Consider the following 72,089-nt stretch of genomic DNA (forward strand, 5'->3'; position numbering starts at 1 on the left):
CAGAATCCACAATGTCATCCTCTTCAATAAAATGGGGTTGTGAAAAAAAAATGGGTTTCAATATAACAAAGTCACTGATTAGTTTAACCTGAGGTTCAGAGGGTGAAAGGTTTGCTCCCAAACGGGATACAGGCCAGGGCTCTTGCAAGCTTTCTCAGCTATGGGAGGCCATTTCTATGTGTGAATTCAAACAAATGAATGGGAAAACAGTTGCTTATATTTAGCAAGATATTCAAGTATATATTTAAAAACCTCTAAGTATGGGAGGCTTCTTCTTAGAAAGGGCTCCTTGACTCTAGGGGCTTCTTCTTAGAAAGAATTCCTTGCTTGTGTTCTGCTTTAGACAAGACACTTCTATGGACTCATGTAATTGCTCTCCATTAAGTACCTAGGCAACAGTAATGGACAGTATAATTTTTGCTGAAAGCAGTATTAAAAATGTAACATAAATGATGTAACAAAGGATTAAAATGTAAGCAGAGGTTCTTTAATAGTATCACTTGTGTACTAGATCCACAATGAACCTGTAATGTTGTTGAGGTGAACCTGTAATGTTGTTGAGGAATTAAATGATACGATACAGGAAGGTTAACTAGATGTCCAGGGTTTCTTAAGTGTGTGACTTTATCCAAATCAGGCCTAACCAGAGTCATTCAGAAAGCATCTAAACCAGCCACCGAATCCTGTGGATGTGAATCCTGTGGATTATGTAGCCATGGTGACAGCCCTGAATCCAGAAGTGGTCTGAATCCACCAGAGCAGAGACACCCCAACACTCTAAAAGACCTCCATAGCAGTATCCTCAGAAAGCCAGGCTTGGGGGGACTTGAGAGAGGTACAGGTGCCAGACAGGGCTGTTTGCCACATTCCTCTGTGCAGCCCCTCCCCACTCTCCTCTTCTCCCTGGTAGAACAATGGATAAGCAATTGCTATAATCCAAAGGTCCCGGTTTCCAATGTGCTAAGAGACTGGCTATTGTCTGATAGAAAGCATAGACAAAAGATCATGCCTCAAGCCCATCTCTGTTGGTATGCATAGATTATGACTGATACTATGTCTCCTGTTTTCAACACTGTCACATTCCAGGTGCAGCAGAACTTCTCCCCTCCAGTTAACCACATCTTTCCTGAAAGCTATTCTGGTTGATAGGCTTCACCTGCATTTCTTCTCCTCAGCTCCAGACTATCAAGACTGTAATTTTTACCGGATAGCCCTGTTTTTACCAGATAGCCATCTCCTGGTCCCATTCTCTGAGCAAACACAGAACATTACACTTTGAGCCTACCACCTGGGAAGCATTCAGTTTACCCTCACTACACCGTGGAAATCTCATTTTGCACTGTTTAAGGAACATCTTGACCACCTATGCCTCAGGATACATTTTTGCCTACTTAAGGGGGCATTCTGGACATACTCAGTGTTGTGTCTTCCTGGATCCCACCACACACCCAAGATGCTAGTCATCTTGTCCCCCTTCTCCATGGACTTCTACTATTCGGACAGGTAGCTATGAATCTTCTACCCCCAAAAAATCTTAAACCCCATTTGCTCTGCTAAAACCTATTTTTCTGGTGTTCTTGTGTATGTGTTAGTTTAATTCAGTGTGTGTTATATTTTTAATAAAATTCTTTTATACAATTGGTTTGGTCATCTCTCTCTCTCTCTCTCTTTATATATATATATTTCTGAACTAGTACCGATACACACTTTGTGGAAATCCTGCTCCTAAAAAGCTCTACCTAGGTCTACTTCTGCGAATATAAAAAGAAGAGACCCCCAGGGGAGGGACAGTGGCTCAGTGGTAGAGCATCTGCTTGGGAAGCAGAAGGCCCCAGGTTCAATCTCTGGCATCTCCAACTAAAAAATGGTCCAGGCAAATAGGCATGAAAAACCTTAGCTTGAGAACCTGGAGAGCCGCTGCCATCTGAGTAGACAATACTGACTTTGAGTAGACAATACTGACTTCTGATTCAGTATAAGGCAGCTTCATATGTTTATATCTGGTAACAGTCATTTAAATGTTTTGTGAAGAACCCCTTTTGTCCTGAGCCTACTACTGTTAATCTATGTCAAGTTTTGGCTTACAGCTAGTTTCACCCCTTTCCAGGCTAGGTATTTTACCTCAGAAATATTCCTCAAGGCATCAGTTAGGGACAAGACCCATCCTTTTCCCTTTAGGTTGCTCAGGCCTCCTCTCTCTGGACCTGCCGAGACAGCCTGAATGTGTCCTTCCTTAGACAAAAGGCTATGAGGATTTAAATAGCCCCAGGGAGCCTCTGCAGGCCTCAACTACCACCCCAGGCCCCACAGGCTTCCCGTCTCACTTACAAATTGCCAGCTTCCAGGTGGGGCCTGAAATTCCTGCAATTACATCTGATCTCCAAAGTGCAGAGAAGAAATTCTGCCCTGCCCTAAGTTTAGTGGTGTAGTTCTGTTGCTCAGCTGCACTCTCTACTGCTTGAAGATCTTCAGTGTAGGAACAGCTTTCAGTTCAGTCACTTAGCAATTCCCAACCAGCTCCCCTCTAAGCAGAACTATTAATCCATTTCTGCCTTTGATACAAAGAACAGGATTTTCAGTTTTCTCTTGACAGTTAATTATATCTGCAGCACCATTGAACAGTTGAAAAAACTACCAATGTATCATTCCCCCCCAATCTAATTTACTAAAGAAACTCTGATTCTCAGCGATCTCTTTAGACTTTGGTTCAGTCAAAAGCAAGCAAACATACTTATTGCAATGGACTTGGACTTTGAAGATTAGGGTTCAAAGGCCTGTTGGCAGTGCAGTCCTATGCTGAATAACTCCAGTGTGAGTCCCTGGACAGTGAGATGAATGTGTAAATTTTGAGCATATTTACTTTATCAACTAACATACCTCACAGGGTAGGAGAGTGGAGAAGAGAGACCATATAGGCTCTCCGGAGCTCCTTGGAGAAGGAGTAGTATTAAAATACAATAATTAGATTTTAACATGAATAGGTTTGCAGGATCAATGTCAGGCAAATTCACTTAAAGGGTTTGGATAACAGGGCTGGGAAAAATAATACTTCTGCCTGGTACCCTAAAGAGCTGCTGCCAATCAGAGTAGGCTATGTAGGGTCCCCACTCAAATTGTGGAAGTGCACACTTTTAGAATGATAATACAGACTGGGTGACACCACAAAATGGCTGCCATGGAGGGCTGAAGCCCATCACAAAATGCTGGGAAGTTGCAAGCCAACAAACTTCCTTCAATGAAGTCAGTTGTTCTCCTGCTCCAGTGATGTGGTGCAAAGTTAGGATTGTTTTTTTGTTTGGGGGACAAAACAAAGGGGCCCTAGGAAACCTCTCAGTGTGCAGTATGGTGTTTAGAGGTGCCAGGCTAGGGATCACTGGGCTAAATGAACCAGTGGTATGACTATTTTTAAAAAAAACAAAACCAAACCCAATGACAGGTGTTACATTTCAGGGGAATAATATTTTATTTCATTAAAATATATCAGAAAATGTATCCTGCAAAAGAATTAGGGTTCTCAATAATTTATTATTATTTACATTAGCAAATTTTGTTTTACAATTATTATACATAAGAACACTGAAAGGTTCACAGGAGATGTACCATAGTCCTCTGGGCTAAAAAATTAAAAGAAAACAAAACAAACCCCCAAGACAAGTAACTTGGAATGTGCTTTCCCCCCCCTTTTCAAATCCTGTACATGAATTCTGGCATTTTAACAGCAAACCATGTCTATGCTTATAAATCTGTAACTTGGTGAGAGTATTGAGAATGCTGGTTTAAGAAAGCCCTGATTGCAGAAATAACAGTTCCCAGGATCTCTGGACAGAGGGAATGACTATTAAACCAGATGAAGTTATCATAGTGTGATCTGAGTGGTGGCAACAGGTGTTTTGCAGACCAGTCAACTTGTGCCAAGAACAGTTAACATAACACCATTCAGGCATTAAGTGCTGCATCAAGTATCTAATGGACACCACACGCAAACTACCCCACTTTCACATAGCCCAGGGGTGGCCAAACTACGGCTCGGGAGGAACGTGTGGCTCTTTCACAAATATTGTGTGGCTCTTGAAGCCCCCACCACCTGGTCGGCTGGTTTGGAGAATGCATTTAAAGTTGCTTTATTTCAACCTCTACTTCCCTCCCCCATCTATTTTCCTTCCTGCCTTGTGGCTCTCTGACATTAAATGACATCTGACATTTATTCTAGGTGGCTCTTACATTAAGCAAGTTTGGCCATCCCTGATTCTCTCTTCATCCCTGTCTCATATCTGGAAGCCTCAACTGTCTCCCCTTTCCATAATGGGAGTACAAGACCCAACGTTTTTTTCTTCCCATTTATCAAGGAACATTTAACAGTGGTAGGCATCTTCGTAGGCGCTCTTCTTGTACTTTAATAGAAGTGCAGATAAATTTTGAGTTTCTGCAGCATATTACTGGACGAAGCAAGACCACCCCAAACTGCTATGAAGCCAGACCACTCCAAACAGCTACATGCTCCAAAGCTAATGAAGAAACAGGAGGATCTCTTTCAGTCAGGTTGGAATCTTTGAATGCAAGGGAGAGAGGATGAGAAGCAAGGTGGGAAAGTGAAACCATTTCTTAAGGGCAGAGACTGAAGGAACATCCATCCCTCATGGATAGTATTGCCAGCTCTGGGTTGGGAAACAGCTGAAGATTTTGAGGGTGGAGGGCAGGGTTAGGGGAGGGGTGGTATTTCATCAGGGTATAATGCCACAGAGTCCATCCTCCAAAACAGCCATTTCCTCAAGGGGAATGGATCCTTCTTGTCTGGATATTAGTTGTAATTCCAGGAGATCACACACACACACACACACACACAGCCCTGGAGATTGGCAAAATACCCACAGGATACTTGGACCACCTTGTTACTGGAGAGGTAGGATGTGCAGGGGGGATAATAGGGGACAATCGTGGCTTCCCTGCTTCTTAGGGCCACTATGATTGTAAAACTAATATTGATTTATATTGTCATAAAACCACCTTTATGCAAGATCAGGGACAGATTTATCCTAGGGAGGGGGAGGAAGAGACTGGATATCTACCCTGCCCTGCCCTTGGAGTCTCAGAGTAGCTTACAATCTCCTTCCCTTTCTCTACCCACAACAGACACCCTATGAGGTAGGTGGGGCTGAGATAGCTCTTCAAGAACTGCTCTTGAGAGAACAGCTCTGAGAGCAGCTGCATGTGGAAGAGTGGGAAATCAAACCCGGATCTCCCGGATTAGAGTCCACACTCCTAACCACTACACCAAACTGCTCACATTGGCTTGTCACTGCACATAATCTCCCACTGGTACATGATTCCTATCCAACTTACAATTTTACAGAACAACCTATTGTAGGGTTTAGCACCATGATGCCATGAGTCTCCATGCACTTGCTCCAAGTTCCTATGTATTTCTAATTCATTAGGACAGGAGACAGATGGAGATCACTCTCTAATGGAAAGCCATTTTTGGTGGCATCTTTGTGGTGAACATAAACTCCAGCTCTTAGACAACTAAGCTCCACCTCTCTTGTGTAAACACTGTAGTACTCAGAATTCCTCACATTTTCTGGTTTGTGAGAGAGGGAAAAACCCCTTCTCAGCTTTCTAGAAGTCGATGAAGTAACTAAAATTATGGGATTCTGCTCTGGTCTGCGATGTTTCCTCCGTTAATAACAATAATAGTATTTCAAGTGAGAAAGGCCCTCAGAAGAGTCAATAAAACAACTCCAGGCCTAGAATAAATTAAGCAATCCGTTAATGTGCGTTTTTGCTGTAGGCACACATGACATAAGGCATTGGTTAATCTGGCATCTCTCAGTGAAAAATATCACGATGACACCTGTTATAAGGGGTCTCTCGGAGGAACTGAAAAAGCTGGTGTCTAAACAAAGGTGACTTTCCAACAAAAATGTTTAAAATATTATCACATTGAGAAAGTCTGAGGAAAAAAGTAGTTTGAATGATCTTCCCAAGTTTGACCCTAAATCAGAAAGAAAGTGCACCATAATATTTCGCGCCAACAACTTGTATTTGTCAGCATAGAGAGGCCCCTGCTGACTTGGCTGCATAATGTCTTTTCTTGCTTCATTCCTTTGGCAATATGAATGGTCTCTCAGCTGTTCAGGAAAGAACGTTATCTTTTCAAGGTGCCTCCAGAAGCCACAGTGAAGAACCAAGCAGCTATAAGCTTCTGGACAAGTATTTATAGCTAGCTCTGCTGTTCATCACACAGCTTTGGCATGTATAATGCAAAGCTATGTGGCAGTGGATGTTGTGAATAAGTCATCAGTCATGAAGTTCATTGACAGTCTCAGTCCAAAATATCTGTCTCAAATGGAACAAGGTGGTAGTATGACAAGTTGGTGACATAAGCTGCTGGGTCATCACTGTCCTCTAGTTCTGAGGTGAGGTCACTAACGTTCTCAAACCTAGAAGGGAAAGAAACAAATTATTCTGCACAGTCCAGGAGAGAAATGCATAGAGAGTATGAATACTTAGAAGACCCATCCCTTTAACATATTGAAAAGGAACAGTTTTGGAATAAACCTACCCCCCAAAATTATTCCCTCTGAACACTGTCTTTAAAATGTTGCTTAGGACCAAACTAATTACAAGGATGCCACTGAAAATGGCACCCCAGCATCAAACAAAGTTGCAGTCCAGTAGCACATTTAAGACCAACAACGTTTTATTCAGAATGTAAGCTTTCATGTGCACGCACACTTCATCAGGCAATGAAATGGGGTACAGTGAGCAGAGATACTATATAGAGCTGGTGGACAGTGGGTAAGCATGTAAAACAGTACCAAGTCAGAATCTATGGCAAAATAGTACAATTAACAAACTGAAAGAACAGCCATTTTGGTTTAGATACCATTTGTTGTGTTGGAAAACAGCGAAGTCAATAAACATGTCGGAATTGAAGAGTGATGGTGAGAGTGTCATAGGCACTAAATGCAGAGTCTGTTAATTGTTCTATAGCTATTCAAGGCTGGGTTAAACTGAGAACATGTTTTTCTCAGAGTTGTTCCTATCTACTTAATTTACTTTTTAACAGGTAGCATACTTTATAGATATCATTCCAGTTTGCCAATACAAAAAAAGAATGCATAAGGATATAGTGGAAGATTGGTTTGGTATATCTAATGAGATAAACAACCAATATTCCTTATGTTTTCCTCCTAGCTGCTAAAATGCAAAGGAACACTTACCCTGTTAAGTCACCCACACGGTACTGCAAGTCCCCCCCCCCCCCCCCCCACACTCCTGCAATGATTGTCAGAAAACAGCACATCAAAGACAGCTGCCAGTGGGCAGGGGGAACAGGACAAGGAGAAACATTGAGTGCCCAAGATTGCTGCTAACATGCCCAAAACTGGATAATCTGTTGCAGGTGGAGTCAGCAAGAGAGGGTATGTCACACTTGCTGTGGACATGGGGGCTAGGGGAGAAACAATTCTTAATACTTATTATGAAACTCTTGTGTTCCATCTAGCCTACTCCTGTGTCCCACTGGCAGGGCCGGCTTGCCCACTAAGCAAACTAGGCACTTGCCTAGGGCACTGGGAGGGAGGGGGCACCGAATTGGGCTCCCCCTGGTGCCCATGACAAACGCCTAGTCTGCCTGCCTTCCTCTCTCCCCCACCGGCGCCACACCTTTTTTTCCCTTCCTTCCCCTCCCCCCCCCCCCGACCTACGTGATCAGAGCGTGCCATGCTTTGGCCACTGGTGGTACGCATATCACTGGTTGAAAATAGCTGTTTTAGAACTATCACTTAAACATGCAATTGGATTTACAATACAGGCCACGCTGAAAAGCTTTCTGTCATAAGGACAGAAATGGCTGCAACAGAGTTTCCTTTATTGGGGGACTCCATATTCCTTTGCTTAAGGAAAAATGTACTTTACGTAATAGTAATTTTAATTAATGAATTGCCAACTCCACAACTGTCATAGCTGAAGGATGCTAATTTTAAATCTTGCTCAAAATGTGGACAGCGACTGGACTGCATAGATGGGCCTATCACAAGCAAAGACCATGACTTCCCATGTCACCAAAACCTTTCTAAAGCCCACACAATGAATTAGTCATTGAGACTGCATTCAAACATCACAGCAAGTGAACATGAAGCCTGCGTGCACAACAAAAATAATGTGTTGCCAGGAGCACATATGCACCTTATTCTCCCACTCCCTCATGGAAAAATATAATGAAGAAATATTGATTTCAAATTAATTGCAGTTACCTGAGACACATGAATGGCAAATCCGTGCCTGAATTGTGGTTAGCCTTTAACCCACAAACCAGGGTTTTAAATAGAAGAAAAAAGATATTGGACTTATATCCCACTCTATACTTTGAATCACAGTCTCAGAGTGGTCACAGTCTCCTTTACCTTCCTCCCCCACAACAGACACCCTGTGAGGTAGCTGGGGCTGAGAGAGCTCTTACAGCAACTGCCCTTTCAAGGATAACTCCTACAAGAGCTAAGGCTGACTCAAGGCCATTCCAGCAGCTGCAAGTGGAGGAGTAGTCTTGGGTCAGCCATAGCTCTTGTAGGAGTTGTCCTTGACATTAAACCCTGGTTTAGAACCCTGTTCTGGTGGGGAGGAACCTAACTTATATCAATTTGAGTGCTTGCATTTGTACATCACAAATAACCTGGGAGAGGCGAAAGCTGGGTGAATGTACAAACGAGGATTGCCAGCTCTGGGTTGGGAAATACCTGGAGATTTTGGGAGTGGAGCCTGGGGAGGGCGGGTTTGGGGAGAGGAGGGTCTTTAGTGGGATATAATACTAGAGCGGCATTTCCCAATAGCAGGGTTGCGGCCCGGCACCGGGCCACGAAGCCCTCAACACCGGGCCACAGGGCCTCCCCTCCTCTGGTCTCCCCCCCGCATCGTCATGTCCCTCCACGCCTCCTTCTCCCTCCCTTCCCCACCTCAGGTAGGTCAATTTTATGCTCCGTAAAACCCTCCCCCCCCCGACCAATTGCCCAATCGGTGGGAAATCGGCGCTGAGTTCACTCCAGATCGTCCCACCCACCCGGGAAAGTCCCGCCCCTGCCCCCAAATGCCCGCCTCACGGGTTGGCTAACCCGGGACCAATCAAATCCCGGGTTCGCCAAAATCCCGAGGAGGAGTTGGAGGAGGAGAAAGATCTGGAGGAGGAGTTGGAGTTGGAGGAGGAGGAAGATCTGGAGGAGGAGTTGGAGTTGGAGGAAGATCTGGAGGAGGAGTTGGAGGAAGATCTGGAGGAGGAGGAGTTGGAGGAAGATCTGGAGGTGGAGGAGTTGGAGGAGGCAGAAGCCCTGGCGGAGGCGTGGCGAGCTCGCTGGTGGCGCAGAGACGCGCGCTGTGGGAGGAGCAGCGCCGGAGGCTGCGGGTGCTGGGCGGGCGTGTGCCGGAGGCTTGGCCGGGCTGCGGCTTGCCCTCGCTGCGGGAGCTGGTGGCGGGCCTGAAGGAGGGCTACCAGCAGGCGCAGCCAGAGGTGGCGGCGGGGCGTGCGGGGCTCTTCGGCTGCAGCGCGTGCCGGGGCTTCCCGCTGGAGCCGGTGGTGGCGTCATGCGGCCACGCGTTCCGCCGGTGCTGCCTGGTGCGCGGGGGGCGCTACTGCGGCGTGTGCCACACGCGGCTGGTGCGAAGGCCTCCTCCCGCTGTGGCCGTGCAGCTGAGCCGCCTGCCCGAGCGCTGCTTCCCGCGCCACTCCCGCAGGGCGCCCACCCGGCAGCACCTCCGACGCCTCCTCGACCAGCGCCGCTTCCCCGAAGCCGCCGAGGCCGCCACCCGCGCCCTGCGAGACGGTAAGCCCCCCCCCCCGAGGCAGGCAGGCAGGGGGCCAAAAGCGGGGGGGGGCGGCTGGCGGGAAGGGGCGGCCTTCCTTCCTTCCCTTCCCTGATGTCACTTCCTGTTTCCGGCGGTGGCATGACGTCACCGGAAGTGATGTCACTTCCTGTTTGCGGCTTCTCGCGCACACGCACACACACATTCATTCCCCCCTCAAGGTGTCCCTGGCTGGCCTGCAGATATTATGGCCACCCTACTCCACACTGGACTAAGCCGGCGGCAGCTCGAACAGACCGTGGCTGAAAAGGGTGCGTGGCTCCTCCCTCTCTGGCACTTCCTTCCCATCCAGGAAGTGTTGGAGAGGGAGGAGCCACAAGCTCTTTTCAGCTGCAGTCTGTTCAAGCTGCCGTCGGCTTGGCCCAGTGCAGAGTGAGCTCCACACCGATTTCCCACCAATTGGGCGATCGGTCAGGGGGGGGGGCTTTACGCAGCATGAAACTGACCTGCCTATGGTGGGGAAGCGAGGGAGGAGGTGCAGAGGGACGTGACACCGCAGGCGACGGAGGCGTGATATGGGGGAGAGCCCAGAGGAGAGGAGGCTCCGTGGCCCGGTGTTGAGGGCTCCGCGGCCCAATTTCCCACCGATGGGGGGCTTTACAGCGTGAAATCTACCTGTGGTAGGGAAGGAAGGGAGGCAGCGGGAGAGTCAGCTGCACAGCCAGAGTGAGCAGCTATAAAGGTGAATTGCTCCCATTCCCTTTCTTTCCGTTTCTTTTCTTTCTTCCTTTTGTCCCTCCTTTCTTTCACTCCTTCCCTCCCTTTTCCTTCCTATTTACTTTCTTTTTTCTTTTTTTCTACATTTGTTTCCAACTCTTTCTTTTCCCCTTCCTTCCTTCATATTTTTAGTTTTCTTTTTGTGGTCCTTGTGCTTTTTCTTAATGTTTTATTTTTAAAATTGCATTGCAAAATCCCACTATTCTCCTACCTTTCCTAAACAAAATATTGCAATGAGTTTTAGGCTTGTTTGTATATCATTTCCTGTCTCCACCCTCAAAGTCTCCTGGATCCACCCCCAAATTTTAGTGGGCCATGAAAGAGAAGTGTAAGAATATCCAGGCCACGGAGGGGGAAAGTTTGGGAAATCCTGTACTAGAGAATCCACCTTCCAAAGAGGCCATTTTCTCCAGGTGAACCGATTTCTGTTGCCCAGAGATCAATTGTCATCCTGGAAGATCTCATCACCACCATGAAGCTGGAAACCCTAGTGCAAAGTCCAGTAAAGTGCAGTTTGTGTACACTCAGGCTTCCTACTAGCTTGAGATCAGAACACAGCCAAAGATACCTTGCACCCTAACCGAAAACATCTTCTTCTAAAGCTCACCCTGACAAGAATCATGTTCATTAGTCAAGCTGCTGCCTTGTATTGTGGACTTGGGTGAGGAAAGTTAGGAAGAAGCTCTGGGAAAGTGAGTTATGTAATTGAAGTCCTCAGATCTTCCATCTCCTTCTTCAGCTGCTGTTGCAAATGGCTCTGCTCTTAGCCCAAACTGGGTAATATAAAAATCTGCTCTTGCCGCTTCATTGGTGATCTTTTTTACAGCAAGTTACCAAAAACATCTAGACCTAAACAAATTTAAAGCTAAACAAACTGACACCTTCCTGTTTCTTTCCCTTCCTGTGAGGTCATCCAGTGACTCTTTCACACAACCAAATTTAGTGCAGTGTAGGAAGGGTGAATTTTGCATTGGATGAAAAATGGGGCTGTTTTTACTACATAATTGTATAGCTCCCAAAAGTGGCTTGCTAGGAACATGAGTTGAGCATCAAGCTGAACTTGGGGGGGGGGGGGGGGATCCATTATTCCATCCTGCATATATACATTCTTCCCAAATATTGTGTGCATTGGCCTTTATTTCAAGACCAGTTCACTCAACCTTAGATGGTCCTCTGGTCACCTGGATTGCAGTTGATATATATCATGTGAAAACACCAAGCACCCAGATTAGTGTGGGCCACCACCGCATCATTGGTTGGGTGACGATTTGTCTAGTTGTGCTTTTGGCCAAGGAACGTACATTTCATTTAATAAAGCAGCTTTCAAAACTATCAAAATGTTATTGTTTAGCCATGAACGAGCTTACAATTTGTCCCGCAGCCACATATTATCAGCTCTACTGATTTTTGTTAAGGAAAATGTATCATGTTAACATGCTCTGGGCTCAGTCTTGTTTGCAGACAATTAACTGGAAAGCCAGCATTGGAAAACACACTTCCCGCAGGCACAGAAAGTCCTGGAATGCACAGATAACCCTTTGCCAAGTTTCCAAGTCTTGGAAAACATCTACAGCAACACAGAAACAGTAAAAGAATCCTTATCATTTGAACATAGTGTTTTATATCCCTATTTTCAGCCTGCGATGGCTGCATTATACGAAAATAGTAATTTTTTTGTACATCACTCTAATTTTTTAAATGGAAAAATAATCTAAAAGTGTTGCAAATACATAATAAATGGGGGGGGGGAAGAAGAGGTGCGTGTGTGTGTATATATGTTTGTGTGTTCAGCTTCTGTGTGAACCAGTCCTCATGTCAATCACACAAACTTGGGCACCTTGTGCTTTGGCGTACCTTGGTTCAGCTAAGCAAGAACTAAATGTTTGTGTTCTCTGACTCTCTTGACCTGACATTTACTGTGATAGTTTCACGGTTCCTGCAATTTCAGTTGTGCTTCATTGAAAAAAGGGGTCAATCTCCTATTTCCTAAGATCCTGTTAGATATCATTTAAAATAATTCTCTCAATGGGAAACCAAGTGGACTGAGCCATAAATATTTCACTGGATGGCTGGATTGCTTCGGGTCTTTCTTATGAACGACTCTTCCCGCAGCACCAAGCAAATACCAAGTCGGAAGCCACATAAAACAACCCAATGTTCTCTACATGCAGGACTCAAGGGGAAAGAGTGACACCTACTGAATTAAAAATACCTCTTCCTACAGTATGATGGAAATATCTGCCTGCTTCCCATTTAATTAAAAATTAACAGACTCCTGCTGATCATTGAGTAATATTGTGGTTTCTGCATACACAAATATATATCTCAAGTTCAGACCAGTATTTATGCTTCCAATATTTAAAATTCTTGAAGAAACTGCTGCCTTTAACTAATTAACATTATTTAAGTGACTCATCAATCACCTGCCACAGCAGAGCTTCCCAAGTTTCTCCTGCAATGACAATTAGACTGTCAACAGAACTCTCTTATGAAAACTGTTTTACTATTAATATGGCTTTTATCCTTAAACGTCTCCCTTAGCACAGAAGCCTATCATTGCAACAATGTTGGCAGATTTTTTTTTAAAAAAGTGCATGGCACTTTTTTTTTTTGCCAGCAACTCAAAGCCGACTTATAACAATCCCATAGAGTTTTTGAGCCAAGAGAATTTCAGAGGTGGTTTACTATTGCCTGCTTCTGCATCACAACCCTGGACTTTCGTGGTGGTCTCCCATCCAAATACTAACCAGGGCTGACCTTGCTTAGCTTCTGAGAATGGACCAGCCTGGGCTACCCAGGGTCAGGGCTGTATAGTACTAAACCAGTACTCTCCAAATCAGCATGAATTTCATCTTCTCCCCATGTGGAGTAGTCTCAATGGTGAGAGGTAAATATAGTTTTTCACCATTAAAAAAAATAAGGGCATTGTGCGTCTAGACTAATAGAGGAGAGCTATGTAGCCTGGAAATAACTGAAAAAACAATCACATCACAACCAAAGTTGCGTAGCACTGCTGTAAAGGAGGAATCTGATTTCCTTTAATAGTCCCTTTGATGGAAGTGATATTTAACATGTGAATTCTCTGCACCACACATCATAGTGAAAAATGGTAAGGACTCTGGACCCTATACTCTGGACTTCATATTAGGAGAGAGATTGAGAGACACAAATAGATTGTGGTTTTGAAATCTCTTCTTCTTTGGTACATTCAAATACATTCTAATGTTTATATGCTCAAAGATACCTTTCAACAGTAAAGGTCATAGAAGCAAAGAAAAATTTCAGAGAATGCTTCCAGAGTACTTTAATGATATAATGAATTATGAGCACGGAAAGGCTTTCACTAAGGCATACCTAGATATTCCACCATTTGCTATTTTAGAAGGCCACTTCAATGGGATTCAGTGGAGTCTGCTCTTATGCTTACAGGTCCATCAAAGATTTATCCCAGTGTCACATTCTGGTGCCCAAGATTTTGAGTCTGAATGCCAAAGATTTCTGAGGACCATTATATCCTGTTTCCCAGGAAGGTCAGATCAGGATAAAATATTACTACTACAGGCAGACAGGGATAAATTCACTCCTTTATGAATGGCGAGGTTTGTTGGTATCACCATAAAGATAAGGCATAGTCATGGAAGCACACTTGACGTGCACAATAATTGCTCCACTCTGGGTCATGTAACCTTTAGATGTTAAAGTTTGTATCATGGTTTTATTTTGCAATACTTTACATATTTTCTTTGGGTTTTTTGAGCAGGAATGCACAGGCATGCAGTTCCAGCTGGTTTGGCACCAGGGGGTGTGGCCTGATATGCAAATAAGTTCCTGTTTGGCTTTTTTCTACAAAAAAAGAGCCCCAAATATTTTAATGTCTTCTATGAAGATATGTGGAAATGTCTTGTTCTTATTTTGCTGGAACTGTCATGCTGTGTCTACGGCTTATTTGTTGATGTGGTAAAGAGGGATCATTTGAACACCTCAGAGAAGTGTCAGGGGGATGATACGCCATTTTTCACTAAAACAGGTCAGTGAAATTTTACAGATAACATTCATTTACATATTTATATACTACTTTTCCCCCTAGTGGGGACTGGGGACCCACAGTGCATTGGTTGCTCTTGTGAGGATAAAATGGAGGTGGGGGAGGTAGTGGTGGGGGTCTGGCCCCTTGGTGCTCCATCCATGACTGGGAAATCACACATTTTAGCTGGGTTCAAAGAAGGGGTCCAAATCACTACTAACAACCATTGTGGAAACCCTTTTCTTTATTGATTAAGGAAAGCATCTATTCCTAAGAAAGTTCAAGATGCTGACTATTTACATCATTCATTTTTTTGGTACTTACAACAAGTTTTACATCACAAGAAGGCAGTAGCATCAGGGGGGGGGGGTTTGTATCAGAATTCCTTTGCATGTTAGGCTACACCCCCTGATGTAGCCATTCCTCCAAGAACTTACAGTAGGCCCTGTAAGAAGAGCCCTGTAAGCTCTTGGAGGATTGGCTGTATCAGGGGGGTATAGCCTAATATGCAAGGAGTTCCTGCTAGAAAAAAAGACCGAGTAGCATATAACCAATCAACACGTGCCTACTCAACACGGCACTAACTCTAAACCAACAGAAAAGCAACCTATACTTCCTTCCTAACATACTTTTAACAATTTTACTATGTTATCTATTGGGGGAACATTTGACCCAGTGATGAGCCAGCACTGCTAACTGTCCTTTTAGCTGAAGTCTCCAAAAGTCCACATTCCTCCCATCGTGGAGCAAACAAACCTAAACTAACCTTTAACACAGATCCTGTTTCCTTAAACTACAGTAGTCAGCAGTTTGCGTTGTGTTAATAGTGTGCCATAAATAAGATAGATAAGGTCGCAGTACATAGATAAGGTAGTAGTATCGTTAAAGGTATACTAAGAAGGAAGTATTGCTTTTCTATTGGTTTAGAGTGCTGTGTTGAGTAGGCATGCCTTGACTGGCCATATGCCTTCATTTCTGGATTTCTGTCCCCTGCCCCATACCCACCACTGTCTCCTAAACTGTCTGGTCTCATTAGTATGGGAAACACACTGGCCTTTAACACCTTCCAACCTGAAAGTCAGATCATGCTCTGGACAGAGTGTAGGCAAATGGAGAAACCCAGTTCTCAGCATCCAAACCCTTTGTCACTTTTATCACTGTGACACAAGTAGAATGTTGCGAACCACGTAAAATGGGTGTACTGAAAGATCATGTATACTTACAAGTGTTCTGCAGAATCTACATCCAAGTGTTTGTCTTTTCCGTTTGGTATACTGTGATCAATAACTATTGTTTCTGTATTGGCTAAACAAAACCCATTAGAGCGCATGATTTCTGTGGAAGAAGGAAAGGTGACAGTGAAACATCAAAACCACAGACTAGATCCAGAAAGACAGACAGAACTGACTGCTCCCTAACAGATGATGCAGCAGTCATGAGAACATACCAAAAGAAGCCAATTCTTTAAAAAGACCAAATCCATATATTTTCTTATAAGCATTTCTACTCATCAAGGAAAGCTTAAGGAATAGAAAAATTTAGGAAGTCCATTCTGAGGAAGGCTCAGCATTCAATTAATCTTCCATTTAAATGACCGTCCTATTTTTATTTAACCTCAAAGAAAATTAAACAGGAGTCCAGTAGCAAGTTAAAGACTAACAACTGCTTTGGCAGGGAGGGCGGGATATAAACCAAATAAAATAAATAAATAAAAATAAATAAAGCATTTATTTTAGCATAACTTTGGCTGAATTCAGATGGCCAATTTGAGCCAACATAGGAATGTCCCCCAGGCAGATTAAAAAAGCAAGGTCAGACAGGCACATCTGTTGCCTATCCTGCTTTCGCACTCACTCCATCCTCTGACGTTTCTGAAACGGATCAAATAGCTACCACTTGGGAAGTAGTAGCAAATTCTTCTGCCACACCTATCTATCTTTCTGAGTGTCTGGACATGGGAGCGCACAAGCGAGGTGGATTGGTGGTGTGAACCTGCCAATCTGGTCTAGGCGCTAACCTGTATTATTCTGTATTGAAAGCCACTCTGAGACTCCTTCAGGTAGTGAAGGGTGGGATATAAATCCATTCTCTTCTTTTCCTTTCTGATATACCATAACGTGCAGTTTATTTATTTTGGTGAGTGTTTTCTGTCATGTGTGTGCCCACACAGACAAGTGCTGAGAGCCAGCAAGGCAGCAGTTAAGAGCAGTGGACTCAAATCTGGGGAGCTGGGTTTGAGTCCACTCTCCTCCTCCACATGAAGCCAGCTGGGTGACCTTGGGCCAATCACAGTCTTCTCAGAGCTCTCTCAGCCCAACCTACTTCACAAGGTGTCTGTTGTGGGGAGAGGAAGGGAAGGCGATTGTAAGCTGCTTTTGAGACTCCTTAATGTACAGAATGAAGAGCCCTGTGGTGCAGAGTGGTAAAGCTGCAGTACTGCAATCCGAGCTCTCTGCTCACGACCTGAGTTTAATTCTGGTGGAAGCTGGGTTCAGGTAGCTCGCTCAAGGTTGACTCAGTCTTCCATTCTTCTGAGGTCAGTAAAATGAGTACCCAGCTTGCTGGGGGGAAAGTGTAGATGACTGGGGAAGGCAATGGCAAACCACCCCGTAAAAAACCTGCTGTGAAAACGTGATTCGACGTCACCCCAGAATCGGAAACGACCGGTGCTTGCACAGGGGACTACCTTTATCTTTAAGGTACAGGATAGTAGGTTATAAAAACCCACTCTTCTTCATCATCACCATCTTTTTATTAACTCCAGACTTAATAGGGAGAATTACTCTGACTCTCAATCTGGTTTTGGTTTGTTCCGAGTTGACCATGTCACAAGCTCTGTTAATTTTATACAATTCCCTGTTCCCCCCACCCCACCCACTCCTATTGCCTTCTTCAGCCCAGGATGTGCTCTTAACGTATGACTCATGTTCTGCAACAAAAGACTGCAGGGCAGAAAGAGACTTAAATTTGTTTCCATCTGGGAGGACTGAGTTGTTTCCCTCTTTAGTCTGAAGCTGTGGCAGGAATAGAAAATTTTCTGTAGTGAATCCAACCCCCCCCCCCCCCCCCCGCTTTCTCCTGATGACAAAAACTGCTGCAGCAGATCCAATGAGAAATGTGAGCAGAATACTAGAATGTATTTTTCTTTCCTCCTGAAGCCCTTTCATGTGATTCCTGTCCAGAGATTTTTCTCTTCCAAGGTCAACAGATAACCTCAACAATTAACTTTAACTTCCATCTATCCTAACAAAACCACTAGGAATATTTATCCTGCCAGGTTCTGAAAAAGACTTCAAGTGATCATAAACGGATGGAAAAGGGATAAATACAAACACAAGCATTAAAATAGCAAAAAAAACCAAACCCCTGTTCATATGAAAAGCTTGAGGATCACTGAAAGCATACAGATAAGAAAAGACTATTAAAAATAATAAGTATATATTACATTTCATCCCATCCTGTCCCCATGAGTATACTGCAATCCCCTTATCCCAGTTTTTAAACTTTCCAACAACCCTGTGAGGTGCCTGGAAAAAGATTTATGGTCCTAAAGTCTCCCAGTAAGCTTCCCAGTAAGCTAACACTCTATTACACCTGAGCAAGGGGGACACTACACTCTCTCTCGGCTTGGCTTCGCGAACGAAGATTCAAGAAGGGTGCAATAGTCCATGTCTGCTGCAGGCTCGCTGGTGGCTGACAAGACCAATGCGGGACAGGCAGGTCCGGCCACAGTGGCTGCAGGGAAAAGTCTGATTTAGGGTTGGTGCTGTAGCAGTGCGATTCTTCCTCAATCTCCTTTTGTCCTCAAGACCAGCTATGCGTGCGTTCTCAAAAGAAGAGACAGCCTGGTGGACGGTGTGCCTCCATGCTTTGCGATCTGAGGCTAGGTCAGACCACTGGTGATGGTTGATGCGACAGGTGCCAAGGGATTTCTTCAAGGACACTACACTACCAGAGGAGAAAAGTGGCAAACTGGCCATTGGCAGAGAGTGGGGGACCCATTACACTGTTTCCTGGCTATTGGCAAGGGATGGGGGCCAGAGGGGGTGAGTGGCTAACAGCAGGAGCAAGACCACTTTCTGTCAGGCACCACCAGAGGGAGAGAGAGAGAGTGACTAACTGCAAAAGTAAGGTACAACCCTCTCTGTTAGTCCAGGATCCCTGCAAAAGAAAGGAAGCAGAACATCATTGTGGTGACATTATTAGCAAATGCCAGTGTTCTCTCTAAGTTGAGTTAGTGTGAGCTAGCTCACAGGTTTTTTAACCTCCAGCTCACACATTTTTGTCATAGCTCAGAAAAGATGGCCCCAGAGCAAACTAATTTATGCAGCAGTCACAAAGTAGAAATTTTGCTCAGAAGACTCCACAGCTTAGAAGGAGTATAGGTTACAATCCATATACTCCAGGTTAAAACCCAAAGCCAATTGAACAAACGATGATGAGCTAAAATGTAAAAAAAAAATAAACAGCATCCCAGGAGTCCAGGGGGAAACCCGCATATCAAACGGGGGCCCAGGCTAACTCCTACAGGATAACTTGGTGCAGTACATAGTATAAGTGGGTTAGAGCAGGTCAAGATTTTACCTGTGGGCATTCTCAGTACTAAAAGAACTTCTCATAAGGAACTCAAGTACAAACTTAAGAACCTTGGATTATACAAGAGAAGGTTACACGTGGGTCCAACCAGCTGTTTAAAGCAATAATATTACAGAGGAAATATTCCTTGTGATAGCTGTCGAGATGTTCTGAGGAATACTGCAGGGAAAAACTAATAAGCAAAGCCCTAATCAAGGACATCTCAAGTGCAGATTTCGCTAGCTATTCTGGTAGGTCTGGGGACTTTGATTTGGGGTGCCTTCATATTAATGAAACAGGCATGTATTGACAGATCTGCCTCCCATTTTGTAAACAGAATGAAGAAGTTCTATGTCTGGACATGTCAACTGGTTTGTTCATTTCTGTGGTGCGGAATGACAGATGCTGAGAATAGTTTGTAGTAAATAGCATTGATCATCCTAATTCTTGGCCTCTTCTTAGTACTCTTTAAAATTCCATTAACTTTAACACAACAGGAATCTTTATAACAATGCAATATGAGATGTTTATCTGATCAAGAAGGAAAGTGAATGGAAAGGGGTGTGAGCGGTGGAATGACATAAGAACCAAGACAGCAAGATCTACAGTATCAACATTAGAACCAAGGCAGCAAGATCTACAGCTTCAGCATTCAGAATAGAAAAATTGATAACAGGCAGAGATTTGGAGCATCTAACTCAATGCAGAAGCATGAGACATCAGTGGAAAATGTTTTTATTTATTCATTTATTTACTAACTTTCGATTTATATCCCGCCCATTCTCAAACGGACTCAGGGCGGCTGACATAACAAAACTAACAATCTCAATTACAGGTATAAAGTGATAAAACAAACAATTTACAATTTAAAACAAAATATAAGTACTATACACTAATATTTATAGGTAAAATGTTACCTATCATGTGCTGCAGGACCAGCGCAGAAAATTGGACTACACTCCGTTCATGTATGTAATGGTAAACAATTTCACAAAATAATTATAGGATAGGGAGAAATAAAGCAGCAATGTCAAGAAATAAGGAAAATAAGAATAGAGTGATTATTGTTTCAAGAAATGAATTACTTATTTAATTTTATCTATACTCTGCCTATCCTCCCAATAGCAACTCAAAGTGGCTTACGTTGTTCTCCTTTCTCTATTTTACTGTCACCCCAAACATCTGTGATAGGTTAGGCTGGGAGAGTGTGGCTGCCCCAGGGTCATCCAACATGCTTTGATGGCAAGATACTCCCTCTAGTCTTGTGAGCAAAAATTCTACTTTGTCAGCTACAGGCATCAAAGTTGTGAGCTGCTGCATAAATTAGTTTGCTCTGGGGCCATTTTTCCTGAGCTAAGATGAAGACGTGTGAGCCGGAGGCTAAAAAATCCCCTGTGAGCTAGCTCACACTAACTCAGCTTGGAGGGAAACTGGGACTCCCAGGCTCTCCAACCACTATATTATGCTGGCTGTAGAGAAGAAGAAGAAAAAGAAGAAGAAAAAAGAAAAAGAAGACAACGACATTGGATTTATATTCCGCCCTCCACTCAGAGTCTCAGAGCGGATCACAATCTCCTTTATCTTCCTCCCCCACAACAGACACCCTGTGAGGTGGGTGGGGCTAAGAGCTCTTACAGGAGCTGCCCTTTCAGGGTCAACCTCTGCCAGAGCTATGGCTGATCCAAGGCCATTCCAGCAGCTACAAATGGAGGAGTGGGGAATCCAACCTGGTTCTCCCAGATAAGAGTCTGCGCACTTAACCACTACACCAAACTGGTTCTGAAAAGAGATCTCTTTTGGCCAACACAGTTAGGGAGGAGAAACAATAACTACTTATTACTGTAGCATGCACTGAAGTAAAGTTGATCCATCTTACCTGATATTTTAACTGGACTTTGAAAAGTTGGTTGAATTTTATGGACATTGTCATTTTTCAACACCTGGTCTAAAGGAGATCTTTCGAAGAAGGTGAGGACAACTTCAGACCTGGAGTACTGGGGGGAAAGATTAAGGAGACAATTATGATTAAAGAAAAGCCTCACCAAGATTTATTTTGGGGTTCAGATTAGGCACAATAGTACATGATGAAACTGGAACCACCTTACGGTGTCCTCCAAAACACAGTTACACCTTTCCAAGCTCACTGCTTTCAGTGTTCTTTATAAAGGTGTAACTCTATGACTGATTTTGCATTAGGCTTGTTCCAGGTGGAGAACCCTTTTGCTCCTGGCACTTCTCTCTGTTTTCGCACAAGCTGCCAGGGAGCTGCGAGTTGGCACACCGCTTTCCCGCTGCAAGCAAGATCCTCTTACAAGGTTTCTGCTTGCCGCAGGAGAGTGATGTGCCAACTCGCAGCTCAGCAGCAGCGTGTGCAAAAACAGAGAGAAGCGCTGGTGGCAAAAGGGCTCTCCACCCAGAACAAGCCTAGTGTGAAATCGGTTTATGATTTACAGAACAATCCTAAATAAAGGCCAGGTGGGGCAGCAAAAGAGATGTTAGGAAGGAATGCAGAAAATACCCTCTACTTTGCAGCTTATCTCCATGAGAACATTTTTCCTTCTAAGGAGCTTCAATATGTAATATGCTGAGCTGGGTAAAAAGCACATGGGGATAAAAGGATTTCACAGCTCTGATTCATGTACCCTTCTCATTTTTTAAATTACACACATCCCTCCAAGGTCCTTCTATACGATCCACAGTGCAATCTTAAGAGATCACTGAGTCGTTACTGACCCATGGGGTGACATCACATCACGACATTTTCTTGGCAGACTTTTTACAGGGTGATTGGCCATTGCCTTCCCCAGTCATCAACACTTTACCCCCAGAACCTGGGTACTCATTTTACCGACCTCAGAAGGATGGAAGGCTGAGTCAACCTTCAGCCGGCTAAACCCATCAACCTGGAAGGTGTCACTCTGCTTAAGAGGACACTATAAGGCAGTTCTGAGTTTAAACAGATGGAATGGCTGCCATTTTGTCTAGTCTGGCCCTCTAAACACAAGCAGCATTTTAAGACATTCTGTTCCATGAAATAACACTTCTGATGAGGTATAAAGACTTTACATCATTGCACACTGTGGCATTATGTTTACACTGCAGGTGTATTATTCTGCTGCTTTAGGCAGACAATCTCCCACGCCCAGGTTATATGCGCTGCTGGGGCTCTGTGCTCCAATGGAAGAGAAATGGGGTTCAGGAAGAAGTGCTGTGCAATGTCACTTTTGACTTAGAACCCAGAAGTGATATCGTACCATCCTAGGAATTCCACAGAGATTTGGGAAATTCCTAGAGTGTGATGATGTCACTTCCAGGTACTCAGATGGTCAAAATGCCACTATACCATTTATGGCCATAATGGTATTTTGACCAGGTACACACTAGATGGCACTCTATGAATTCCCCTAGAATGTCATTTTCATGAGGTTAGCTAATAGTCATCATGTGGTTATTAATGATAAGGTAAACTGTATCCATTTGTAGTTTGTGTCAGCTGGGCAGAATAGTATGGAGGGTATTAGGCTGTGGGCAATTATTAGGATTATTGCCCCTCTAATACTCCATGGTGTTTGGATGAGAGCAGCAGCAGTTGCCAGTCCTATATGACTAACAGAAGAGTAAGCAATTGACTGATTTTAGGTTGGTTTGATGCAGGCAGATGAGGCTTGTTATGATTATGCCTCAGAGTGCTAAAAGAATGAATGGAAAACACATGGCTTGGGTGGTTGGGAATAGGATTGGTGTTATATGAATAATGCCATAGTTTTAGTAGTGTGGCGGCCATGATGATTGGTGCCTCAACATGGGCTCTTTTTTTAACAGGAACACAGTTCCAGCTGGCTTAGTGTCAAGGGGTGTGGCCTAATATGCAAATGAGTTCCTGGTGGCTTTTTCTACTAAAAAAGCCCTGTGTGAAACAATGGCGATGTCAGGGAAGTGGCCTAATATGCAAATGAGTTCCTGGTGGCTTTTTCTACTAAAAAAAGCCCTGGGTTTTTGGAAGTCATAGGTGCAAACTGTACAGTGGTGTTTTGACCATAAATGATATTTTGACCACATTACACAGTAAACAGCATTCTAGGAATTCCCCAAGTCCTGCTAGTTACCAGCACTTGGCTACCAACCCTAATCCTATATGAGTTGCAAGTCACGCTATGTATATGACTCCTCCTGGCTGTTTAGTGCGCTGAATCTTACAGATATGTGAGAAACATCCACCGAATTCCCAATGAACTTATGTTTTCTCAAGAAATGTAAACGCTGATCTGTTCAATACATTTAAATAAATGGAGAAAGGTGTGGGCAGGAGATTTCTATAGCTCATTAGCAGCTGATGAATATGAGACATTGTCTCAAGATTTCAAACCTCCATGAAGGTAATACTGAATGCCAAAACTGACAGCTTGCAGAATGGTCACCTTTTCTACTAACTGGGCCTTTCCTTGTGAAACTTGCTTTCCCATTAGAAGTTTCACACTGTAGTAAAAACAGTTACAGCAGTTTTGTAACACTTTTTGAAGAGTGCAGCACCATCAAGCAACTGACCGAGAGAACTGGTTGCACGTTATACTCGGTTACACCCTGTCATTTGCTGCAGCCTCAGCTGCTGAAAATAAACTTAGGAGTGAATGGTCTGAACACCGCAGGCAATATTTCTATAATTAGCCCCAAATGTTTTGAAAATCACACATGAATTACAACATACAGATGGTTATTCTGGAGACAGAACACATGGCTTACGGAACTGTTCCTTGGGGTTGAGAACCTGACCGGCTAAACCCTCATTCCTACCACAAACTGGCTGTTTTAGCAGTAAACCACATCCAAAGTGTTCCAGTCCACATGAAGTGCAAGCTCCTCCAGAAGGGTAGCCATGTTGGGCCTGTTGCAGGTCCAGTGGCACTTTAAGGGCTAATGACTTTTTCTGGCCTAGGTTTTCATGAAAAAATGAGAATTCCCTCATGAAAACTTATGCTGGAACAAAATGTTAGCTTCTAAAGTGCCACTGGACCTATTTTATTTTGCTTAACAGCACTTTCCCTGAAGATGAGTGGTTTCATTTTTTTAAAAAAGCAACCCTTATATCAATATAAGTATGCACATTAAAAAAAATTAGATTTAGAAGGTTCTCTAAACTGCCTGCTTTTATTTTAAGAAAGATCTCCAACTACTTCTCTTGCAGAGATATGCCTTTTCCCTTATATCTCCATGATGAGGAGGACAGAGACTTACTTTTTTCTATCAAAAAAGGAAAGTTGGGAATTCAGAGAACCTCCAATACAACCATATATTGATATTTTAGTGCTGCATTTAAAAATATTGCAAAAGCCCCAGTGTGTGTGTGTGGGGGGACCATTTCCAGTGCCAGAAAAAAGTGGTGCAGTTTGAAAGGGACATAACATGTCACATCGGTTCATAAACACATGGATGGTGTAGCTTCAGGGAGGTATGGGGGGACTTGCATTGACCCTACCCAATACCAGTTGCAGCCCCCTTTCACAGAAATGCTACCCTCATCCCCCTCAGCAGCCCCATGTTCTTTCTCTTTATCCCTAAGCGTGTGCTCATTTTGATCTTTTTTAAATATGCAACCATGACATCAATATGAACATGCACACACAAAATATATAAAGGGGTTTCTGACACCTCCAATGACAACTCCTTTGAAAACCTTCATTATTTAAGGCTCATGCAGAAGAAAATAAACGGACTCCACAGCTGTGAAAATGCAGGAGGGCAGATGTGAGGAAGAAACATGCCCTCATACCTGATTTCAGTGCTTGTGGGTTGACTGCAATTGGGAACAGTTTGGTGTAGTGGTTAAGTGTGTGGACTCTTATCTGGCAGAACCGGGTTTGATTCCCCACTCCTCCACTTGCAGCTGCTGGAATGGCCTTGGGTCAGCCATAGCTTTTGTAGGAGTTGTCCTTGAAAGGACAGCTTCTGAGAGAGCTCTCTTTGTCCCAGCTATCTCACAGGGTGTCTGTTGTAAAGGGGGGGGGGGAAGGTAAAGGAGACTGTGACCCCTCTGATATTCAGAGTATAGAGCGGGATATAAATCCAATATCATCATCAACAACAACAAGCTCAGCATGTGATAAAGCCCTCAGCTACTCGGTCAGAAATGAAACACCATTCAATAAGCCCTGTCCAAGGATACTTAAAGCCAATGCACCAGGGCCACGGATACACAAAACACACATTTCTACAAATTTAGTGTGTGTGTGGGGGGGGGACCCAGTTTTGCAGGAAAATCCTAAAACTAAAGAAAGGAAATTTTAAAAAAGCCCCCCAAAACAGACTGTGCAAGTTGTGCAGCTAAGCCACATCAGCCTACTTCTTACCTTCCAAGGCATATTTATGATGTTCTTGAGCAGCTTCTCCACTTCATTAAGCCTGGCTTCTATGTCTTGAGACTCTTTAATTGTAATTAATCCTAAAAATAAAGCAGAAAGTCCATGAGATCACTTGGATTCCAAAAATTTACATTTTCTATAGTTGCCAACATTTTTTTTAAATTCATTTACACAGAGTCTGGGATGCCTGGGAGAAAAGCCAGTATATAAATATTTTAAATAATTTTAAATTAATATTTCAAATCAAATTATAGATTATGGACAGCTATTAAATATAGTATGTATTAAGAGTTCAATCAACAAATAAAAGTGTTTATTCTTTACCATTTTTCTATCCTGCCTTTCCACGCAATGGACCTACAAACTTTAAAATCTCAATACAGGAAATAATGGCAAGCACATTTACAATTTCAGATAAGAACAGCCAATAAACATGGCAAGAGACCAAGAAAGTTAACCAGAAGCAATTGTGCAGCTCTGGAAATGGTCTAAATCCCAAAAGCCCTTGGATGTTTTAAATTTCCAACACAGTCTGGAGAAGAGGAGGCTGAGGAGAGACCCAGCTTCGCGAGAGCCAGTTTAGTGTAGTGGTTAAGTGTGCAGACTCTTATCTGGGAGAACTGGGTTTGATTCCCCACTCCTCCACTTGCAGCTCTAGAATGGTCTTGGGTCAGCCACAGCTCTCACAGAACTGTCCTTGAAAGGGAAACTTCTGGGAGAGCTCTCTCAGCCCCACCTACCTCACAGGCTGTCTGTTATGTGTGGGGGGAAGGTAAAGGAGATCATAAGATGCTCAGAGTATAGGGTGGAATATAAATCCAATATCCTCATCATCACAATCTCCTCCTCCTCCTCCTCCCTCTGCCATGGAGGCTTGAGGTGGTCACACACACTCAGCCTCACATGCCACAGCGGATTGTTGTAAAGATAAAAAGGCAAAGAGAAGAACAATGTAAGCCACACTAGTTCCCCACTGAGGGAAATGGGAGGTATAAAGAAGCAAAAAAAAATAGATGAAATCCTCAAGGTGCGACAAGACTATCTTTCATTTGCACAGCAATGCTTCTGGTACTTTTTTTTTTGTTATTATTCAATACAGGACAATTGCTCTTAAATCTTAAAGCAAGCAAGCAAGCAAGATATTAATTCAGAAAAGAATGGTTTTTAAAAAAGAAAATCATGCACAAAGCCCTCCGAGGTGGGAAACGCAGAAAAAAAATTCCATTCCATGGGCATCCTATAAGCTGTACAGTAGAGGGTGCCAAAGCTCCATGCATCCCCCAAGAACCTCCCAGCAAACCATAAGCACCAGCTTCTCTCAAAGATGTGTATGATGAAAATATTACCTGTTTTGCCAAAGACCTTTCCTGCCTGGTTTCTTGCACAGTATATGGCTTGTTTCCCACAATGACATATTTCTTTACTGCATGGATAAGAAGCAGCCCTATAAAACGGGAGGGGGAAAAACCTGGCAGAGGAAGTATTACATCTCAGATGTAAGCACTCCCCCCACCACCACCCGCCATAGGACCATATACTGCATATCTGTCTCTCCTTGTGTTCCCAGAACTACAGGCTCTTTAGGAAGAGTGAATAACAATCAGTTTAAGCTCACCATTAGAGCTCCCTGCCTGAAAAGTATATAACAAGAGATCAAATAAGTTTCAAGAAGAAATGGACAATGGTATGCAAAATATCTGGCCGATGTTACAAAAAGCCAGGGCTTTTTTTGCATAAAAAGCCCAGCAGGAACTCATTTGCATAATAGGCCACCCCCACCCCCTGATACCAAGCCAGCTGGAACTGCATTGCTGTGTGTTCCTGCTAAAAAAAAAAAAAGTCCTGCAAAAAGCTATTTAAATATTCAGCATTGTCACTATTAGATTATAGCCACAAGTAAAGTGGTTTGCTCATGCCAAATCAAGAATACAACAAACAGATTTCTACACAATTTGGGGGGGGGGGAGGGGAATCCTAAACTATGCAGTAAATTGTAAAGTAATGAAATTGAATTTTTTAAAAAACTAACTAAAATCCCCAATGGTCTGAATAGCACTGTGCACGCTCTAGACAGGGGTGTCAAACACATTTCTTATGAGGGCCGGATCTGACATAAATGAGACCTTGCTGGGTCGGGCCATGTCAGGTTGGGCCGAGCCATGTCGAGCCGGGCCATGTGTTTACCTATTTAAGATCATGTAGCAGAGATATTAAAGGACACAAACGCAATTAAATATCTTTTTTTAAAAAACCTTAAAACATGCTTAAAATGTTAGCACTTGTTTTAAGGTGCTTTTCTTTGTATTTCTCCCATGGTATCCAGAGAACTGGGCAAAAGAAGCTCTGGCTCTTTCTTTCCTTCCCCAGGGGACCAGGGAGGGGAGCCTCAGCCAATAGAAGGAAGAGAGGCTTGGCTCAGCAGCTCTGCTGCGCAATTCAGCAAGCCTTGTAAAGCAAGCAGTTATGAAGAAGGAAGCAAGATAAAAGGAGAAGGAAGCAGATTACAACCAATCGCTCGGGGGCCTGATAGGAACCCTCCAGGGGCCTGATTCAGCCCCCGGATCATATGTTTGACACCCCTGTGTCTAGGAAGAATGGAATATTAAGAGATCTGGAAATCAGTTAAATAAAATCCATTTGTGGTCTGAGAGCTTATAATGAGCCATACTGGCTCGATACATACAGGTGGTCAGCTGCAAGCTGGCAAACATATACCCTCCAAAGAATATTACCTTCCATAATCCTTTTTACATGAAAGACATTTCTGGAAAATGGTATGCTGTTTTATATGGACACTGAACTAAGATTACAGTTCTTACAGCTGCCACTTGAAATGAAAGTTAACTGCTTTTTTTCTTTTCATTTTTTTGCACTGGATATGTTTTCCTGTCCTCTAAATCCCATGAATATATAAGCGCAGAGGTATAAGAAACCATGCTGTAATATCAGCAAGCTTAACTCAAGTTTACCAGGGCTCCTCATTTCCCCTTGATTACAAGAAATCCCCAAGCTCTCCCCAGGCACCACCCACATGCTTTTAAAATAATCTGAATCATACTTTCATACCCTGTCATTCTCCCACCATGGGACTCAAGGCAGCACACAGAAAGTTGCAGGTCTCCCATCAGATACTGACCAGACCCAAACCAGGAAGGCTCCCGCATCAGGGAACCTCAGATTGTACCTAAGGATAGTTCGACCCCTCCAAGTTCATTGACTTAAATGGAAGGGTGTGACTGTGTTTAGGATTACAGTATTACTTTGTTAAAGCTAGGTTTCTCAAAATGCTCAATTCCATGTTTGCATAGAACTGCATTATACATATAGCGTCCAATGTTGGTGCAATGTGATTATAAATGTACACACACGCAAAACGCGCATATGCAAAACAGAGCAAGAATGCCAAGTAAAATGAAGTTATCAAAGATTTCAGGTTTTCACGGCTGGTAACATCATTAGGGTTTGTAGAGTCTTTCGGGATCAAGTGCCGTGTTCTACTGGAGAAAGTTTTCTTTCCAGACGTTTCGTTCTCAGCTGTGGAGAACATCCTCAGTGGCGTTGCAGCCGGAGCAGGCGCTCAGACCTTCTTGGCTGCTGTGCATTTCTCCAGTAGAACACGGCAATTGTTCCCGAAAGACTCTACAAACCCTAATAAAATGAAGTTGTTGTTGTCATCATCATCATCCTTTTTATTGGTACAAAAAAGTAGTCCCCTGTGCAAGCATCAGTCGTTTTCAACTCTATGATTGGAGGAAAACAACCAAATCTGGATAAAGTATGTAGCTTACATATTTTCTAACTGCAAAAATGGTTTCTTGTATTAAGGGAAAAGGAAAAGTCCCCTGTGCAAGCAACCAGTAGTTTCCGACTCTGGGGTGACGTTGCTTTCACAAAGTTTTCACAGCAGACCTTTTACGGGGTGGTTTGCCATAGCCTTCCCCAGTCATCTACACTTTCCCCCTAGCAAGCTGGGTACTCGTTTTACCGACCTCGAAAGGATGGAAGGCTGAGTCAACCTGGAGCCAGCTACCTGAACCCAGCTTCTGCTGGAATCAACCTCAGGTCGTGAGCAGACGGCTCTGTCTGCAGTACTGCAGGTTTACCACTCTGCACCACGGGGCTCTTTTTATTTACGTCAGGCATAAAATAAAACGACAGACAAAATATACAGTCTGAGATTAAGATCAGCTAATAGAATTTATAGCAAAACATGAGCCACATAAATTTTAATGGACTTCTCCAGAAATTTACTAACAGCCCTTGTGATTTCTTTTTCCTTATCTTTCAACAGGCAGGGATAGTCAATCCCATTCACTAGGTTACAGGGAAGGAGAGAAAGATTTCCGAACAGTTCCCTCCAGGGATTAGAATATAGCTGGCAGTCCAGCAATATATGCTGGATGGAATCTGGCTGTTTGCCCCACGACAGACTCTCTCATTACATGGGATTTGGAGGAATCCCCCCAAAAAACATAAAAAATCCCATTAAAAAAGCAACTGAAGGAAAGGCATTCATCCTTGCCAACATAAAATGAAGTCATACCAGTCATCCTAATAACACAGAGAACAGAAACAATTCAGAACTTGTCATCTTCATTCTTGAGACCTGCAATGAAGCTTGCTCATGCAGCAGCCTTGCGACAAAGTGGATTTATTTGTAATTACAGTTTTATCCTGCCCTTCCTCCAAGGAAGAGCCAGTTTGGTGTAGTGGTTAAGTGTGCGGACTCTTATCTGGGAGAACCGGGTTTGATTCCACACTCCCCCATTTGCACCTGCTGGAATGGCCTTGGGTCAGCCATAGCTCTGGCAGAGGTTGTCCTTGAAAGGGCAGCTGCTGTGAGAGCCCTCTCAGTCCCACCCACCTCACAGGGTGTCTGTTGTGGGGGGAAGAAGGAGATTGTGAGCCGCTCTGAGATTCAGAGTGAAGGACGGGATATAAACCCAATATCATCATCATCATCATCATCATCATCATCATCATCATCATCATCATCAAGGAGCTCACAACAGCATACATCCTTCTTGCTGGTCCTGTTTTATATTTATTTGTCCTCACAACAACCCTGTGATATTGACTAGACTGAAAGACCCTGACTGGCCCAAGGTCATTCAGTGAGTTTCACAGCAAGCAGTGATTTGAACCTGGTTCCCCCCCTATTGTAATCTAGCATTTTAGCCACAATGGCTCTTGTCAGTTAGGAATAAAACCATACAGCAGTGAGAAATATGCACTAATCTCTGCCACACTGAAATGCAAGTAAGGTGAGAACTGTAGTTTGTTTCCCCCTCCCCGAGCTAACAACTTGTGTTGCATACGTTAGAGAAGCTGCATGTATGAAACAGCTGTTCCATGTGGACGGTACTATCCAGAAACGTAGCATGCATGGGGAAACAAGCAAAACTACTACGCACAGAAACCCACATGGAAACTGCTGCACGCAACTAACAGTCACCCCCTGCAGACTGGGAGAGAGTCTTCTACAAACTAATTTCCCAGGCACGGATGCAAATGCACGTCTACATCAAAATATTTCTTTGGTAGCATCCGTTCTCACCACTATCAAAGACCAGGTGAAAAACCGTCAAATCTAGTAAAGTGTATGGTCATTTGCTAGTGTAGCAGCAACCTCAGCTGCTGGTGGTCAGGCAGAAACAAGGCCACAGGCAAAATCAGGAAGAAACAGCGGTTTATTTAATGTGTACACGGGCCCCAGACCAGACTCATGTCTGAACACATCTGGGAGCCCCGATTGCAGGAAGGTCTACAGTTTTATAGTCACAGACAATCATTTCCAATAAACACTCGCCCAATTACAGGAAAGGACAACCCCACATCCTATACATCATTACAAGCGTCGTATTACTAAAGGAACAAGGAGGAGACAGGGAGGGTCTTTCCATACATGGCATTGATGTTGCTAACACTCTTGCAGCAATATCCTTCATACCAAACACATTTGCCCCTTTGACCTGATCCCAAGATTTTCCAAGGTATGTGACTCAATGCTTATCCCAGCAAGTTTCTAGTTGCTCTTTTCGGCAGTTTGCGGTGAGCCACTGGGTCAAAGATTAACTTCCTCTTTTGCTGCCTTACGCTTCTCTTTCCCTACTTTCGCAATCTTGAAGGATTATTTCAGAGACACTCAGCAAGCACTTTAAAATATCTTTTTGCCCTTTTGCTTCCTTGCCCTTGTGCCTAATTAATGGCTTTCAATTTACCTTATTTAATATATTTTTATTCCAGCCCCGCTTCACTAGTTTACCATGAACTTCGTAACTCCAAATTTTCATTCATTCCAACTCCTGTCACTGCCCAAACTTTTCTGATCTGGGAATCTAATTGAACATTCATTGGCAACAAGGAATTTAGAGACATTTATAGTGTCAGCTTCAGGGATTAATACGGAGTTAATAAATATCAAGAAAATGTATCCAGAATAAAGACATTCTACAGTGGATTGACCTCAGTGAAAATGTGTAACATCTGATCAATGGTGAATGGCTTTAACAATTTGTTTCCTCTTCAAATTTGGATCCACAAAGAGGTAAGAAATTTCAACATATGGTGTTTCATGCTCTACAGAATCTAAGGGGTACATTTGTTCCCAGGGGTGGAATTCTAGCAGGAGCTCCTTTGCATATTAGGCCACACATCCTTGATGTAGCCAATCCTCCAAGAGCTTACAAAAAAAGGTCTTGTAAAACAGCTGCAGTTTTGTAGTTCCCCAAATAAAACAGCAGCTTCAACACTAAAATACTTCATATATGAACTGCTAACTGTGTTTATTCCACATCAAATTGTGGTGCAGTCGACAGAGAAACTGACACCGCTATCTGACGTTATAGGTGAAAGAATCATTAACCAGCTGTAAGCTCAGACAGGAGCTTCAATGCCCCTTTCCAGCATCAAATACTTCTGCGCTTGGACAAAGTCATGTATTAACTGACAGACAAAACTTGGGTTTGAATACGGAGTCAGGTCATAATCCATAACAGATCTCAGTCCTGAAGTCATACAAGCAGCACACATAACAGTATTTGATCCAGAAGATCTTAGGGGAACTTCAGTTTTTACTACATGATTGTCATGTCAATCCCTTCCACTTAGAAAGTTTGTAACTAAAAAGAAGGGAGAAATGAGCAGGAGAATCAAACCATTACTAAAAAATGGAAAGAAGCTGCATGTACGCACATTACTTCAAAGCAAAATACAAACAAAAAAGCCATATACAATACCTTATAAAAAGACCAACCAACACAGCTCTTTAAGGGGGAAACAAGCAATTTCTAAGGGTAAGGAAGCCATACACACGTCTCACCTGAAGAAGAAGATCATAGATTTGTATCCTGCCCTTCTCTCTGAATCAGAGTCTCAGAGTGGTCACAATCTCTTTTACCTTCCTCCCCCACAATAAGCACCCTGTGAGGTTGGTGGGGCTGAGAGAGCTCTCCCAGAAACTGCCCTTTCAAGGACTACTCTGCAAGAGCTATGGCTGACCCAAGGCCATTCCAGCAGCTACAAGTGGAGGAGTGGGAAATCAAATCCAGTTCTCCCAGATAAGAGTCCACACATTTAACCAGTATACCAAACTGGGGGATTCCACTTTCAGCACAAGAAAGCAGAAGGTGATCAGGACTGAGAGCCAACTACTCAACCAGCAATCAGACCACAGCAAAGATTTTGTGGGCTTTGTTCAGACTTGAAAGAGCGCTCTGCCTAACCCCCTGCAGGAAACAAGGATTGCCTCCAAGGAACCAGGTGTGAAAATTTTCAATGGTTATATATTTTTGTTGTTGTTTATTTAGAGCAGGGATTAATGGGAATGCATAGATGGGTGAGCTAGCAGAAAGACAGGTGATCTAGTAACTTTTGCAAACTCATTTGTGCCGAAGTTGGCAGAAAAGAGGTACATTCAATTGATCTGGTGACAAACATAAATTGGCCACTTGCTGAAATTCAACAATATCCTCCCAATGAGCAGAAAAATGACTGGAAGCACATCAGTAAGATCCTTCTTCAGGGAACATGAAAAAAGAAGGTGATTCATAAGAAAGGATACTGTGACAAATGGAGTCTTTATTCTACAAACTGTGCAGCAATAAAGGCCTGTGCCGTATTTTTTTTTTTTAAAAAAAAACCTTAAATGAGATCAAGGCAGCCAAAAGACACTTTGGGTTAGATAATTAAAGAGTCAAATCTTTTGTTTACCAGACAAGCTTTGTTAATGAACTGTTGACACTGCCCACAATAAAATTCGCCACCCCTGAGGTTGGGTATTAATCTTCACTGCTTGCAGCACAACAACTGCAGCTGCTCTCTTTGGAAACCACTGATTTGCTTCTGCATAGTTAAATGGCATCAAGAGAGAGAGAATGGAAAAACAGCAGAATAATAGCTCTATACAGATGCTCTTCACCCATAACAAGCTGTGTGCCCATGTAATGTACACACACCAGATTACAGTAACGCTCATCATGTTTCAGAGCAACGTTAATTGGGAGCAGGTCATGTAGTCCGAGGGGAAGGGCAAATGCACTTTCTATTTTTGCATGGTTAGGGCAATGCTTAAAAAGGAATTTGCATGTTCCAGCTCTGAATGCAGAAACAATGCATGCATTTCTTCCACGGAAGTTTCTTTGTGAGCGTTACATCCTTAGGCACTAGGGATGCCAGCCTCCAGGTGGGACCTGGGGATTCCCAGGAATTATAGCTTTTCTCCAGACCACAGAGATCAGTTTCCCTGGAGAAAATGATAGCCTTGGAGGGTGGGCTTAAGGTTGCCAGGTCCCCTCTTCATCACACGGGGGGGAGGATCTCGAGGGGGGTGTTCTGGGGTGGGCAGATCACATGTAACGTCCCCGACACAATGACATCACCCGCAAGTGCCATCATCCTGTTGGCAACACTCTGGTTTTTGGGCAAAACTATTATTAATTTTTTTGCTTCAAAGTGTGTCCCAAAACCTGGACTTCCTGTTTGGCTGGAAGACAGTCTGCAGCTCCCTAACAGAGGGGGATTTTATTGTCACTGTTCAGGGTATTAAAGACCCCTGATAAGGTCTATGCTCATTAACCCTAGGCAAGGGTTAACCCAAGACGACTTATCTTCCTTTAATGCTGTTGATATCGAACTGGAGCAGTCAGGGAGCTGACTCCTTCATTTCTTGATGTCCGGCAATGGAATGTCAACCATCGTCTGCAGTGACTCTAAAGTGACTTCGGTCACTTAAGGCTGTCGGAATCCAAGCACGCTAGAAGGACTGATTTTAATTGCAAGAAAATAGCAGCCGGGGGAGTTGAGAACATCTAAAAGGTAGACTCATCATTCTTATCTTCACTCTGAGAGACTTTGAATATAGTTTAAACACTGAGTGGATTAATAACAGACGAAGGCAAAGCATAATTGAATGGAAAAAAAACTTTTACCTTGTTAAGCTGAGCTCTGTGGCTGTGGATGTGAACAACAGCAAAAAAAAAAAAACCTTTCAAGATAAGAGTGAAAGTTGGCAATGGGAGGCTGGTGACGCAGAAGAAAGAAAAGAGAGTTGCCGTGTATATATGCCCATAAACTGCAGAACCTAGAATGAACTGAGCTGAGTGGGGGCACAGCAGGAAGGGAATTCAGCTTGGGAGAACTGAACGCCGTAAAAACAGTTGCCTTCAAGGATATTTTGGAGAAAGGACATATTGTTGTGAATTTTTGTGGTTGCGGTTTCTTCATGCAGCTCAAAAAACTGCGAGATTAGACACGAGATCAGTCTAAGCTGTGACAGGAAGTGAAACTAAAAGGGGCTGGACAATAAATCAGAGCCTATAAGGACAACAAGAGCTGTGACATCCGACCTTTGAACTAGGAAGGAATTGAGTCCAAGACTCAGATCAAGAAAGACGAAGAGAGACCTCTCTAGGCTGGAACTGTACCATAGAGAAATAACGATTGCCATTTTAAAAGGGAGAAAAACTGTCAAAATTGTTAAAATTCAATATCTTTGCTCAGGAAGAAGGGAGAAAAACGAAACTAGTCTCATCTGAAAGAACTGGCTCTAAGCTATTGGATTGGATGCTAAATTTTATGTGGGGATTTTTTTAAGGTTTGGTGATTTTTTATATGTCAGTAGAAAGAACAACACGTGCAAGAGCCCAATCATTTGACAAGATGCAGGCTCAATTTGACGCTCTGGAGGCAAAAATGTTAAAAGCTATGGACAAATTGCATTTGGCAATAAAAAAAGATATTAAAAAAGAAGTTGGAGACCTTAAGAAGGAGATAGAGAATTTTAAGGAAGAGACTCAAAATAAAGTGAAAGAGGTAGAGATGAAAGTGGATACACAGGCCTCTGCCTTGCTAAAAATTCAAGAAAAGGTCATAATACACGACTGTAAGTTGCTGGAGTCACAAGTGCGTCTAAGAGGGGTACCTGAAAAAGAAGACACAGACTTAAAAGGCTATATGGTGGATATCATCACTGAGTACATAGAAGAAGACCCTGACAGATTTAAGAGTATGTTGGAGGGTGCCTACAGAGTCAACTCAGTTTATGCGAAAAATAAAGGTCTGCCAAGAGACATCGTCATAAGATTAAGATCAAAAGAAGTGGCAGAGAAAATTTTGAGGAAAGGGTACCAAAAAGCCTGGGCAATAGAAGGGAGCAGAGTTAAAATAATGAAAGAGCTACCAAGAGAAGTGATCAGCGATAGGAAAAAGTACAAGAAGCTAACCGATCAGTTGCGTGCAGAGGGCACAAGATATAGATGGATAATACCAGAGGGTCTTGGATTTGAACAAAATGGCAAAAGGATTACAATAAGAAGCGAACAAGAGGTGCATAGCTTTTTTGAAGAAAATAAAGAACCAACATCATAATGGAGTACAAATTACTATCTTGGAATATAAATGGACTAAATTCACCACAGAAAAGAAGGAGAACATTTCATTGGATTAAAAAGCAAAAATGTAATATAATTTGTTTACAGGAAGTTCATATACAACGCAAGGACAGTAAATTTTTGTGGAATAGAAATTTGGGGTTGGAATTTTTTTCACTAGCAGAGCAAAAGAAAAGAGGGGTGGTTTTTTACATTAAAGAACAACTTGACCCAAAATTAATCTTTAAAGACAAAGAAGGAAGATACATTGCTGTTGAGGTGACGATAGGGGCGAAAAAAACGTTACTACTAGGACTCTATGCACCCAATGGAGCGAAAGACAAATTCTTTAAAGACATAAATAGACAAATGGACGAAGAGACTTATGACCAGGTATTGATGATGGGTGATTTTAATGGGACAATACAAAATAACCTTGACAGATCAAGTCCAAAGAAGAATGATAAAGAAGGGAAGCTGCCCAATTCTTTCTTTGAGTTGATTAAACAGGAAAATCTAGAAGACATTTGGAGAAAGTTCAACCCTGAGGTAAGAGACTATACATTTTTCTCAGCAAGGCATAATTCTTTTTCCAGAATTGACATGTTGTGGGGTTCCCAAGGCTTGGGCCTCATAACAAAAAAAATTGAGATTCTTCCAAAGGTTTGGGCGGACCATAATCCAATATGCTGGTCAACAAAATTGCAAAGAAAATCAAGAAGATGGAGAATTAATGAGGATTTACTACAAAATAAAGACACTGTATCATTCTTAGAAAAGGAGACTGCAGCATTCTTCCAAATAAATGAAACGGATGATATGGAATATCCAACAGTATGGGACACTTATAAAGCAGTAATGAGGGGTATATTAATTACATTGAATAATAAAGACAAAAGAGCAAGAGAAGAAAGGCTGTCAGCACTGCAAAATGAAATAGATAAAAAAGAAAAGGACTTAAAAAAAAGACCAGGGAAGAAAAAATTAATAAAAGAAATTACGATATTACAATCCCAAGTTAAACATTTGCTGAATAAAGAATTAGAATGGAATTTAAAAAATTTGAAACAGAAATCGTTTGAAAGTGCAAACAAACCTGGTAAATACCTGGCCTGGCAATTAAAAAAAAGGAAAGAAAATAAGACTATAAATAAAATCATGGCAAATGGGAAAACAGTAGTGGATCAAGAAGGAATTAAAAGAGAATTCTTTAAATACTATGCAAATTTATTCAAGGGTGTGAATGTAAGTAAAGAAAAAGTGGAAGAGTATCTACGAAACATTCAGGTGGCACCTTTGACGGAACATATGAAAAAGATATTAAATGACCCAATAGAGAAAATTGAAATAGAAGCAGCAATAAAAGCAATGCAAGAGGGTAAAGCTCCAGGGCCAGATGGATTCACGTCAAAATTTTACAAATCTCTCAAGGATGAATTAACACCCAAACTGTTGAAGTTGTTAAACACGATAAGAGAAGAAGGGAAAATCCCAAAGACCTGGAGGGAAGCTGTAGTCTCTCTGATTCCTAAGGAAGATAAAGATAGCACAAACGTAAAAAATTATAGACCAATCTCATTGTTGAATAATGACTATAAGATCTATACAAGAATTTTAGCAGAGCGACTGAAACAATACCTGACCAACTTTATAAACAAAGACCAAGCGGGATTTCTTCCTAAAAGACAAATAAGGGACAATGTAAGAGCTGTTATTAATGTTGTGGAATACTATGAAAAGCATCCGGAAAAAGAAGTGGCCTTATTTTTTGTTGACGCAGAGAAAGCCTTCGACAACTTAAATTGGGACTTTATGTTTGCGGTAATGGAAAAAATTAATTTAGGGGAACAATTTATAAAAATGACAAGAGCAATATATACAGATCAGCATGCAAAATTGTGTATAAATGCAGACCTTACCAAAGAATTGAAAGTGAGTAAAGGAACAAGGCAAGGATGCCCGCTATCACCATTGTTGTTTATAATGACTCTTGAAATTTTGTTACAACAAATTCAAAAAGATGAAAAAATAGAAGGTCTAAAAATTAGAAGATTCTCTTATAAATATAAAGCTTTTGCAGATGATATAGTGTTCATAATGGAGAATCCGGTTCAAGTGTCACCACTGCTGTTAGCTAAGATAAAAGAATACGGAGAACTAGCAGGATTATACATAAATAAGGAGAAATCGAAATTCCTCTGTAAAAACATGCAACCAAATAAAACAAACGAACTACAAAAGGTGACAGGTTGTGAAGTCACAACCAAAGTTAGGTACCTTGGAATAGAGATAACAATGAAGAACATTGATTTATACAAAAACAATTATGAAAAACTGTGGTGTAAGATGGACAAAGATTTGATGAAATGGAATAAACTCAACTTGTCCTTACTGGGCAGGATAGCTGCAATCAAAATGAATATTTTGCCAAGGATAATGTATTTGTTTCAAACCATCCCGATTGTAAAAGAAGCAAAACAATTCAACAAATGGCAAAGGAAAATCTCTGATTTCATTTGGGCCGGAAAGAAACCAAGGATAAAGATGAAGATCTTAACGGATGCCAAAGAGAGAGGAGGTTTTCAACTTCCCGATCTAAGACTATACCACGATGCAGTTTGTTTGACATGGATAAAAGATTGGATAATGCTGTTAGATAAAAAACCTTTGTGGTTAGAAGCTCACGGAAATAGATTCGGCTGGCATGCATACATGTACTATGGGAAGAATAAAATGGATGGTTTTTTCTCTCACCACTATGTCAGAAATACATTACTAAATACTTGGATAAAATACAAGAAATACGGGGACGAGAGAAAACCATTATGGATAGTGCCAGCAGAAGTAATAAAAATAACAGCTGATTCTGAAGAAAAAAGAGAAATGTCATATAACCAACTGCTTAAGATTCAAGGAGACAAAATTGAATTAAAAACCTCAGAAGAGCTAAATAACAATTATGATTGGTTTCAAATGCAACAAATTAAAAGTTTGATGGAAAATGACATAAAATCAGAGGGGATTAGACGAGAACAAACAGAACTGGAAAGAGTCCTGTTAGGTGACAATGAAAAATTGATATCAAAAGTATATAAGTTATTATTGAAATGGTCTACAGAAGAAGAAGTAGTAAAGTCTCAAATGGTCAAATGGGCAATTAATGTGAATAGAGAAATACAAATGGAAACATGGGAGCACCTCTGGAAGAACTCAATGAAGATATCAACTTGTCAAAGCATTAAGGAGAACTGTTTTAAAATGATGTATAGGTGGTATATGACTCCGAAAAAATTGGCTAAGATAAGTAAGAAAATGTCGGATAGATGTTGGAAATGTAAAAAACATGAAGGTTCTTTCTTCCATATGTGGTGGACATGTGAAAGAGCGAAAGAATTCTGGAAGATGATACAACAAGAAATCACCAAAATTTTGGGCTATGATCTTAAGAAAATTGCAGAGACGTTTTTACTTGGATTACAATTAGAAAAATACCCAAAAGAAGACAGGACTTTAATTTGGTACCTGTTATCAGCTGCTAGGACTTTGTACGCGCAGCTTTGGAAGCAAGAAAAAATACCAGAGAAATGGGAATGGACCATGAAAGTTTTATCGTGGTGTGAAATGGACAAATTAACCAGAACACTAAGAGACTATGATTTAGAGATATTCAAAAGGGAGTGGAGAAAATTTAAAGGATATATGGAGAAAACTTGGAAAGTAAAGAAATATTGGACATTTTTTTAGTTGTAAGAATATATATACGGAACTTTGAGCAATCAGAAGTGCCTTTAGTATGGATTTGAACTTATAACCTCGGGGAAGTCAACATTGGAGGGAGGGGGGATGGAAATGTCATATGGGTTATTGTGAAAAAAAAAGAAAAAATTAAGAAATAGATAAGCTTTGTAACCATATGCTACCAATAAATTGTTTAAAACAAAAAAGTGTGTCCCAAAACCTGAGTGTCACTGTGCAACTACCCCAGCGTGATGACATCACCCGGAAGGGACATCATCACGCCAAGGATGTCACATGACAATGTCACTGTTTGGGGGTAGGGTTCCCCCTGCTGGCCAGGGGCAGATTGAAGCTCCCTAAAGCATGTTGGGAACTCTTCCAGGACCTGGGAGCTGGCAACCCTGGGTGGACTGTATGGTATTGTATCCACTGAGGCACCTATCCTTTCCAGGCTCCACCCCCAAATCTCCAGGAGTTTCCTAACCTGGATCTGGCAACCTTGTCCCACATCCCCTGCCGGTGGGGACCTGGAAACACTTTGGGACACCCCAGCCTTTTTAGAAGCAGTGGCACATGGCCTAAATATGCCAGCAGTGTAGCAACGGGGCAGAAAGAGGTCTCTGGGGATTGGTAAGGACAGTGCAAAAGCAGGCCCAGTTCCCAAGGGAGAAAAGACCTACTTGAGGGCAAAGGTCTTCTTGTGAGAAATGACCTCCTCAGGAATAGGCACAGGGCATCCAGCTGGGGCCAGAAAGAGGACAAAAAGGGCCCAGCTGAAGGAGGTGGGAGAAGTACCTGGCTGGGACCAGCTAGGGACAGCAAAGGAGAGTAACCAGCCTGGCCTGGCCTCTCTGTTGTCAGCAATGCTCCTTCTGAACTGTGGAGTCTTGTGAGCAAAAATTCTACTTTGTGAACTACTGGCATTAAAGTTGTGAGCTACTGCGTAAGTTAGGTTGCTCTGTGAGAGCCGGAGGCTAAAAAAACTGTGAGCTAGCTCACATTAACTCAGCTTAGAGGAAACACTGAGTAGCAGGGAAACAAGATTCCCCTGGATTCTGCCCAAAAGGCCACAACATGCACCCATACCTGTGCAGCGGACATGTTAGAGATAGCAATACTTCCATTGTAAAAAATGCAGAAAAGTTGAAATGTGACTATAAATCATTTTCCTGTGCTTAATGCAACATGTGCACATTAAAAACTGCATTTCTTGTCTTCCACATATGCACTCCAAAGCAGTACAGGCTCAAATGGTTTAAATAGCATGTGTGAACAGACTGACACAGCCATCCATTTCCACTGATGTCTACTATGATGGATATATAATGAGTGCAGGGGATATATACTTAGAACCAGGGCTTTTTTTGAGCAGGAATGCAGTTCCGGCTGGCTTGGGTGTGTGGCCTAATATGCAAATGAGTTCCTGCTGGGCTTTTTCTACAAGAAAAGCCCTGCTTAGAACACTTGAGGGCATGCACAGGAACTATAACCACTGCTCTCTGCAGCTGGTGTACCACACTTCTTCATACTTTATGTGTTTTACCGCAGCAAATACTGGCTAAATCTAGATGCCATCTGAAGTGAGAAACAATTATCCAAGGCAACTCAATAACCGTCATGGATAAACAGGGGTCTCAGCCACATCCAAGCTCCAAGCATTATAGTTCACCACACTGATACCATCATGTCAAAGACTACATCTCATGCTTTAGAGGTATATCAAAACAACTGATTCCTCCATATATGCTCTGTCCTCCATGCTATTTTCCACATCATAAACCCAATTCTGAACATCTGAGAGTGTGGATTAAGATCTCCACACACTGAGACCATGTACATATAAGGTTGATTTTCCTGAACAACTCCTAGGTTTGCAGAGAAATTGTTTGAAAACGAGTGGGTGAAGGAAAACGGACCATTGTTGCCTAGAAATTTCCAGATGGATACCAGGTTCATTTTGAAGTCTGAGGTGAGTTGTGGGGGGGAGAAGAAATGAGTTGACTCAGCCTTCCATCCTTCCGGGTCGGTAAAATGAGTTCCCAGATTGCTGGGGGGGAAGTGTAGATGACTGGGGAAGGCAATGGCAAACCACCCCGTAAAAAATCTGCAAGCAACATCACCCCAGAGTCGAAAACGACTGGTGCTTGCACAGGGGACTAGAACTGAAGCTGGAGTGGATGGAGGGTGAAAAGAAAAATGGAGCAAGGGGAGAGGAGGTGGGATGTGAAGGAAGCAGGAAAAGGGAAAAGCCATTGGAACAGCCAGGGGAGGGAATGAAGTAAGGGCAGGTGAGAAAGTGGTAGACAGCAGGAATGAGAAAAGTGGAGGGGAGGGAGGGAAGGAGGGAGGGAGGGAGGGAGGGAGGGAAGGAGGGAGGGAGGGAGGGAGGGAGGGAGGGAGGGAGGGAAGGAAGGAGGGAAGGAGGGAAGGAAGGAGGGAAGGAGGGAAGGAAGGAAGGAGGGAAGGAGGGAAGGAAGGAGGGAAGGAGGGAAGGAAGGAAGGAAGGAAGGAAGGAAGGAAGGAAGGAAGGAAGGAAGGAAGGAAGGAAGGAAGGAAGGAAGGAAGGAAGGAAGGAAGGAAGGAAGGAAGGAAGGAATCAGGGAAAGAAGACTTTTGGGGGACTGCTGGAGAAGGAAACAGTGATGGGGGGGGGGGGGGAGAACCAGTTCGAATGATATGTCCACCCCATAAGTCTTTGCAGATTTCTCCTTCCTTCTCCAGATATTATAATCCTTGACTGTACACCCCTGATCAATTCTGACACCTTCTCTGATCAGTAGCTGCCTCCTTCATTCCAGTATCAGCAGTCATACTTCCACCTTCCCTCCTGTATTCGGATGCTATTGGAAAGGGGGACTTTCCCCCTGCTTCCCCATAGCATCGGTGTGTTTCTGTGCACCTCCTGGGTTTCCCCAGTCTGATTTCTTTTATGTCTGCTTTGCCGTGATGTGTGAAAGAAGATGAGAATTCGGAGGACCACAAAGACAAATGGGTATAATGTGATGACATTATAACGATATGTTAATTGCCTATTTTAAAAAAAACAGAAGTACCTTAGGGGTGTGGGGAGCAATAGGAATTATGATGAGTTGGGGGAGAAAAAATGTGAAGACTCCACCGTGTGGAAACCCTGCTGCTTGAGTTGCCAACCACCAGTGCTATTACAATTGATCTCCAGGTGAGCAAGGTCAGTTTCCCTGGGGAAAATGGCTGCTTTGGACTCTATGACATTACCCCATACTAAAGTCCCACCCCTGCCCTCCCCAGGCTCCACCCCCAAATCTCCAGGGTATTCCTCAGCCCAGAACTGTGAGGACAGTGGCAGCAACTACTCATAAACCCATCTCTGTGCGGAATACACTGAATGCCCTTACTGGTAATTTGACAACTACGTTTTCCAAAAGCAGAGCCATCCATTCCTTTGAGCACAAGTTCCAGCTAGCTCTGAAATATCAAAGTTACACAAAACAGCCAATTCCTCGCCAACCCACTGAGGCAGTCCTTGCTCATACAGATGCATATTCAGGGCTTTTTTTCTGTAGCAGGAACTCCTTTGCATATTAGGCCACACACCCCTGATGTAGCCAGTCTTCCTAGAGTTTACAGTAGGCCCTGTAATAAAAGCCTTGTAAGCTCTAGGAGGATTGGGTACGTCAGGAGTGTGTGGCCTAATATGTAAAGGAGTTCCTGCTACAAAAAAAGCCCCGTGTATATTAATCAGTTAATTATCATGTCAGAAACATTCAATGCTATAAAGATTTGAAAATTCTTGGCCTTGCTCTTAATATACTGGGTTATTTTAAAAAAGGAAGATAAACTTTCACAAAGGCCGTATTTGTAAGCTGAACACAGAAGCCCTACTTACACTCCCACAACATACAATGCTTACCGTCTTTCTGACAGCAGGGTAGAGAAAAAAAACATTCAGAAGGCCACACAGTTGATGCTATTTTAAGAGGAAGGATTTTTTTTTTCAGAGTGTAAGGCGTTCATTTGGTACTCATGTTTGACAAAGTATGTCTAAGGAGCAGGATAAACTGATTCCACAGAGGTTATTTAAAGGTATCCATAGTAACAGCAAATTCCTACCACGCAGTGACGCTACTTCCAAATCATATTATCAAGAGCTTAAGACCAAATTTACACAGGCGATGGTTTCAGCACTTTTTCTGCGGTTGGCATGCAGTTTCAAAGGTGCTTGCTGTAGAATTTATGACTGATACACAAATCAAAGTTCAAATCCCTGCTCTCTGCTACAGAAACTTGTTGGATGACCTGGGGCCAGTCACACAGTCTCAGCACAGTCTACCTCACAGAAATGTTGTGATGATAAAATGGAGAAGAGAAGAACACCCTAAGCCATTTGAGGGAGAATGGCAGGCCATAAGTGAAATCAATATAGCAGTTTCTATGATACTAATTATCAGATTTAATAAAGTTGAAAACTGCCAGTTTATAACATTATGACATTTGCACCCAGGAACTCATTGGCAGGGACTCATTTGCATATTAGAAGAATATTAGGCCACACACCCCTCACACCAAGCCAGCCAGAACTGCATTCCTGCTCAAAAAAAGCCCTGTTTGCACCCCAACTTCCTTTCAATGAGGCGAACAGAAGTTTCCTAAGGCTAACGCTGTATATTCTTCCCCGACACTTAATTCAAATATTATTTATGCAACAGTCTACAGTAAAATACCAGCGATCTGTTGCTTAGAACTGGTCCATTTGGAAATTAACTGTATGCATGGGATGGGTGTCAAAACACCATCTTAGGCCCAAAGATATTATGTTGGGATCTGTGTGTGGGAGTTAGCAAGAGAAACCTGTCAGAGCACGGACACAAATACTGTCAACTGCTAATCCGATGCCAATAGATCAGACTATTGTGAAAGGTTCAGTTACAGAAAAACGAGCAGAAAGATTTCCATAAGCATTTCCTGGCCATTCTTTTTTTAAAAATGCTTTATGTCAGAAACATATAAAGAAACTATCAAAATCTCACCCTCAACTGCTAATCTAATGTATTTTGTGGCAGTTTATCCATCAGTCACTCTTTCCCAGAAATAATGGATATGTATGGTAGTGCTAAGTGGTAGGTGCATTTGGGCTAAAAGAATCCCATCATACATTTTTGTTCTTCAAACTGTTAAGTCAAGTTTTTATTCATGCAGAACTAATTATTTTCTCCTCTGGCTCTCACATTAGCAAATCAACTGCATTTCTACAATATACAAGTGGCAGCGGAAATTGCAACACTGCTTTGAAGAAATATTGTGGCTTTTCTGCTGAGTTCATTGCTTAATTGTTGTGGCAAAATGCTGCAGTTCAAGGTCCTGCAAACAGGTTTCCCAACCTCTGGATACAGCTTGAAGACCTCCCGGGATTACAACGGATCTCCTGGAGGAGGCAGAGATCAGTTCTCCTGGAGAAGACGGCTGTTTTGGAGGGTGGACTTTATGACATTATGCTCCACTTTGGTGCCTCCCCTCCCCAAACACTGTCTTTTCATGGTCTACCCCAAATATCCAGGAATTTCCCAACCTTGGGTTGGCAACCCTACCAAGGAAGCTATTTGTGGTTATGGGCTTTCCACAGAGCAGGCCTGCACAACTTGCTGGACTGAAGTAACCATGAGCTGAAGTGAAAACCATCTACTGAGTGTATTTTTGTGTCATGGGTGCTGGGGACCCTGCAGAGGAAGTTGAGCCTGCAGAAGAAACTGTGCCCCTGCCACCTGCACCAGTGCCCCTGCCTCCTGCTGGAGAAGATCCCAGCCCCCCTGCCTCGCCCTCTCGGGTGGTGCGTGTGCGTGACCGCCTCCGTCAGGGCCTCAGGGATCGGAGGAGGGCGGCACGCTCACAAGCAAGACGCTCCCTGAGCCCTGAGTTTTGAGAGGATTCTGGCCCTTCTAAGAGCAAGGATGCTTGAGTTGCAACAGGATCCTGGCTGCCACTCTGAGCCAGCAATTAGCCCAAATGGGCAACAGCCAGCAGAGGGCTATATAGCTGTAGGCTTTGGGAGGAGGCTTTGTGGAAGCAACTAGTAATCTCCCTGACGTTCTAGCATCCACTCCAGCTTGACTTTGGTTTCTGGACTCCCTGACTTTGGCTTGTGACTTCTGGACTCCCTGACCTCGGCTTCTGGACCTCGGACCTGCGATACTTGTACAGTGATTCGGATTTGGCGCCTCGGACCCTCCTGCTTACTAGCTACAGACCTCGGACTGCCCCTGGACTTTGCCTGACCCGGCCCCAGCCGTGACAGTTTGTGTGTGTGTGTGTGGGGGGGAATCCCCACTATGAAAAACCCTTCTGTTATGGCTGGCTCTACAACGAGATGCAGCCACAGTGGTTGCCATCCCCACCGCCTACGCAAGATTTGCAGCAGCAACAAAGACAACGTCTTTAGCTTCAAGGTGTGTCATGAAGAGGGGGGCACCTCCTTCGATTGGAAGCAAGCTACTTTGCGAGAATAGATTGTGAGCTCCAACTAGGTGGGCCTGGGGGATCCCCTGGAATTACAGATCAGACTACAGAGATCAGTTCCCCTGAAGAAAACGGATGCTTTGAAGGGTGGACTCTGTGGCATTGTACCCCACTGAGTTCCCTGTCTTTCCCAGGCTCCATCCCTAAATCTCCAGGAGCTTCCCAACCTGGGTGTGGCAGCCCTACCTCCCACCCAAATCTCCTGCTGATGGCCAGGCGGGACCTAGAAACCCTAGCTCCAACCCATTGCTCCCCCAAGATCGGAATGAAGAGTCGGACACAAGGCCTCTCCCACGGAACGTCTCGACACGCTCCCAGCCAGGCCCTATCCAGAAACCGACTGCAAGGTGAAGCGGAGGCTTGGCCGTTAACACAGCCAAGCCCCGGCCCCTCAAAATCGTGCCCAACGGGCCGAAGATCCGCTCTTCCCTCTCCAGGGGAGCAAATCTTGCAAAAGCAGCCTAGCAGCTTTGCTGCAGGCTGCAAGCAATCCTTTATGTGCTATAGAAAGCATCTGTATCTGTTTCAAGCAAGCAAGAAAAATAACATTTGTTCCCCAAAAGACACACACTGTAACAATATTACTCTAATTGTAACAGAAGCTTTGGGCAATGATAGCATTATATAGATAGGGCAACATGCAACAGGTCAATGGAAATATACCTGCAGGAATTTTAACCTTTTGCTAATGCAGAAATAAGTTGTTCTCTCCCCCCCCCTGCCCTATAGGGAGTTTGAACCACTCTCAACAATATGTAATTTAGTAGGGAAAGAATGACACAGAACAAGTAACTTCCAAAGGAGAAACTGCAGAGGGTAAGGTCAAGTCATGCCCGTTACTGAACCAATCACTGCATGCAAAGCAGGTTTGCCAGGTCTGGGTTGGGAAATACCTGGAGATTTTGGGGGTGGAGCCCAGGGAGGGATCTCAACAGGGTATCATGCTGTAGAGTCCACCCTCCAAAGCAGCCATTTTCTCCAGGGGAACTAAGCTCTATTGCTTGGAGACTGGTTGTAATTCTGGGAGATCTCCAGCCACTACCTGGGGGTTGGCAGCCCAAACACAAAGGATCATGCAATGCTGATGTTACACAGAACTTTTTTTGTGTCTGCTGAAAAACGCTTGCAAATTGTCTCACTAACCACAATTCCAAAATAAGTTGCCCACTGCATAAGTCTCCTGTTGCTATACCTACTATTAAGTCATACGTGGTTTCACTGGGAGACTCGTGGAACATGCGTATGAGCTGCATTTCCAAGGAGACCATGCACACACCCATTGCCTGATAACTATAAAATGCCCATCATGCTCCCAAAGCATTTTTTTTAAAGCCCACAGTTAAAGTAATCTTTGGTTCTGAGCAGCAGTATTTCAGACCAGACTGCAGGGGGCACTTGGAGTCTTATCTGCTTCTGCCAACATTCCTTCTTGACAGTGGAGCCAAGAGAACTGTGAAAATAAGTTCACATTTCCAAGATCAGAAAAGGAAATGACAGCTCATAACAATGCATTGAGGACTGCAGGGCGGAAGCAGAGGAAACTGAACTAGCCCAAATGCTTGAGACAAAGCACCACTGCAGGAAGACTGCGGAAAACTTCAGCAATAGCGAGGATCAGGAAAATGTGTGAAAGTTCACTCCAAAGCAATACAGTCTGATGCCCAAAACACATCACCAGGTCTATGGCCTACAAATACAAAAGGCACACATGACTAGATCCTCTGGCTCGGGAGTTTCTTGGCTGGCTAGCCATCCGTCATCAGGAAACCACGCCGGTAGCCTGGACACATTGGAGCCTCCACTAACACAGCCTGTACGTACTGCGTGTCTCCATCCTCTGTGCATTCAACCAAAAATCTGCAGACAGTCCTATATGCCTTTTGGAAACATTCTCAATAGCATGTAAGAGCTGGCACATACATATATACACATCTGGGACTTTCTGCAAAAGTTCAACTGAAAGCACAGATGCCAGCGGCTGGGCAGCTGGATGTGATACTGCTCTACATGTTTTTTAAACATCTGCATCTGCATAGATCTAATTAGGTGCATTGGTTAATACCGGACCTGGATGATGAAAATCTGGGTTCAAATCGCTATTTAAATCATAAAGCTCACTGGGTAACCTTGGCCCACTCATTCTTGGCCAACCTACTTTGCACGGTTGTTGTGAAAGGGAAAAGGAGACCACCCCACTCATGTATACTGCCATGCATTCCTTGGAAGAAGGGTGGGCCATAACTGTGACTAACTTAATTATGAACTAGCTGAGATTAACAAAAGCAAATGGTTGTCTTTGCTTTTGTTCTAACAAAGCAGATATCAATGTTAAAAGACTTACTTGGACAGCAAAATGTATATATTTCCACCTATTTTGATGCTTACTCTGAGACATTTTGTTTTATAGTTCTGCAGTTGTAGTCTGGCCTAGGCAGGACCAGCCCTAGACTGTCTGGCACCCTAGGCAAGGCTAACTTCTGGTGCCCCCCCCCCCCCGTACTGATAATGTCACCAAGTCACATGGGGGACACCCAATCCGGCACCCCCAGAAAGCTGGCGCCCTAGGCAATCACCTAGTTTGCCTAGTGGCAGGGCCAGCCCTGTGCGCAGGGAGGGTGACATGGTATAGCTTGATCTCATCAGATCATGGAAGCTGTGCAGGGTCAGTACTTGGATGGGAGACCACCAAGGAAGGCTTTGCAGAGGAAAGCAACAGCAAAGCTATTTGGATGACCATGGGAAAGTCACACACTATGAACTAAACTGACCTCACGAGATTGGCATGAGGATGAAATAAAGGAGAAGAGAACGGCATAAGCTGCTTTGTCCCCCCACAGGGGAGACAGGCAGAGTAAAAAATGAAGTGAATAAAACGAATAAATAAATTAGGAAGCGGGTTGTGGCTCAGTGCTTGGCATGCAGAAGGTCCCAGGTTCAATCCCCAGCATCTCCAGTTAAAAGAACCAGGCAGTAGGTGGTGTGAAAGACGTCTGCCTAAGACTCTGGAGACCTACTGCCAGTCTGAGTAGACGGTATGGACTTTGATGGACCATGAGTCAGTATGTGGCAGTTTTGTGTATGTTGAAACCATCTCTGCTTCTTCGTTGCCCTGAAAGCCCCTTACTGGGGTCTCCATTCATTCATTTGACAACACACATCAAATTAGTTAGCGGACTTGTTTGTTATTATGTCACACTCTTATTCTGTGATACCATTTGCATGCTTGCATCAGCCCCAGAATGGCATGCAGAGATCTCGCAAGTTACAGCAACTGAACAACTATCACAAAGTGGAGGAACTAGTTCATTTGCAAACTGAGTCCTGGCTTCCCACTGCACTGTGCTCTGCGTCTGAGTGGATGTGGGGTTCTGCAACAGTTAATACACGATGGCTCATGCACTCCATCAAATGATACAACAGTCAATTACAGTGTGTGCACGCACACTGACTCATCTAGTCCATAGCTGGGCTAGTTTGTGCAGCATCTCACTAGGAAGGGATTTCCTAACCTAAACCAAGGATTCCGGCAGCTCTCTTGTAAGTTACAGCTACCATGCAATGACTAATGGAGACTGTCTCACATGATGGTAACCTATTCAGGTAGAGCAGCTTTTGAGATACTTTTCATAATGTCAGCATGCACACACACCCCAAATTAAAGACTTGTGCTGGCACAGAAAACAATGTTCAATCCATAGCAAGACTACTGTTTGACTTAACATATGCTTATGGGGCACCGAGTGGAATGATTTCCAGTGGCTTCCGTGTAGCATCTGATAACATACTCTCTGGTCAGAAATCGGTGAGGATCAGCAATACCCAACAGCTTCTGCTAGAGACTTGCTAGAAATTTAAGGGTTTTTTTTTTACCTCAAACACACCCTGACCTGGATAGCCCAGCCTAGCTCAATCTTGTCAGATCTTAAAAGCTAAGCAGGGTCAGCCCAGGCTTGTATTTAGATTGGACACCACCAAGAAACACAAGAATTGTGACATGTTTCTCTTGCCTTGAAAATCCTACAGGGTGACCATCAGCCAGCTGGACATGACAGCACTTTCCAGCACTCCCACCACAAACGAAGAATGTATCACAGAGGGCAAGGACAGGACAAATCCCTCCGGTTGCCTTCTTTTCCTTTGTCAGTACAGTTGCGGTAGAGATGGCTTCATGTATCACAGAGCATACATTCTGGTCTGGAGTCCCACCCTATCTAACAATCAGAAAGGAACAACGGGTTCTGCACAGGTCCTACAGGTGTGGTGTACAATTAGGGTCAGGACTGCAGCACACACGGAGAAAGAGCTTCTTTCCCCCACATTGTTTTCCTGACCTGGAACAATCTTGAGGAGATGCTATTTGGCCTTCTTGGGAAACCGACTTCTGGGACATGTTGGTTTCTACAGTGAGCTAAATAGCTCTGGGGGCGTTTGAGGATGGCACAGAGAAGAAGGCTGAAGTCCCATCTCCATATCTGCTTGGGTCCCAATCCAAATTTGGCACTGCATTCATGAGAACTGAGGAGAACCTCAGTGAGGGGTCTGGAGACCAAGTCCTATGAGGAAAGGTTGAAGGAGCTGGGGATGTTTAGCCTGGAGAGGGGGCGGCTGAGAGGTGATATGATCACCATCTTCAAGTACTTGAAGGGCTGTCATATAGAGGATGATGGTGTGGAATTGTTTTCTGTGGCTCCGGAAGGTTGGACCAGAACCAATGGGTTGAAATTAAATCAAAAGAGTTTCCAGCTCAACATTAGGAAGAACTTCCTGACCGTTAGAGCGATTCCTCAGTGAAACAGGCTTCCTCGGGAGGTGGTGGGCTCTCCTTCCTTGGAGGTTTTTAAACAGAGGCTAGATGGCCATCTGACAGCAATGAAGATCCTGTGAATTGAGGGGGAGGTGTTTATGAGTTTCCTGCATTGTGCAGGGGATTGGACTAGATGACCCTAGAGGTCTCTTCCAACTCTATGATTCTATTATTCTAACCTGCAACACACATCTGTTACATAGGGTAGGGAGGGACCCAGCCCAAGACCCAGCCCTATCCAGCATATTCTAATGTGTGAACCAGTCTCTACAGAACTTTATCTTTCAGCTTCCCTACATAATAGAGCAGAGTTTGCAGCATGGAAAAGCAGAGAAGGCCAGCTAGGTTCTCATGGCTAAAGAGACCCTGCATCTCTTCATTCCTGCCTTTACTTGTATCCCAAGGCTTCATTAGTGAGCCACAGTCTGTATACACAGTGCTTGATTATCCAGCTCAGTTTCCCAGCAATTGGAGCCAAACTACCACAACAGATCTCCCACTGCCTGCCCAGCACTTCAATGTGACTCAGGAGTGTTTGTATTCTTCTGCCTGACATCCATTTGGCACGTGCCTCCATGACTCCACACAGTGTCACACAGGGGACAAGCAAGTTCATTCACTTGGTGGCATTTCCCCCAACCAATCCAGAGCCAGGTCTCAAGCAACCAAGGACTACGGGTCCTTCTCATTTCGTTGACAACCTTGAAATGTTCGCTGAAGATACTGTAACAGGGAAAGGCAAACCATTCTAGTGGCTACTCAATGTGCTATTATGGACAAACAGACTTTGCACATGGATAGCAAAGATGAAAGCCTAATCTGAATATAGTCCCACCTCCTCCAATGGCAGGTGGAGGATCCTGTATATCCACTTGTCCCCACACCCCAAACTCCCAGCACATGGAAATGTAGCATCTCAGGAAAAGGGATTCTAACAATTCCTCTTCATCCCCACACTTTTTCTTTCTTTAAAAAAGGAAAACATTCAAATATGGTACAACCATCCCGTCTGCAAGTGATACAGCCCTTTTCTCAATATATGAATTGACTATTACACTAATCCCTCCTCTGAGACAAGAAAAGCAAGATGGCTGTATCTTCCTACTTATATCTTCCATTGCTTAAAGCTGTCAGAAATAATTACATCTGCTTCTCTCATATTTAGAATCCTGTGTACAATACCAAGAGCAACAAACTCCTATAATCAATAATTCTTTAATCTGGAAATATCTTTTGAAATACCGCCACCTTGCCTAATCTTTAAAACCTGATCAACAAAACCTGTTTTTTTACAGCAAAGTTTTTAAACTTAAGTTCAAAAGTTAAACAACCACTGCATTTAACTAAAAGGGCCTTGAAGCATTGCAATTGTCAGACAGAAAGCAGAAGAGAGCCATTTTAAAACCAGATATAAAAATGCACTAATGCCGTTGCTACACTTGAAGTACAGGCTCAGGAAACACAAACCACAAGCAGAAATCCAAAGCAAATCTACTCAGAAGTAAGCCCTATTTTATTAAGTGGAGCCCCAGTGTGAAAAGTGCCTCCCAGTTTTATATGATGATTATCTGGAAGATTAATTTGGGACAAAGCATGAAGAACTAACTTCTCTTGAAGAAAGGCTGCTGGCTGCTGGGAATCATTCAATCTACTCTAGTATCTACACTGACTACCCATGGTCTCCTGTGCAAAGCAATCCTCTGTCAAACCTGGATTGCAAGACCATAAAAAGAATAGCCTGTTCTCATCTTCTGACAATCTGGGTTTGAGACAGAGTTGGTGTGTGGGCAGTTCCTAAGAACGGCTATCAGGAACTGACTCACTCCAGCTTGGTGTCAGCTCTTGATTGCAAGAATAGATGAATAGTCATGATTATAAGCAGCCCCTAACTATGGGACTTCCTCCCGCTTCGCGTTTCAGAAAACCTAAGCCCTCAACATCATCCGTATCTAGTATTTGGGAATTCCCAACCCATTTGGGAATAATTTACATTTGAGGTATGCCACTCGAGGCTTTGTCTGTTATAAAACACATCTGTTTTCAGGTATGCATGCTTCAAGCCATTCATCACTTGCCCCGAGCTTTTACAATTCAGCTTAAAAAACTGGAGGAGCAGAGGACTGGGAGGGGTCATCACCAAGCCCACCCAAGGCATTTCACCTCAGCCTCCAACCTCTGGCACAGTCATTGACTAGATATTCCCTCAGTGATTCACCCCTCTTACCTGTTTATGCATTAAAAGTGCTGCTAGGTTGCGACAGTGCTGAAATCAGCACAGGCAACCCTTCATGAGTAACAGAGACAGAGGTGATCCCTGACTGCTGATAATCCAAAGGGCTAGTAGTGGAAAGCCAATGCTGCTGAGTAGCCAGCGACTGGCAATGTAGGGCTGTGCCAAACAGTTCATTCTCCCTATTGCTTCCTTCACACTATGGGAATCAATTTGGATGCAGAGGAATATCAAATCAAAGCACCCGCAAAACAGGGAGGTCCCCCTCAAAAGCAGATAAATGCATCACTGGCTGGTACCTACAAAGTCCGCAGTGTCCTTTGGTTCTCATTTTTTAAACACAGCAGGCCTACAGGAACACAGCACAGTCTTATACTTTAAAAACAACCCCCCAAGATATTGTCACTTCCTTTCTAAAAGAAGTGATTGTCCCCTGCATCAAGTTTATCAAGAAACCTGAAGACGCAGGCCCCAGATGCCCAGAATTTTCACATGCTCAGAGGCACTCAGGTTCCAGGGTGAGGGGGGGGGCTTACATTCTATTAAGCCCTACTATTGGGGGAAGCATTTTGCACGCTCTCAGAAGCACTCTGTTCTTTACAGCCCATGTCTCACATTCTGTGGCAAAACAGACACCAGTACCCTGTCCTGAATAAAACTAAGCGCTGCTATTGGGAAGGTACTCTGTCCATGCTCAGGAGCACACTTTCAGAAAAGTTATCGCAAAGTTTCCTGACACTGAAAAGCCACTCTCCAACGAAGGAAGCCAAATCTAGACGGAACTTGGGGAGTGCGTGACAAGAGTCCCATTCCCCGGCCCGATCCTGAAAACCCCTTCCGCGGGAGCCCCACCGCGGTTGCCTTGGAAGTGAAGGGCGATGGGATGGGCAGGAGCGGAGGGCGCCAAGGAGCGAAGGAAGGAAGCCCACCTTGCAGCAGGGGCGACTGTGACAGCTCGGGCCGGTCCTCGGGGAAGGAGTCGAGGAGGCGCTTGAAGAGGCGGCCCAGGTCGGAGTAGCTGCGGTGCAAGTAGAGGACATTGCGGTCGGACCACTCGGTGCGGATCTCGAAGAACTCCTCCTCGTCGCCGCGCCGGTTGATGATCAGCCGCCGGATGCCGTTCACCCAGCAGCCCCTCACGTACATGTTCACCAGCGAGGTGCCCTCAAACACGGCCGAGGCCATCCCGCCGCCGCCCCAGCATGCCAAGGAGGGGAAAGGGGGCGCCTGTCGCCGCCGCGGGCCAGCCACAAAGCGGAACTCGCCTCCAGTGACTGCGCACAGGGGGCGCCCAGCTCCAGGCAAGCGAGCAGGGCGTCCTGCAGCCGCCGCCTCCCGCCCTCTTCGCCCGGGCGAGGGAGGAAGGGAGGTCTCAGCCCGCCAGTCCTCCTCCCCTCCACGGCGCTTGCTGCGAACTACTTTGCCGCTGGCCGCCCGCACAGAGTTGAAGCGGGGTTGAAGAGGAGGAGGGCGCGCGCGCTGGCCCGGGGAGTGGCTCGCTTGCTCCTACTCCGCCGGAATCCTGGTTCGGGGGGTTTCCCCTCTCCTCCTCCCAGACGGCTGGTTTGCAAGCTCCGCAGCAACAGGCGGCGTGGATGCAACGTCGCCGCTTCTCCTTTTTGGCTGCCCGACTCGCCTTGCGAAATCCCGCCTTGCAAAAGAAGGGAAGGAAAAATGCGCGCTCGGAATGGCAACACGTGGAAGAAAATCGAGACGGGGGGCGGGAGAGAAGCGCCCCGGACGGACCGCCTCCCGTGGCTCCCGCTCGGAGGCGTGGGGAAAACAAGCGACGTCGGCAGGACGTGAGAGGGATTCGAGCCCAGCGAAAATAGATTAACCAAAAAAAAGTTCGGGAGAGAGAAACGGCGAAAGAACCAGAGAAGCTGGAGAAACAGAGGACGCGGCTGGACGGGTAGAGAACAGATGTGCAGGAGGCGGGGCAACGGTTGTCTCTCTCCGCCCCGGAGCTGTGTAGCAGCTAGTTTCTTGGTGATTTAGCAGCCCCAACTTCTTCCCTGGTGGCAAAATCCCGCTGCAATTAAATGCAGTTTCTCTAGCCCAAGAGTGGCCAAACTGTGACTCTTTTACACATACCGTGTGGCCCTTGAAGCCTCCACCACCCTGTTGGCTGACTTGGAGAAGCCATTTCTCTCTTTAAATCATAATAGGAGTCGATTGGACCTTTAAAACCAACCTAGTTTTATTCAGAACGTAAGCTTTCGTGTGCATGCACACTTCCTTCTTCAGACGAGGAAGCGTGCATGCACACGAAAGCTTACCTTCTGAATAAAACTAGGTTGGTCGTAAAGGTCCAATCGACTCCTATTTTGTTCTACTACTTCAGACCAACACGGCTGTCTATTTGGATCTCTTTAAATCACTTCGCCAAGGCAGCTGGCAGCTTGGAAAATGCATTTAAAGTTGCTTTCTTTCCACCTCTCTGTCCCCCATCTATTTTCCTCCCTTCCTCGTTTAGGGGTGATAATACCCTTGCAAGCAAATCCAGACAGGGTTTTTCCTGGAGAAAAGGGCTGCGATTGCTCTCCGCCCCGGACAGAAACCCCACCACTTCTCAGCCTCCCCGCTTCCTGTTTCCCCCTCGCTCCTCTTAGGGAGGGGCATCGAGAAGGCAAATGTGATGCGGTTACCCGCAAACTCCGCTGGTCCCACCGTGGACTGCTTGAACCCCCCACCCCCTCTCGGCGACTGTGTTTGCAACAGCTGGAAAGGGGTGGGGTCGATTGGCCCGGCGACAATCGTGATCGATCCCGGCTTGCGAGCCAGAGGAGGGAGCGCTTAAGCCTTCCCCGTTATAAAAAAAAACCTCCAGTTGCAGCGCTTCTGTCCGTAGGACTCGTCTTATCGGGACAGGGGAGCCGCGTTAAGTCTCTTGCGGTGTGGAGGCCAATAGTTCAGTTTAAAGTGCTTAATGCTTTTGCAAATACTTAATGCTGCAATATGAGTGGAAGCATGGCAGTAACACGGCAACTCTCTTGCACAGCTCCTGTGCTTTCTGGAACTGTGGGACAGGATTTCCTGCATTGTGCAGGGGGTTGGACTAGATCCCCCGGAGATCCCTTCCAACTCTTACGATTTTATGATTCTATGGCTTCTTCCTAGTGAGAGCCAGTGTGGTGTAGTAGTTAGAATGTCAGACTAGATTTGGGAGACCCAAATTCCCATTTCACCATGGAAATTTGACAGGTGACCAGTCACACACACTCAGCCTAACTTACCTTGCAGGTTATGAGCAGGGATGGAATTCTAGCAGGAGCTCCTTTGCATATTAGGCCATGCCCCCATGATGTAGCCAATCCTCCAAGAGCTTACCAGGGTGTCTGTTGTGGGGGAGGAAGATAAAGGAAATTGTGAGCCGCTCTGAGACTCAGATTTGGAGTGGAGGGCGGGATATAAATCCAATATCATCATCTTCCTTCCCCATGGTACCATGGAAGGGAGGAGCCTCAGCCAATAGAAGGAAGAGAGGCTTGGCTCAGTAGTTCTGCTGTGCAATTGAGAGCCTGGCAAAGCAAACTCTGCCATCCCCCCTTCCTTTCTCAGCCAATGGAGAAAATGGAGGCTTTGCTCTGTAGTTCCTGTGCGATTGAGCAGGCCTTGCAAAGCAAGCTGTGATGCAGAAGGAAGCAAGAGAGAGAAGGAAGCAGATGGCAACCAGTTGCTCATGGGCCTCATAGAACCCTCTGGAGGCCTGATTCCCCCCCCCCCCCCGGCATGTTTGACACATCTGCTCTAAAGCATCCAGGTTCAGCTTCTGTCCAGGTAAATCAGCTGATATGGCTGTGGAGACTTTATTCCTGAGCAGCCACACCACCAGCAGCTGGAAGAAGGGCTGTCAAAACCAGACCTGGCATCTGACTTCAATTAAATATCTTGATCAGACATTGTATAACGAGCTGTAAGCTGGGAGACCAGAAGCCTGGGAAAGTTCACTGTCAACACTTCACACCTGAATAGTAGACAGAGAGCTGGCACTGCTCTGAGGTGTATTTCTATTTAAATTATCATAATTAGCATCTATTTTGTCTTCTTTTGCAGGGCTGGGAATGACCACCCTAATTGGTGTGCCAGCTTAGGTGTTCTCAGAACTCTCTCCTGTTGTCCTTTCCTGAGTGCCTTAGATCAGCCATTTCCAGAGCTCAGTCATTTTTAGTGGTGCTGGCACCAGAGCTTTGGTACAGTGCCCACACTGGCAGTGCTGGAGGCACTAGAAAGGCCTTTGATGGAAGCTGAAGGCAGGAATTGTAAATAAGGCTGCCGTGGATGTATTATTTGAGTGATTATAATGCTTTGAACTTCTTGGGCAGGGCTTATTTGGCACTTCTTGAGTGTAAGCCACTTTGAGCCGCCGTGGATGGTGGGAAAGGCAGGGTATCTATATTTTGAAATAAAAATTATTCATTTATTTATTTATATCTTGCCCTTCTTCCTAATGGGGGCCCACGTGGCTTACTTCATTTTCCTCTCCTCTGTTTTATCCTCATAACAACCCTGTGAGGTAGGTTAGACTGAGAGTGTGTGACCAGCCCAAAGTCACCCAGCCAGGGTTGCCAGTCTCCAGTTGGGGATGGGGAATCCCCAAGTTTGGAGTCCCCCCCGCTTCAGGGTTATTAGAGCCCGGGGAAAATTACCCCCTCAATAGACTAGAAACTGAAAGTAAAAGAGACATGCCTGTGTCACCCAGAAGTGACATGGGCATGTTGGTAATGTGGAGGGGCCAATGCTCTGGTTTTTGGGCTAAACTCTTATGTTTCAAAGCTAATTCTATTAAAGTGTCACCTCCAATATCCCTGACGTGCCTACATCACCCAGAAGTGACGTAGGCATGCATGTCACGTTTATTTCCTGCTTCTTCCTTTCCTCCTGGTAAGTGCACCCCCCCCATCCCCTGCTTGCTCGGCTGAGGAACCTGGCAATCCTACACCCAGCAAGCTTCACAGGTGGCATGAGTAGGGATCTGAACTTCAGTTTGGTGTAGTGTTAAGTGTGTGGACTCTTATCTGGGAGAACCAGATTTGATTCCCCACTCCTCCATTTATAGCTGCTGGAATGGCCTTGGGTCAGCCATAGCTCTCCCGTAGTTTTGTTCTTTACAAAGGAACAGATTCTTATTTGTGCTATTCATAATCTGCCTCTCTCACTGACATTCAAGGCAGATTACATAATACAAGTCAATATAATCAATAGGACAAGACTCCTAATAAGCAATGTAATAGGACTAGGATTTCAGAAACCTGAAACAAACTGTGAGTTAAACATGACATGCTAAACAATGTGGAAAATACTACGAAGTAAGTACAAATACAATGCTGTGAGAAGAAGAAACAGATAATATAGTTCCATTTCCTTTATTAAGGCATCTTCCTGAACCATTCTGCTAATTAAAATAAAATTTTAAAAATCCTCTTCTGAACAATTCTGTTTTACATAGTTTGTGGAATCCCAGAAGCATGGGAGTCTTCATGACCGTATCAAATAGGCCATTCCATAGGGAACGAACAATTATGGACAGTTCCTTGCAAAAAGGCAGTGGGTGGGCACCATGGTTTCCTGGCACTCATCTGTTTTTCCTCCAAAATAATTATTTCTAGCTCTCCTCCACTTCACTGGATAGAACATGCTTCAGGAGACTCCAAGAGGCATCACATTTGTGTATTCTGTGGCCACTATTTGGAAACAGCCGCTTCCATCACAGGACGACGCTTGGCTTGTCAATCCAGTATTCCATGGCAGCCATTTTGTGATGGCGCCCACTCCCCATTCTCAAAATTCCTCAAGCGCCCATGTGCTCAACTAGCTTGGAGACCCCTGCACTATAGGAAATGGCTCGCCAGTTAAAATTGTCCTCACGAAGCCCTACTTTCTGTGCAGAGCCAAGTGGCAACCAAAGACAAGTCTTTTTCATGGCAGCACCTTGCCTGTGGAATGTTGTCTTTGTTAAGGCTTGCCTAGCGCCTACTCTACGCTCCTTCAGGCATCAGTCCAAAACATTTCTTTTCACTCAGACCTTTAGCTTGGGAGTTTGATTCATTTTTATGCTCTAACTGGGGTATTTAATAGCCGAGTTTGTTCATTTCAATTGATTTTATGCTGTTTTATGATTTTTCATGTTTTGCTTTTTGACCTGTTTTGCACTGCTCTCTGGACAGTCAGTATATACATCCCCCCCAAAACAACAACAACAAACCACTAAGATCACTAGGAGAGACTCATGGGACTTTGGTGAATGTGAAGCACTTAAAAAAAAAAAAGCGTGATGCATCCAGCAATTAAAACACGTGACCACTGCCATGCATCAGTTAGGTGTGTCCTCTGCAATGATCATCAGGGAAGCATCTAATGCTCTTTGTTTACGCATGTTCACAGGCAACCAGCCTTCAGTTGAAATCGGGATGATTCGGCAGGCATGCTGAAAGATGATGACAGGTTTCCTCCTCCTTGCCTCCCGTTGAGTTACGGGAGACATGATTAATCAAGGAAGTGAAAGCGTCTCCCACCCCTGCCTGAGGCACAGGGGCCTGGAGGAGCTACCTCATCATTAAGTGCAGCTGACTGGGCTCGGCCTCTACATAGTTTTCAGACTGGGGCAAAGAAGAATTGTTTGTGTTGAGGAAAAGTTGATGTGGGAGCCAAGAGTCATCCTCTCAAGGGAAGGTTGGGTTGTAGTTGTGAACCAAGCCCTTCTTCAAGCTTCCCTAGAAGCGAAAGCTGGATAAAAATCTCAGTTGACACATTACTGAGGAAATAACAGGAACGACAGTTACAAACGTCCATTTTCGACAGTGGCTGAAACACCCTCATGGTATTTAAACTGCTTTGTCTAATTGAAGGTATTGACTCTCAGTGCGTGTTTACATTACAAACTATCTGAAACTGGTTTAACAGATAGGGTTTCCCACATGAGGGGAGTTAAGAATTTATAACAAAGATCTGTCAGATTCCACACCCAGCTCCAGATGAGGCCGTTTTGATTTGAATGCTTAGTTTGCATTGTAGATTCTACACTAATACCACGATTAGTAGGTGTTATCCAGGGCTGACAAATAGCAGTGGGAATCATGCCTCTGCTAGGTGACAGGCACAAGGGTGGAACCTTTTACTGAAGATTTATTATTGTATCTTATGGTACCTAATCCATCAGAAGAAAGCTGCATCTGCTTGTTTTGTAGGATGTGGTGGTCCAGTGCACCTCTGTACTGTGCATTGCACATTGTACAGCTCTGGCTGTACTGCCATTGCAGATCGCAAACATAAGGCTGGCATATGGCAACTCTCCTTGGTGGGGAATCCAGGGCTGTCTTCCATCCACCAACTCAGTTTTTGTGGAAAGGGAGATTAGAGGACAAGGGGCCTGCCAGGACAACCTCACCCTGATCCAGGAGTACTAGACCCCTGAGGAAATTGGTGTGTGGCCAGGCACCATCCAATTTGAGCAGGGTCACAGGGCATGCCTTTGTGGGGGCAGGGCCGGCGCATGGGAGTAGGCCAAGTAGGCAGCTGCCTCGGGCGCCACTTGGCCTAGGGGTGCCCACTGCTGTCCGTCTCTCCATGCCCGCTGCCCTCTGTCTCCCAGTCCCTGCACCTGCCTCCCCACGCCTAAAGCTCATGTGGCCAATGACACTTCCCGCAAGTGCTCAGGCTAGCCCACCCTTGCTTTAAAGGGAGCCAGCTGGCTCCCTTTGAAGCAGGGGAGGGCCGGGCTGAGCACTCATGCAAAGGCGTGCGACCTGATGATGTCACTTCTGGTGAGAAGCCACCAGAGGGGCAGGGGAACAGGCCTCAGCCTAGGGCCACCTGAAACCCTAGCACCGGGCCTGTGTGGGGAGGAAGGGAGTGCCCTATGGGCATGCCTGTAGCTACAGTGGGGCCCAGAGGGGCCAGGCCCATCCTTTCAAACCCTCTTCCAACTGTATGGCCCCTCCACTGGAGAGCCCCCAATCTTTCTGCTTTGCTCACCACCACTCTGAAGAAGTAATATCATTGCTGCTGGTTTTTTTGCTTTTTTTCTCTCCCCTTCCCTAGTCACAGTGTGCAAAGCAAAGTCGGGGGAGGGGAGAGTGAAGAGGTCTCTGTCTCTCTGAGAGAGAGGCACATGAGAAAGGGGTGGGGGAGTAGAGCTGCTGTGACTGCCCAGGTGAAGGGGGGTTAGCTTGTAGAAATCAAGGCAGCATACAGTGCTAAGAGCCCAGGGACACCAAACCAGGTGCCCCCCTGCCTCTCCCAAACAACAAATCCTGCTGCTGTTGTTCAATTGCACAGTCGAGTCTGACTGTTTGCGACCCCATGGACAAAGTCACACCAGGCCCTCCTGTCTTCCACCATCCTCCAAAGTCTGCTCAAATTTGTGTTTGTTACATCAGTAACGCTGTCCAGCCATCTCATCTTTTGCTGTCCCCTTCTTCTTTTGCCTTTTGTCTTTCCCAGCATCAGGATCTTCTCCAGTGAGTGCCCCCTTCTCATTTGGTGGGCCAAAGTATTTGAGCTTCAGCTTCAGCATCTGACCTTCCGGGGAACAGTCAGGGTTGATTTCTCTTAGGACTGACTGATTTGATCTTCTTGCCTGAAATCCTGGCTACGGCCCCGCCTATGGGAGGAATGCCCTGGGACTGTGGTGTGTGTGAAAGTCACAGTGCTCTTGGAGGCTGCCTGCAACTGTTGACCCAGGAAGTCGCCTTCTGTATTTTGGGGTTGGAGTAGGTGGTGCTTGCAGGATGTACACATGGCCGGTTTGTGGGAGTAGGCCAAGTAGGCGGCTGCCTAGGGCACCACCTGGCCTAGGGGGCACCACCAGGCATCCCCTCTGTCCACACTCAGCATGTGTGCTTCTTGGAGTTTGCCTTCCCCAATGGAAAGCAGGCTCCATGCAACGCAGATTCTGCCCAGCCAGTTTTGCATTCCCTGGGTCTATTACAGACCCGGGAAATGCAAAAGTGGACGGCGCCTGTGCACTGAGCTCTTCGGAGCCCAGCAGGGATAAAGTAACTAATTGTAAAAGCTGAAGAAGAGCCAATTACAGTTTCTAAAAATTGACTCCTGTTTAAGTTGTATACTGCCACTCATCCTTCCTACTCCACTTTAACAGAGCCACGGGGTGGGAGCCGTAGCTCAGTGGTAGAGCATCTTTCTCGCATGCACAAGGTCTTGTCACTGGCACCTCCAACTAAAAGGATCAAGTAGAAATGGTCATGTGAAGTCTTGTCTCTGGCACCTCCAGCTAAAAGGATCAAGTAGTATTCTCACAATTTTTATTGCTTAATATCACATTTTTTAAAAATTTAAATTTAAAATAAACTGTAAATTAAAAATGTAAATAGTTTCTTCATTTCTCTTACCATTCTCTGTTTTGTAAATTTAGAGGGGGGGGGCGTGGTTAGTGGGCAGCTTGCCTAGGGTATCAAAAACCCTAACACCAGCCCTGAGCAAGGTGCAGAGGAAGAAACTTTGTAACACGGGCTGGAAAATTCTGGAGTAAAAAAACCAGCACTGTACTCTTGTATTTGATTTCTCTCTGCTAGCAGCATGAACCAGTGACTTCTGCCTAGTCTCTTGCAGCAATCTAAGTACCAGATACATGGTGAGGGGATCAAAAACACTTGGTCTTCCTCAGCCTTTTTAGGCTGAAGATTTCAAATCAATATATCCCCAGGGCATTTTTTCTGGAAAAAGAGGTGTCAGAACTCTCAAGAGGGTGCCCCTCATGAACTTTAATTTTTTTTTTTGAGGATTTTGTTTTCACAAAGAGGTTCTAGAACTCCATTCCACCACATTCCTCCAGGAAGGGAGTAGGATCAAATTAGTAGGCCTCTCCTTCAGCTTCTTCATGTTAAGTATATTGTGTAAATAGTCCCTATGCACATACAGACTGTACAGATGTTGGTTTTCCCTGGAGATGTAAAATTTTTGGAAATTTTGAGAGCATGAGGGAAAACAATTGCATTCTTAAGTTCAAGTGAATGAAGGGTTGTCAGTCCCCAGGTCTGAGCAGGGGATCCCCCAGTATCAGGGGCTACTCTTCATCATGGACCAGCTGGTGGGGAAAACCCAGTAATCATACAGAGAATGCTCTGGTTTGGGGGCAAAACTCTATGGTTTGAGGTCAAATTTACCCTCAAAAGGGCAAGTTTCACCCAAAAACCAGTGCATTGCCCCTGGCATTGCCATTGCGATGATGTCACTTATAGGTGACATTTCACATTGTGCAACATTGCACAATGTCCCCACCCACCCTCGGAACACCCCCCAAAATCCCCCCACCAGAGTGATGAGGGTACATGGCAACCCTAAGTGTATGAGAACTGGAAGAACTGTGGGTTGATTCCATAGAAGAATATACAAATACTATTCCTGTAGCCAAAATAAATGAAAAGCCTTGATGAATGAGTGACGAAACTCATAAAATTGCTAAAGACAGACAAGAAGTGTTCCAGTGAATGAGAACTATTATAATAACCAGTGTAAAGAAATAGAAGAGAATAACAAGAAAAAGTGGGAAGAACAGGAGATCTGTTCCACATGATCCAAGAAATCAAAGAGAAACTTAAAGCATGGTTAAGCATGCTGAAAGATCAGCAAGAAAACACATTAACTGAATAGGACAAAATAAATAATAAAAATAATATACTGAAAAACTATACAGAAGAGATGAAAGGTTGATAGATTCCTTCAAATAATCTTTTGAAGAAGAACCTGCAATTTAAAAAAGTGCACTGAGAGCAATAGACAAAAACAAACCACCAGGAGTAGGTGGGATATCAATAGAGCTATTCCAAGCCAAAGAAATGACGCCCATTAAAATCTTAACAGGAATATGCCCCAAATGTTGAAAATAAAACAATGGTCCACAGACTGGAAGTGCTCGATCGACATTAAAATTCTGGGAAAAGAGATGTCAACGACTACAACAACTATTGGACCATCATATTGATTTTTTTACACAAGTAAAGTGATGCTAAAAATCTTATAACAAAGGCTATTAGCATATATGGAATGAGAAATGCCAGATGTTTAAGCTGGATGCTAGAGACTGGGCCATAGTTTTCCTGGGTAGAGTGTGCCAGGGCAGAAAACTGAAGGTGGGAAGAAGAAATAAAAGTAGGTTGGTTGGCCTATGGGAAGCAGCAGAGGCAAGAAAGGGGAAGAGGCTATGGGGGAAAGAAAGGGAAAGCTGAAATCGTGTGGGAGAGGAAAATTCACCTTGCAAGTCCTTGAGGCGTCCCTCTTATTATGTTTAACTTCATTGCCACAAAAGTTATCTTTTGGGTATAGTTATGATAGCTAGAAGTGTACGTATCTTAGTTTTACTTAAACAATACACCTTTTAAAACTGTTGAATGCTAACAGTGCCATCCTGGACAGAATGATGCTATTATAACCCCATTAAAATCAGTGGACTCAGAAGGGTGTAACTGGTTAGGATGCCGCTGCGGGAACCCTAAGACCGCTTCCACAGTGTCATTATTCTTCATGGAATTCTCATTACTACTATTCACAGAGGCAGTAGAGTGACTGTATGGGGTGAGGCTTTCCTGTGAAGCTTCCCTGAGGGCTTCTCTTTAGAAAAAATGTCTAATTTCAACTTAGTAGTGAAATTTTGCAAGAAAGATGTGGATATTTCTTTGCAAGCTACATAAAGTTCAGTTATTCAGTCAGTCATCTCAGTCATTTTCAGAATGGCAGCCTAAGTTTCTGAAAATTGATGATTGTGAACAGATGAGTCAGAAAAAATTGCACCCTGCTTTCTGTAAAATGTTCACACACTTCATTCACTCAGTGGGGTATTGTTGTTGTTTTTAAGTCAGTGCAGCTGTCGTGAATGAATTTTAAAGTTGATTACAGCTTTGCAAAAATGATCAAAGCTTTGTTGAGTTGTGTTTCCGTAAGCAGAAAAACTTTTTCACAGTACCTCAAAGTCTTTTTTGCTTACATGCTGATAGATCCAGGTGGGCAGCCGTTTTGGTCTGAAGCAGCAGAACAAAGTTTGAGTCCAGTCGCACCTTTAAGACCAACAAAGTTTTATTCAAGGTGTGAACTTATGTGTGCAAGCACACTTCTTCAGGTACAATGGAGTGAAAATAGAAATAACAGTCATACATATAAAGGGTGGGCAGCAAATTAGCATATAAATTTCCCCAGTTTTTGCCCATCCCTAGTATGTAGTATTGCCAGGAGATCCTAAGTTTGTCTGGCAGCCAGAAGTTCTAGCTCTTTTGGCATTATGCACCACTAGGTGTTAAGCTAGTGATTTTTTTAAAGGCAAGGGGTGTTTCAGAGGTGGTTTGCTGTTGTCTGCCTCTGTGTCACAGCCCTGATATTGCTTGGAGGTCACCCATCCAAATACTGACCCCCGCTTAGCTTCTGAGATCAGGCTAGCCTGGGCTATCCAGGCCAAGGTTGCTAGTAGCTCAGTTCAGAAATATCATCAAACTGTGTTTAAGGAAACTTAAATGTAGTTAAGCATTACACTAAATTCTGATTGTGAAAGTCCAGAAACAGAGTTGAAGTATATGGCCAACTATTGTTTTCACTATACTATAGCTTGCAAGAACTTCTGCCTGGACAAACTGAAGGGTTGACTACAGGCCCATCCACTGTCTTTCAGCTAGTTTCGAAAGATTTCTTATATCATTGACAGACTAGACCTCTGTATGAGTTGCTAGCTGTTAGAATTGATGTGAACCTTTGTAGCGGAACAACTTAACACAGTTCTTTTTGTTCAAAGGAAGCGTTTGTAATCTCCATTCTTGTTCCAGAACATGGTGGTCTCTCCCAGACTTTTCAAAGCAGAAAGGAAAACAAAAAGAGCAATTTTATATCCAACAAGTTGCTGTGGTAACCTGAAGAAAGCACAGTTCCTTGCAGAACTGAACGCACTCAGAGGTCTCAGCTAATGTGAATGTCATTAATGGCTCCAAACTGACCAACACCAGACACTGAAATATCTCAACAGAACAAGTTACCAACAAGAGAACAGATTTAATTTGGTCAAAATTAAAAAGTTGGATAGGTACTCCAAACCTAAATGCTTGCACTGGTGCAAATATACCAATTTAGTACTGTTGTAATTCAAGCAGGATTTATTTTGTTTGTTTGTTTTGGTTGATTTATATTCTGCCCTACCTTGCAAACGGGCTCAGGGCAGAGTACAACAAATTAAAACACTTAAAATCAATCAAATTACAATAAAACAATTTAAACCATTCAATATTAGAGCAGAAGACAGAGTTAATTTGATTGTAAATTTCATACTGTTGCACACTGAGACCAATAATTCATCAGTAGGCCTGATTAATGATGGAATAGTGTGGCAAGGGAGGCCAGTTCAGTTGACTTTGGACATCTTCTATTCACTTGAAGGCCTAGCAGTTATGTTGTGTAACATTGCTTAACTGTATATCCTGCCATATTCAAAACATGAGTGATGACTTAGCAAATCTCATAAGTAGGCAAGGACATACAGCAGTATTTTTTACAACTGCAGTTTAATCATTTTCATAACTTTAAGCTCCAAACAGTACGCAAGACCCCATTACCACTACTACCCAGTTTTGTTAAATCATTCCTAATGAAGCACATGACTACTATTTCTATCAGGGAATCTCCAGGGGGAAAGATGTTGCTATTCCCGCAAGTTGTATTTACAATTCACAGTTGAAGGCAGTTCTAGCAAGGGAGGTAAGCATTCTAGCCACTTTGAGTTGCCAACAGGTCTGGACAGGGCTTTATGAGCAGGTTGTACCAGAGAGCAGTTCTGGCTGCTTAGAACCATAAATATTGGTCACTCACTGTGTGCTGGATTATGGGTTTTGAAGGTCTGCATTGACAAACCTCTGAAATTTTTGGCAACACTCACATTTCCACTGTGAAAATTAATGGGAGAACCACCTAGATTTCAAAACTACATGGGAACGGTTGTTCCTAATGCTGCCTTTCAGAATATGCACTTAATCCCCACCACCACCTTCTTGCCTCATAAAATGTGAAGACTGCATAATCTAGTCATGGTTAGGCACTTATAAGTCCAAAGGAAAGATTTAAGCACACACAAACCTCCTTTTCAGACTCAGGGAATTAAAAAAACACTCAGTTGACTGGCTCATACCATTCTGCTAACTATTCTGTTATTTCTGATTTATTCTACCAATAAAATATGAAAGCTTAAAGTTGGAATATTTGCCAGACCCTGCAGTAGGTAATACCAGACAAATGTGAGCTGGGTTTAGGCATCCCTGCTGAAAAACATTGGGGAGCAAAATATATTAACAAGGCCTACGTCTCAGTTGCCTTGAAGAAAACAGTCATCCCCTTAATCAGCCCTGTAAGCTCTTGTAGGATTGGGTACATCAGGAGGGTGTAGCCTAATATGCAAAGGAGTTCCTGTTACAAAAAAAGCGCTGCCCTTAATAATTAAAGAGCCATATTTAGTTCTATACTGAGGTACATTTGGTAATACATTAGACATGGGCATGAACAAACCGCAACTTGTGTACAAATTGGGCCAATTAGTTGTTTGTTCTGAACCAGTTCACACCTTGGTGCTTTGTTTGGTTAATTTTTGCAGTTGTTTTCCTAGACAGCCTGGCACTGAGTCATTCAATTCCTAGGCAACACATGGGGGTAGGACTACAGGGAGCCCTAGAAACACCCATAGCAGTTGTTCATAGCTTGATTGGCAGCTCCTGGAACCAATCACAGAGTCCCCATGCTGCAGCACGAAGTAAGAAGAGTTAGTTGTCATGAGAACTGAAGCTGAGCTTTCCTGCTTGGAGGAGTTATAACTTGGACATTCCAAATCCAACCTTTGACAAACTTGGAGGGCAGGTGGAGGAGAGCCTGTTGAAGACTTCTGGTGAGTTTTACACCTCCCAAGCCAAATGAACCATGAACCAGTTCAGAAACCAAACAAATTATGAAATGCACCACCTTTTCCCCACAGTTCATGCCCATGCTTATTCTACAGCCATAACTTCCATACCCATGCCCAGTGTGGTGCCAGTAGGTGCCATGGTGCCAGCCAAGTCCTTCTAGACAGTACATGGGGCTTGGTGCAGCTTTTGATCAGCAGGGCTTCTCTCTGGCTAGTGGAGATCTTATTGACTGTGCAGATTTTTTAAAAGTTGCTTCTGCAGTAGCTGCCACCATGGCACATGGATATTCACTACACAACTGAAGGTAAGTGTGTTTATGCCAGAAATATTTTAAAACAATATGTTCATTTTAAAAGGCATCTTGTTTTAACACCTTCTGCCTGAAATGTTGAAGAGTTACTAGTAAAGTTATGCATTACTTTATTCCCTGTGGTTGGCTCTAGGGTTGCCAAGCCCCTGGTCCGGGTGGGGGTTCCCCAGTCTGAGAGGTTCCCAACCCACCAGCCCATATTGGGCTAGTGGGGGAACCTCCCCCAATGTTGTTGGTGTGATGACATCACAGGAAGTGATGTCATCGCACCGTGACATCGCTCAACAGCTGCTCTAGGCATTTCCAGAAAAACTATGGTTTTCCCGGATGATCTAGCCATTTTGGAGGGAAAACTTTATGGTACAATGCTATTTAATTTGTTCGAGATCTAATACAGAATAGCTCTGATGACATCAAGAGCTTTGACTCCTCAAACTACTGCTCTCTAATAACAGACCTCCTAAAATCAGGGCTTTTCAGTAGAAAAATCCCAGCAGGAACTCATTTGCATATTAGGCCACACCCCCTGACATCACGATGTTTCACACAGGGCTTTTTGTAGAAATCGCCCAGCAGGACCTCATTTGCCTATTAGGCCACACCCCTGACACCAAGTCAGTCAGAACAGTGTCCCTGTGCGCTCCTGCTCAAAAAAAGCCCTGCCTAAAATGATAACCCGTTTTAGCAGAGGTGGTTTGATCAGTATTGTAGAACAGCTAGGGAAGAGCTAGTATACTATACTTGAAAGATTTGCCACTATAAGAAAGGAACATCTGTCTAGGGATGGGCATGAACTGGCTGGCAAAACTGAACTTTGTTATGAATTTTGATGTAGTTCATGGTGGTTCATGAAGAGCAGAAAGTAGGGGTTTAAACCCTGTTGCTCAGCTGTTTGGTTTAAATGGCTGGGGGCCATTTAAACTACTGCTTTCTGCTCCTCACAAAAAGCTGCAGGGAGCAGAAAGTAGGGGTTTACATGGCTCTGAGTCTGGGGCTGGCTGCCCAAGGAGGCACCTGTAAACAACTGAGCTGCAGGAAAGAGCTCGATGTTCACACTGAAATTAGAAGCTTAATGCTGTGATTAGAGAATGTAGAACAGGGTTTCTAAATAATTAAGCTGTCAAACTGAAGAAAGAATTGAAACATCATCAAAATCTAGAGAGACGTCTTTTTAAGAAAGCGGCTGCGTTGAAGCTACACTCCTCAGGAGCACCCACCTTGTGAATTTCAGTTGGACTGTTTCCAAATTTGGACTTATATATTTTCATTTGGAGATGGGGTTTTTTGGCCCCTTGGGGTTTTCTGTTAATTTAAAAGGCCCTAGCACTGTAGGCCTCTATCACTATTGTATTGTCTATTATGTGTTCTACTCAATCCTTATAATATATTTTTGCAAACTGAAAGACGGTGTAATACTTGGTGGCTTTGATCAGTTGAGCTGCAAGAGTAGGCTGCTCCCCTTGCTCATTTGTTTTAGGCTCTAAACAGCTGAGTCATGGGAGCAGGCTGCCCCCACAGCTCAGCTGTTTCTGATCTAAACAGCTGTTTTGGGCTTGAACCAGATTTGGTTTGTATGCAAGCAGAACTGGGTTCGTGGTTTGTGATCATCCCTACATCTATCAATCATCTCATCTCCTTAAGATCAGCTTATAAAATGCACCTTAGGTAGAAGAAGCTTGACTTTGTTAAATTGCAATGGCAGGAATTAGGTCTGGCAGTTCAAGAAAAGAGCCCCAGTTCCAAGAACTCATCTCCTTCCATTCATTAAGTTTATTGATCTCAGCAAAAGACTGGCAAAACTCACTAAAGCTGAGACTGAAGGGGGCATTTGGAAGAATGAGGCAGTGGGGCAGATATCACTTTTAGATCTATCCAGGGCTTTTTTTGAGCAGGAATGCACAGGAATGCAGTTCCAGCTAGGCTTGTTTTCAGGGGGTGTGGCCTAATATGCAAATTAGTCCCTGCTGGGCTTTTTCTACAAAAAGCCCTGTGTGGAACAATGGTGGCATCAGGGGTGTGGCCTAATATGCAAATGAATTCCAGCTGGGCTTTTTCTAAAAAACAAACAAACCCTGGATCTATTTAACACACCACAATGGGTTCCTGTCACAGTCTCTGAAATAAGGCCTCTTTCCTTTATTAAGTTCCGTGGTGAGAACCTGATCCTTTCCACATTGTTTACATATTTTCCTGAATGTTGGACGCCCATCTTAGGCAAACGTTCACTCAAATCAATCTAACTGGTAAATTTCCTTCAGAGTAGAAACTAAGCATTGTTGTCCCAGTATTTTAAAAAGGCCCAAACATCAACCTATCAGCCTGCTGTGAGAATTCATGTTACACAGAGCTCTGCAGAGTATTATTAAGACCAATGATGAAGGTTTTACAAAACAATGACCATTGTTCTCCGGAGGCCAGAATTATAGATTTGTATACAAAATGGCTAACTTAAACGTAACAATTGCAGCATGAGTTGTAGTCAGGGCTTTTTTTGTAGAAAAAGCCCAGCAGGAACTCTTTTGCATATTAGGCCACACCCCCTGATGTCACCATTATTTCGCGCAGGGTTTTTTTGTAGGGAAAAAAACCCTAGCAGGACCTCATTTGCATATTAGGCCATGCCCCTTGATGACACTATTGTTTCGCACAGGGCTTTTTGTAGAAAAAGCCTAGAAGGACCTCAATTGCATATTAAGCCACACTCTCTGATGCCAAGCCAGCCGGAACTGCATTCCTGTGCGTTCCTGCTCAAAAAAGCCCTGGTTGTAGTAAGCATTTAAGAGAGTCATTAATATATTTTTAATTACAATGAGCTACAATGCAATGGAGGTTTTTGTTCATAGCTATAATTTAGCCAGCAAACTGGTGACCTGACTGACAGAATGACAAGCTAAAGAATTATCAGTCCCACCTGCCTTTAAAATTTAATAACCACAAGGGTATGCATCTTGCTGATAATTTTTTTTCTCTCCTTCCTTCTCAGTCCTTGTCTATTTTTTTTTCAGCTATTCATCTTGAATCTATTCTTCCAGAGGTCAATCATTTACATTCATACTAATTCTGGGCAGAATACATCTTCGCTGAAGGAAACTGGAAACATTTATCCATGTTTTACAGTCATGTGTCTCAATAGATAGTGGTCTTTTATGTGCAGAAAACAGAACTGTTAATCAACCCTTATGGAATCTGGGGACTTTACTATTGGTAGCATTTGTACCTGAGAGAATATGGTTACCATCAG

At 44.0% G+C, this 72,089-nt stretch overlaps 1 protein-coding gene across 1 annotated transcript; it reads right to left on the minus strand.

The window, feature by feature from the left end:
• Positions 1 to 3,439: 3,439 nt before the first annotated feature.
• On the minus strand, positions 3,440 to 54,877 carry PXDC1 (PX domain containing 1). The gene is made up of 5 exons (XM_060244181.1): positions 54,586 to 54,877; positions 25,516 to 25,607; positions 21,048 to 21,165; positions 15,820 to 15,931; positions 3,440 to 6,440 (listed from the first exon to the last, which is right to left on the minus strand). Exons 1-5 carry the CDS (start codon positions 54,839 to 54,841, stop codon positions 6,323 to 6,325), a joined length of 696 nt encoding a protein of 231 aa, XP_060100164.1. The 5' UTR covers positions 54,842 to 54,877; the 3' UTR covers positions 3,440 to 6,322.
• Between the last annotated feature and the right edge of the window lie 17,212 nt (positions 54,878 to 72,089).

This window comes from Heteronotia binoei, chromosome 7, assembly GCF_032191835.1.
Source record: "Heteronotia binoei isolate CCM8104 ecotype False Entrance Well chromosome 7, APGP_CSIRO_Hbin_v1, whole genome shotgun sequence".
In the NCBI taxonomy this organism is placed as follows: domain Eukaryota; kingdom Metazoa; phylum Chordata; class Lepidosauria; order Squamata; family Gekkonidae; genus Heteronotia; species Heteronotia binoei.

Coding starts and splice junctions, on each gene's coding strand:
- PXDC1 (XM_060244181.1), bottom strand. CDS start 54,841: ATGGCCTCGGCCGTGTTTGAGGGCACCTCGCTGGTGAACATGTACGTG. Junction 25,608..54,585: donor ACAGTCGCCCCTGCTGCAAG/GTGGGCTTCCTT, acceptor CTTTATTTTTAG/GATTAATTACAATTAAAGAG. Junction 15,932..21,047: donor AAGTCCAGTTAAAATATCAG/GTAAGATGGATC, acceptor CTTCTTCCACAG/AAATCATGCGCTCTAATGGG.